General features: G+C 47.7%; 2 protein-coding genes across 5 annotated transcripts; both read left to right on the top strand.

Moving 5' to 3' along the window:
• The first annotated feature begins 19,723 nt into the window (after nt 1-19,723).
• On the top strand, nt 19,724-25,592 carry C23H1orf53 (chromosome 23 C1orf53 homolog). Its single transcript, XM_012744349.2, has 3 exons — nt 19,724-20,108; nt 23,662-23,763; nt 25,001-25,592. Exons 1-3 carry the CDS (start codon nt 19,845-19,847, stop codon nt 25,070-25,072), a joined length of 438 nt encoding a protein of 145 aa, XP_012599803.2. The 5' UTR covers nt 19,724-19,844; the 3' UTR covers nt 25,073-25,592.
• A 5,019-nt stretch (nt 25,593-30,611) lies between these two features.
• Nucleotides 30,612-51,744, top strand: LHX9 (LIM homeobox 9). 4 transcript variants are annotated; one of them, XM_020284405.2, is made up of 6 exons: nt 30,612-30,639; nt 35,836-35,954; nt 37,900-38,102; nt 39,250-39,605; nt 45,589-45,791; nt 51,055-51,153. In XM_020284405.2, exons 1-6 carry the CDS (start codon nt 30,612-30,614, stop codon nt 51,109-51,111), a joined length of 966 nt encoding a protein of 321 aa, XP_020139994.1. In that variant the 3' UTR covers nt 51,112-51,153. The 4 variants fall into 4 exon arrangements, with proteins under 4 accessions (XP_020139994.1, XP_012599937.1, XP_012599939.2 ...); XM_012744483.2 differs by lacking the exon at nt 51,055-51,153 and adding an exon at nt 47,977-48,428; XM_012744485.2 differs by lacking the exon at nt 30,612-30,639 and having other exon boundaries at nt 35,304-35,954; nt 51,055-51,744.
• Nucleotides 51,745-61,260: the final 9,516 nt, after the last annotated feature.

Below are 61,260 nucleotides of genomic sequence, written 5' to 3'. Positions count from 1 at the left end.
TTCACACTGTGTACTGCATGTAACTACTGCCCAATGAATAGACAGTGAGATTGTTTACATTTTTTTTACTGCCACAATAAAGATTTTCAATATGGCCTTAAATAATGATGCTTCTATTTCTGTAGGAAAAAGCTGTTTTAAAATGGAGTTTGGTAGGTCAGAGAGAAAATATATTTCAGATTGCAGTAGACATGGCCGGCTTTCTTTCCCAAATGTTTGCAATGCATACTCCTGCTAATAATATACTACAGAGTCCATTTTTCCATTCATGTCTCACCAACAATGAATGTTATGGCCCTTTTTAAAGTTTTGCCATCATATTGGGAAGATTGGAAATTATCAAAAGACCTATTCTTTTGTGTTTTTCTCAAACTGAATTCACAGCCTGCCTGTCCAGGTCTCTGGCACGCGTAGCCGGTCTGCTCCACAAAGTCAGCCGTGTAGACTGGACGTCAGCGGTGGTTTCCTTTGCCCCTACTCTGAGATCCATATCGCCTACGGGAGATCGTATCACTGGAACTGCACCACCGGGAACAAAGCGTGTTATCTAGGTTAATACCACCATTGTCACGCATGAAAGGTACCTTGGCATTCACTGGAAACAAAGTCATAGAAACGCAAATCTGAGGGGTTGAAGAAGCTATCCGACACTTAAATCTTATCTGCGAAATCCCTACCAATTTATTATTCCACCTCTGCTTAAATTCCTGTAATGATGGGGAAGGCACAAAAGCAGACAGCCTATTCCATAATAATAAAGCTAACTTTTACTGAGCGTTTATTCCGCACCGGACACAATTGTTAAGTGCCCGGCAGGAAGTATCTCATTTAATCCTTACAAAAACCCAATGGGGGAGGCTGGACTATTGTACCTATTTCACGGAATAAACCAAGGCACGGGTCGCACGGATGGTGAGTGGTTGTGGCAGGTTTGACGTCAATGGGAAGCCACACTCTAACCCTTACTGCCTCCCAGAGGCAGGTTTATAAAACTGTGAGCGCCAACCCTTTTTCTTTGCACAGAGCTTAACGTTTTTTCCTGTGCTTCTGTTTCATTGCTCTTACTCCTACTCCGCTGACTTCCACGAGTTCTTCCAAAATCTTTTACATATGAAAATGCTACAGCCATCTGGAAATAGCTATGAGGTTCTCTTTTTCGTCTTTCGTTCTAGAAACAAGAGTGCACTTAATGGAAACCTAAGAAAGATCAAGAGCATAGAACCCACCCAATAGCAAGAGTGAGAAAAGGAAAGGGGCCATATTTCCTGCTCACTGTAGACCCCAATTCAAGCCAACTATGAGTCTCTATAGGAAAGTGGGCTAAAATTTTCAAAAGGAGGGGACCAAGTCCCCAGCCGTAAGACATAAAACATGAAGGGGAAAGATTAACGCAGTATCATTGTATTCTCAAAGTCTCAGTCAAATCCGTCCAGTCAGTGAAATGCACCCTCCTAAAACGACTCCCAAAGAATACCTCAAATACCTGAGGCTTAAGTCCTTTCGGAGTACAGTGACAAATGAGGACATGGCACTGAAAAGAGACAAGTTTAATGATGTCCTAGTTGTAGGAATTCAAAGATAATGGAGAGTACAATAAAAAAAAAATTAAAACAACCAAAATGTCCACATTTATCACAGGAGAATGGATTCAGTGGACATTCGAGTGGAAAACAAACAAAATCAGATGACACAATGGAAGGCAAAATATGCCTGTGATGAACATCTGTTTTGTCAGCCAGAGGTTCAGCAAGAATACACGGATGTAAGGGTTCTCTCTTTCTCTCAACACATATGCCCCTTGCTGTTAAAATACCTAAGGTTCAGATTGCATTTTCCATTTAGAATCTTTTGGGACATAGAATTATTTTTTTTCTTGCCTTTTTCTCTATCCTTTGCACTTTCAGAAAAAGGGAATGAAATGATCCTTTCTCTCAAAACCCAGGCCACGTTACAGCTCTTTTGCTAAATTAATTTGCACGTGTGAGGTCAAGAGCTGGTGCAGCTTTATTCCTGAAAACTCCCTTACATCTCCTCGCTTGCCCACCCCTCAGTGCACTCACCACCACTTCTTTAAGTTCAAGATGCCAGGCTAACCACCTATTGCTGTCTCGCACCGAAATCGTTCAGAACCGAACACTGAGCGCTCCTCCCAATCACGAAAATAGAAACTAGTGTAAAAGTAGCCTTATTAATTATGGATTTTTTGCGTATTCCATTTATTTGCAATTTGTAAAAAGTTGTTCATACTGTTTATAAACATTTGGTTCTACATTGCTTTAAGTAGTGGACTGTTAAGATATTTGTTAAATCTATCTGAATAACCCTCTTATTGGTTTGCTTTTTAATTTGATTATTAATTGAATAAATGGAAGACAATTATCACTTTGGGGATTTTTTTTTTTAGTATTCGGTTTTCTAAATTCAAGTGAGGTGGATGTGATTTTTAAAAACATGGAGTTTATTTTAATGAAGAGTAATATACATATTTTTAACTTCTGAACCACTACACTAAGATAAAATACTAATATAACCATAGATGTGCCTATTTATTTCCTGAATCTTTAAGCAATTTTCTGTAGAACATATATAGAGCAATTAGCTAGCTTGAGACAAACATTTTAAATATACTTGTATACTTATATATTTATTGCTATTGTCTGTGCCTTTGGTGTCATATCTTAAAAAATCATTGCCAAATCTAATGTTGTGAAGCTTCTGCCGTAGGTTTTCTTCTAAGAGTTTATAGTTTTAGGTCTTGCATTAGTTCGTGGATCCATTTTTAATTCAATTTTGTATATGATGTTAGATAAGGATTGAACTTCATTCTTTTTGCATGTAGATATATCCAGTTTTCCCAGCACTATTTGTTGAAAAGACTGTTTTTTCCCTACTGAATAGTCTTGCCACCTTCATTTAAAATCATTTGACCATATATACAAGGGTTTATTTCTGGACTCTCAATTCCATTCCATTGGTCTATATGTCTGTCTTTATGCCACTATCTAGACAATAATTAATATTATCACACTTTTTGATTTTCTTTTACAATCTGTTGAGCATAAAATAATATCTAATTGTGGTATTACTTTGAATTGTCCTGAAAAATGTAGTTTGAGCATCTATTCATACTTTTATTAGACATTTATGTTTTCTTTTCTTGAAATAACTGTTCATGTCTTTTGACATTTTTTATTGGTTTGTATTGTTCTCATTGTTTTTACAAATTTATTATATTTTCTGGACAATAATCTTGTCGGTTGTATATGTCACAAGTATTTTCTCCCAGTTTGTGACTGGGAGAAACTCCCAGTTTGCATTTTTACTTCTAATGGTATGTTTTGAAAAACAGTTTAATTTTAATGTAATCAAATTTATTCATCATTTTCTTTGTGTTGTGCTTTTTACATTTTAAGAAGGTTTCCCCTAACTCCAAAGTAATCTCATATATCATCTTAGGAAAGTTAAAATTTTGCTTTTCACTTTGAAGTATTTTATTTTATTCATCAGAAACTGGTTTCTGGCTGGGTGCAGTGGCTTACTTCTGTAATCCCAGCACTTTGGGAGGTTGATGCAGGAGGATTGTTTGAGGCCAGGAGTTCAACCCCTGGGCAACATAGCAAGACCCCATCTCTACAAAAACCATGAAAATTATTGTGGTTTGGTATGGTGGTGCAGGCCTGTAGTCCCAGCTACTTAGGAGGCCGAGGCAGGAGGTTCACTTCAGCCCAGGAGTCTTAGGTTGCAGTGAGCTATGATTATACCATTGCACTCCTGCCTGGGCAACAGAAAGATTGTCTAAAAAAAGAAAGAAAGGAAAAAAAAAAAGAAAGAAAGAAATTGATTATTTTTTACATATAGTATGAGATACAAGTCCTATTTTATTTTTTCTTTATCTACATAGGCTAGCACTATTGATTGGACAGTCTACATATTTCCTACTCATCTTCAATGCCAATTCTGTAGTGTATCAAGTTTCTATAAATGTGTGGGTCTGATTCTGAAGTCTGTGTGATGTTCCAATGACTATTTGGCTATCACTTCTCCAACTCCATGCTATCCTAACTGCATTACTTTTACAATCCATCTGTGTAAGGCAGAGGAATTTGTAGGGCAGAGGAATTCTTCTACTTGTCGGGAATTCACTTGGGTGGGGCAATGAGCTAACGGCAAACCTTTGCTTCTGGTCATTGCTTGCTTGCTACACCGCTGTAAGGGGAATTATGGGATGAGGTCATTGAAGCACAGGCAACTGGCCTATCAGGCAATAGAGGGCAACCAACCCGCCAATTATTTCAAAAGGCAATAGTGGGCAACCAATCATTTTAAAGGTCAACGCATGATCCATGCGTAGTCGGCTTGTGCGCAGCTTGTGCACCGTGGGGCTAAAAGGCATGCCGTTGTTCCGGTCGGGGTCCTTGCCTGCGAGAGTGGCCACTGCGTTGGTGCTCTGGGGCTTGGACCCTGGCTAGCCAGAAAATAAACCTCCTTTTGTGTGATTGCATCCTCGATGTCTCTGCTTTTCTGTCCGGTGGGGCTGTGGAAGGTCGGTCCCTAACAATCTGGATGGCTAGTAGGGTAGTCCCACCTCATATCTTGTTCTTCTTCTCAAAGTTTTCCGTGGTAGTCTGTCCATTTCTCTTCCACATAAAGTGGTTCCACTTAAAATGATTTCCACTTTAAGATCAGCTTTTCAAGTTCAATGAAAACCCCTGTTTTTATGATAGGAAAGGCATTGAATATAGAGATCGGCCTAAGACCATTGATATTGCCGTCATATTGAGTTTCTATCCACGACACTCTTCAATGGTTTGTCGTCTTTTATGTCTTCCTATAAAGTTTTAAAAGTTTCTCCAAAATGTTCTTGCACATTTTTTTGTTCTGATTTATTCCTGGATACTTTATATTTTTGATGTGTTATAAATCCATCTTTTAAAAACTGTATCTTCTAATTATTTGTAACTTACATATAGAGATGATAAGGTTGGTTTTTCATTGATTTTGAACTCGCATAATCCTGTACATTCTCTTATGAGATCTAATAATGTAACTAAACTTCTTTGTGTCTTTGTATGACAAATTTATAATATTTTATTTCTACCTCTCCAAAGTTTATACTTTTTATTTAAATGCTGGTAAAGGATTTCAGGTACATTATCGAATAAAAGTGGTGATAGCAGATATCCCTTTTCTTATTTCATTTTTTAAGGGAATGTCTTCTCAAGTTTCACCAGTTAGGGTGATGTTTGCTGTTGTCATTTACAGCTAGGTTTAAACAGTTTTAGGAAGTTTCTTTCTAATCCTAAGTGCGTACTCATTTAGAAATGTTGCAGTTTTGAGAAAAGAATCTTTATCTTAGGAATGTAAGTCCTTTTAAATTATCAGGCCCAGAGAGACATTAAAGTGAGGCAGCAATCATATCCTACTCCCCTCTTTGAGCTCTCTATTCATCTTTTGAAACTGCTTGCTAGTGCCATGAGTAGCTATAAATTAACCCAGACACTATAACCGATACCCATAGCGTAACAATGTATAACCAGACACTAATCAATGTTATTTCTGTAAACCAATATGAATTCCTGACAAGCCACCTTGTATCTGCCCACTCCCTCCTGGCCCCCTTTTTTGCCTTTAAAATCTTGCTTGTAAAAAAACCCCAAACAGAACTCACATCCAGGGCTACTTGGGTCTGAGTCTTCAGGGCAGCTGTCCTTACTCTGGCTCGAGGAGACTGTTCAAATTATATTTCACATCCCAGCCCCTCCCTTTTAGGTGGACATTTCCCTGGTGAACTAAACCTTTTATCATTATATAGAGTTCCCTTACATTCTAATGATGTTTTTGCCTTAAAGTTTGTTTTGGGCCAGGTGCGGTGGCTCACTCCTGCAATCCCGGCATTTTGGGAAGCCGAGGTGGGAGAATCTCGTGAGGCCAGGAGTTCAAGACCAGCTCGGGCAACATAACAAGACCCCTCATAACAAAAGCTCTCAAAAGTAAGATTTCATTTGGTCTGATATTGATCTAACTATAGCAGCTTTCTCTCTGTTGGAATTTGCCTGGTATATCTTTTTCATCTTTTCTCTTCCAATCTTTCTGCATTCATATATATATATATGTGTATATATATATATATATATTTTTTTTTTTTTTTTTGAGACAGAGTCTCGCTCTGCTGCCCAGGCTAGAGTGCCGTAGCGTCAGCCTAGCTCACAGCAACCTCAAACTCCTGGGCTCAAGCGATCCTCCTGCCTCAGCCTCCCGAGTAGCTGGGACTACAGGCATGCGCCACCATGCCCGGCTAATTCTTTCTATATATATTAGCTGGCCAATTAATTTCTTTCTATTTTTAGTAGAGACGGGGGGGTCTTGCTCTTGCTCAGGCTGGTTTCGAACTCCTGACCTCAAGCGATCCGCCCATCTTGGCCTCCCAGAGTGGTAGGATTACAGGCGTGAGCCACCGCGCCTGGCCTCATTCAGTTTTTAATGTTAGCTGTTCTGTTTTTCATTTGTGAATATCCATTTGATCTTTGCTTAAATCTACCTGGCTTTTTAAATCTTTTATCTTGTTTCTGTCGCATGTGCTCTATTCTAACTTCTGTATCTTTAAAAATTTTAAGTGTTATTTCATAATCTCTAATCCATTGTTAAACTAAGCTTGACCGAAAGGTGCCTTCTTACACATTCTAAGTTCCACCTTAAGGGCTTCTTCCCACGTAATAGACCATGACCCAACTTGACGTGTAAACAGACTACAACCTACTCCTGTAGCAAGCAGCCAAGGCTCAGCCAACCACAGCCGCCGAACCTCACTCAACCATAGGCAGCCAAGTGTCCAAGCCAGGTCCACAGGCGGCAAAGGCCCCGCTGTGGCCGACCCGGCTGTCCCTGTCCCTCGCTGTCCGTAAGTGACGTCGAACCACGCGGCAGCCCCGGGGTGGCTCTGGACCTCTTCTGGTTCTGGGGGCTGCCTGATCTGTGAATTGTTCTTTGCTCCATCAGACCGTCACATTTAATTTGTCTAAAGTGTTTCTCCTAACACCAGTCATCCCAGTTTTGGAAGTCTTGGCTGTGAGATCACGCTGGCCACTATTTGTGTCTGCCATTGTCCGTGATGCCTGGCTTTCCTGGTGCGCTCTGTCAAGTCTGGGCTGTGTGGGGGGCCGTGTTCGGAGGGGCTTTTTCTATAGGAATCTTGCGGGGCCAGGGTTGGAGTTGACTCACTTATAAATCCACAGCAGGAGGCCAGCCCCGGGGGTTGGGGGAGCAGCGAAGCCACACCTGCTGCACCTGCAGCCGCTCCTCGTTGCCCCATCATCACCAACCGAACCCCACCCTTCCTCCCTGGTCAGCTCAGCGGCAGCATGAGACCCTCACAGGGGCAGGAAGCCCACCGCAGACTGTGTGAGCGGGGCATCCGGTTGCTTGCTCCCCATGAGAGTCCAACGCCTGGTGATCTGGGGTGGAGCCCAGGGGGCCCCCACCCGCCTCTCGCCCCCATCTGTGAGAAAAATGCCTCGCACAAAAACGGCCAAAAACAAGATTTCATTTTGTGTGATATTGATCTAAAGAGGTTGGGATCCACTGCTCTAGAGAATTTATTTCTCCCCTTTTGCTTCTCTTAGGCAACCAGGGGGTTCTACCAATTTAGGACAAATTCTTGTTACTATCCTGAGTTTACTGGACAAACTAGGAAGCAACTTTTAACCCCGAGCTCACACGTGAGCAGACCTGGCTTTATAAATTTCAGGGGAGCTTAGACAGAGACAGACAAGCATATCCTGCCTCCTCCCACCGCTGACGGCTGGATTTATGTTACAGTCCACCCATCCCCTGAGGGCAGGGCTGGGACCAAGATAAGGCAAGTGCCTTTCTCCTTACTCACCTCACCCCAGTCCTGGCCCAGATGAGGGGGCAGCCCCTTAATTGTCTCAACTTTGTAAAGGGATCCTGGCTGCCACTGCTCACCTGGCACAGCCCAGGGCACTATCTCCTGACTCCATTCAGCCACGAAACCCGAGCAGCACGGTTGTCAAGACTGACAAATTCCTCCAGGCAACAGCAGTGCCAGGGACAAACTGCCACTCTAATATTTATCTGTTTTCAGTTTTTAGGGCCTAGGTTTTCCTATTTTCTGCAGGTTCAGCTATGCCTTTTAAAAATACAGTTTTATTTTTCCACTTAGATATGTTACAAGGAGAATGTTTTAAAAAATATATCTACTATGCCACATATTCTTAGAAACCAGAATTCGCATTGTCTCTTTATAAGAGTAAGAAAATCTTTCCCAGTTGGCATCCTGAGGAATTTTCCCTCGTGTGTCTTTGGCCACATTATGAGAGAAGTGTAAGTGGAATTTGGTGATTTGATTGGATATAGGACAAATTAGGGAAACAAATCAAGGGTTTGATGCACTTAAATAAAAATATTTGGTAGTGTGATAAAGACCAGTTCCCTCACTTGTAAAATGGAGATTATATATTTAATATCTATCTTAAAATATTATAAAAATTAAATAAAATAGAGTTTCTAAATGTACTTAAATATTTTTTACTATATATGACTATATAAATATTTATTAGGGCATCTCTACCCTACATAAGGATTTAGTTTGGTTATTGCAGAACTAGTAGGTATGGCTCTGTTCCTTTAGGCTGTTATATAGCTCAGTGTTAGGAGTTGTTGGGAGAAGGGACATACAATTTTGATGTCTTAAAGAAAGGTACGAAGAGCAAAGGGCAATGGTAGTGACAGAAAGAGGGATGGAAAGTACAGAGTGGATACATCTAGGTGAGGGATTGTGACCAGTGAGTGAAGTGACGCCACTTCCAGGCTGAAGAGGTTGGGTACCCTCAGCAAACTTAGAGGCTATATGTCAAAAAACAATTGCACGAAAACATAAAAGGAGCCTGAATTCCTGGATCACCACTTGAAGGAGAGCTGACTGGCCAGAAACATCAACAATGGGTTTGCATGGGTAAAAAATACTTTCTTTTCTTACCCTGCACCTTTACTAAGGTAAAATAGACAAATAAAAGTTGTATACATTTATGGTGTACAATGTGATGTTTTCATATACTGAAAGATGAATAAATCAAGCTAATTAACATGTCCATCACCCACATGCTTACTTTTTTGTGGTGAGAATATTTAAGATCTAATCTCTTAGTGATGTTTAAGTATTCGATACATTGTTGTTAGCTACAGGCACTGTGCCGTACAGTGTATCTCTGAGACTTACTCATCTTGCAAAACTGGAACTTTGTAATCTTTGACTAACACTTCCCTGTTGTCCCCTTCCCCTTTTCTCTGCTTTTATGAGTTTGACTATTTTAGATTTCTCATAGAAGTGGCATCATGTAGTATTTGTCCTTCTGTGGCTGGCGTATTGTACTTAGCGTAAGGGACTCTGGGTACATCCATGTTGCCCCATACTGCAGGATTTCCTTCTTTCTTATGGCTGAATGATATTCCATTGCATGTATCTGCCACATTTTCTTTTCGTCTGTTGATGAACATTTTGGTTGCTTCTATGTCTTGGCTGTCGTGAATAATGCTGCAATCGATATGGGAGCACAGATACCTCTTCAAGATCTTGATATCAGTTCCTTTGGGTAAATAACCAGAAGTGGGACTGTTGGATCATATGGTAGTTCTATTATTAATTTTTTGAAGAACTTCCACATTGTTTCCCATAGTGGCTGCATTGATTACATTCCCACTGACAGTGTGTCTTATGGGTTCCCTTTTCTCTACATCCTTGCCAGCGCTTGTTATTTTTATTTTGTTATTTTTTTTGGTAATAGCTATCCTAAAAGGTGCAAGATAATATCTCACTATAGTTTTTTATTTGCATTTCCCTGATGATCAGTGATGCTGTACACTTTAAGGATTATTTACAAAATAGAATCCTGTACATAGTGAAAATGAATGTGCTAGAGCTACATAAATCAACATAGATGCGTCTCACAAAGTTAACTGAAAAATCAAGTTTTAGAAGGTTATGTAGTAGAATGAAACCATTTATGTAAAACTTAACAACATAAAAAACAACACCATATTGGGAGGCCGAGGCGGGCGGATTGCTCAAGGTCAGGAGTTCAAAACCAGCCTGAGCAAGAGCGAGACCCCGTCTCTACTATAAACAGAAAGAAATTAATTGGCCAACTGATATATATATATAAAAAATTAGCCGGGCATAGTGGCACATGCCTGTAGTCCCAGCTACTCGGGAGGCTGAGGCAGAAGGATCACTCGAGCCCAGGAGTTTGAGGTTGCTGTGAGCTAGGCTGACGCCACGGCACTCACTCTAGCCTGGACAACAAAGTGAGACTCTGTCTCAAAAAAAAAAACAAAAAAAAAACAACACCCTATATTGTCAAGGGGCACATACACACACAGTGAAAGGTATGCATGGTGTCTCAGTCTGTCTCTACTACTTCAACAAAATACATGAGACAGGGTAATTTAAAAAGAACAGAGATTTATTTCCCACAGTTCTGGAGGCTGGTAAGTCCAGAGTCAAGGTGCCAGTAGATTTGGTGTCTGATAAAAGCTGCTCTTTGCTTCCAAGATGGCGACTTCTTGCTCAGCCTTTTTTTTCTTTTTTTTTCCGCAATGGAAGCCCTTTTTGAGACAGAGTCTCACTCTGTTGCCTGGGCTAGAGTGCCATGGCATCAGCCTAGCTCACAGCAACCTCAAACTCCTGGGCTCCAGCGATCCTCCTGCCTCAGCCTCCCGTGTAGCTGGGACTACAGGCATGCGCCACCATGCCCGGCTGATTTTTTCTATATATTTTTCGGTGGCCAATTAATTTCTTTCTATTTTTAGTAGAGACAGGGTCTCGCTCTTGCTCGGGCTGGTTTCGAACTCCTGACCTTGAGCAATCCACCTGTCTCAGCCTCTCTGAGTGCTAGGATTATAGGCGTGAGCCACCGCACCCGACCTCTTGGCCTTTTTATAAAGACATCAGTCCTATTCACAAGGGTGGAGCCTGGTGACCCAACCACCCGCCAGAGACTCCACCTTCTAATGCCATTGCCTTTGTTGATTAGGTTTCAACATATAAGTTTTGGCACAGCATGCATAGTCAGACCACAGCACACAGGGATGATACACTTAGAATAATCTAAGGTGGGGACTGGGAGGAAGAGAAACTTGCTGGGGGTGGTGCGCACCAGGAGTTACAACTATGTTTTTGGTTTTTTTTTGAGACAGAGTCTTGCTTTGTTGCCCGGGCTAGAGTGAGTGCCGTGGCGTCAGCCTAGCTCACAGCAACCTCAGACTCCTGGGCTCAAGCGATCCTCCTGCCTCAGCCTCCCGAGTAGCTGGGACTACAGGCACGTGCCATCATGCCCGGCTAATTTTTTCTATATATATTAGTTGGCCAATTAATTTCTTTCTATTTATAGTAGAGATGGGGTCTCGCTCTTGCTCAGGCTGGTTTCAAACCCGCCCGCCTTGGCCTCCCAGAGTGCTAGGATTACAGGCGTGAGCCATCGCGCCCGGCCACAACTACGTTTTTAATGTTTTTTAAACCAGGTGGTAGTAATGGGGGTGTCTGTTATATTATCTTTATATTTCTATGTGTTTCACAAATCCATAATGAAATTTAAGAGGCACAAGAGAACTCATCCTTCTTCTTCCTCTGGACATTGCCATGTCTGGGTTATGACGCCTGAAACCGTAGCAACCAGGTTGTCACTCTGAGGAGAGCGATGAGTATCAACCGTTGGACTCACTGAGGACACAGAGCTGGGAGAGAAGAACTTAGGTTCTGCCACTGTCACGAAGGTGCTGAGCTAACCCAGCCTGCAGCACCGTCTTTGGGCTTCTTGTTCTGTGAGGTGACAAATGTCCTCACTGTAAGCAGAATTGGTATTTGCGGTCACTTGTAGTCAAAAGCATCCTAACTAATACCACCCACGGAAGCTCTCTTCTCCAAATTTCCCCCTTGCCTAAAACAAGGTTTCCATTCATAGCACCTATCAAAACTATAGACATTTTTAAATCCTCAGTTAATATCCCACTTCTTTTCATAAACCTTTTCCTCAACAGGAAGTTTGCAAAGGTATCTCCCTATTCTGAATACCTTTATCACTTACTGTCTATAACTATTTAGGGCGATTCAATGACGAGGTAATGTAGATTCCTACAATCAAGCTGCTTTGGAAACATGCTCTCTGGAACCTTAAACTGCAATTCTGGCTCACTGTGCAAAACTTTTAATTAATGGAAAAATCTGCTTAGTTATGCACATATCTAACAAGCTTTTGTCGTTTACCAATAAAAATTTGCAATCGTTCAACCAACCTAAGCCTCATGCCATTACAGATTGATGGTCAAATAGGCAACTGAGGCCAGGCGAGGTGGCTCTCGCCTGTAATCCCAGCACTCTGGGAGGCCAAGGCAGGTGGATCGTTTGACCTCAGGAGTTCGAGACCAGCCTGAGCAAGAGCAAGACCACGTCTCTACTAAAAAAAATAGAAAGAAATTAATTGGCCAACTAAAACTATATAGAAAAAATTAGCCGGGCATGGTGGCGCATGCCTGTAGTCCCAGCTACTGGGGAGGGTAAGGCAGTAGGATCACTTGAGCGATAACAGTAATTCAGCTCCAAGATATGATTCACATCCCACAGAGGAGGAAACAGGCTTAGTTTAAATTATTTCAATGTCACAGAACTAGAAAGTGGAAATGTTAAGATTCGATTCCAGGTCTTCATGCCTCCAAAGGCCATGCTCTTTCTGAATGCCGTACCACCACTCAAGAACTTACTCCTGCACCGAATTATGGGTCAGTTGCTGTTCTAACCGTGGAATAAATGGCAGGGAGAATATACATGTTCCTACTATTCTAGAACTTGGACTCATAGACAGATTACACAATTATGGTCAGGAGGTACCACTGACCATTTCAGAAATCACAATGTGGGAACAGCACTTACATTTTGCAGTGCTCAGCCGGCCATGAAACTTTGATTTTTCTACTATTGGTCGGACGATGTAATGCAAATAGGTCTCACTCACAACAGTGTTGTCCGAAATGTGCCATCAAGAAATGTCATCAGGCAGAACAATCTATGTTGACGGCATCCTCACAGTATTACACAGAAAAGACAACTCCCACCGCCACGGTACAACTTAACTGCATGGAGAATCACATTCCACGGGATTTCAGAGAAGCATCAATTCTACACCTGTAGAAAACCTAACGGGGTTGTGCGTGCTGTGTGGATCACTGAGGCATATCCTTGAGCCCACCACGGGGAAGATAGTAACATGGATCATGCTCAGTAGACTAGCCAGACACGTCAATGTCATGGATATCTGACCGAAAACTCAGTCATGGAACAGTGGGCATGCTCTTCTCCCTCAGGCAGCAACAACAGTGCAGAGAGCAACGCTCTGATTTTTATGTTGTATTTATGGCCTTACCCAAGATCTCTGTTACAAATGTGTTGGTATGCATGAAATCCTACAAAACAGTGGCTGCCCATATAGCTTTTAAAAGCACAATACTAATCCATTTATTTTAATAATGTAAAAATTCTTGCTTTTTTTTTTTTAAAAAAAATCAATGTTCTTTCTCGAGATTTCACTGGTTATACTGCATATACATAAGAGTAGGTTTCATTTCTAATACTTGCATAACAAAAGGGCTAGAAGTAATTAGTCTGGATATTTTATGTGACAGTGATTGTGTGCATGTAGTTTATAATTGAAATGATTGTTCGGGGTTAACAAGGCTGCACTTCACTGTCAACATACACTTGCTTCATTTGGAATTCAGCTCGTACGCTGCGCTTACCATTAATTCAATGACTGTTTGGAGGCAACTTACTAAATAGCTTGCCAACTAAAATCACAGTGACTTCATTATTTCACTATATTGTGTCTCAGAACAACAGCCTCGAGAACAACTGATGTATTGGTAAAACCCAACACTGACTCGTAGCCTAAAATATTAGAGGAAAATGCAGCTGTATCGTTTCTTTGCTTATGCGGCTCAGATGCGGGTTTTTGCTGTCATTATTCATCCAATCCATTCATCTAAGCAAGTATTTTCATTTTTTTAGCGTTTCCTATGTACTTGTATCACTGGACATACAAAGATACATACAAAGGCAATCTTTACCCTTAAAGATGTCACAGTCTGGCAGTGAAGAAAAACTCATGTTATACAACAGGAACGGTTGCAAATGTAAGGTCATGCTCTGGATATTACGACAGCATTGAGGTCATGTGCCTGGCCCAGCCCACAGAGGCTGGGGAAACAGAAGACAGGAGCAAGGTGAGCAGGTGGAGAAAGCTGACTAGAGGTGATGCTGACACCTGGGCTGAGGTGTTAAGGACGGGCCACTCCAAAGACATGAGCATGCAGATTGAGGTGGAGATGAAGAGTAGGGTTTTTTGTCAGAATAAGTAGCACGTGCAAAAATATGAATGATAAGTCTCTTAGCACTTAGCAGAGGGCCCTGATACATAATAAGCCTTCGTTATGTATTATTTACGCTAGGGAACTATTCTGTTTTAGTTGTAGTTGGGGGGGTGAGGGGGAGAAGTGATAATGAACCGAACTAGAACAATGATAGAAGCAAAGGAGAGGACCGATTTGAAACATTTTTGATAAATTTGATATCATTTCAGTAAAACTAGTAGGACCTGGTGGTGGTCTGGATGAGGAGATATGAAGAGTTTAAGGTCACTCAAGGTCTCTAAATTAGACGATGATTGGGCACCCATGCCTTTAAAATATAAGATAAACAGGGAAATAAAATTTCAAAGGTAATGATGATTAAGTCCATTTTGGACATGATGAGTTGGAAATATTTGTATTTATTTATTTTTTGAGACAGAGCCTCACTCTGTTGCCCAGGCTAGAGTGCTGTAGCGTCAGCCTAGCTCATAGCAACCTCAAACTCCTGGGCTCAAGCGATCCTCCTTCCTCAGCCTCCTGAGTAGCTGGGACTATAGGCATGTGCCACCACACCTGGCTAATTTTTTGTTTCTGTTTTTAGTTATCTGGCTAATTTTTTCTATTTTTAGTAGAGACGGGGTCTTGCCCTTGCTGAGGCTGGTCTTGAACTCCTGACCTCAATCAATCCTCCTGCCTCAGCCTCTCAGAGTGCTAGGATTACAGGCGTGAGCCACTGTACCTGGCCAAGTTGGGAGTATTTTTAAATGTCTGTGTCCAGCAGGCAGATGGCTAGACAGGTATGCTGCTCTCACAAGCTTTGACCCTGGTGAAGAGATATGGGAGTCATCAGTATATTGTAACAGATAAAAAAACATTAGCATGGATACAATCACTTAGGGCAGTATTATACAGTGAGAGCAGCAGTGGGCTGAGACTTGCCGCAGTACTCTTGAGGAAAGAACATTCAGGGAAGAAGAGGAGGCAGAAGTGCCCTTTAAAAAGTCAGAGAAAGAATAATCATGAAAAAGCAAATTTTAAGAATTCGGGGTCTAAGAAGTCAAGAGAATAGCTCTGATGGGCAGATGACCGACCACCTTAATGGCAAGTGTGGTTTTAGGTATGTACCGTGTAAGCGCACTGGAGTTAGCAATCACGCCATCCCTGTAGCTTTAGGTTGGCATTGGGCCTAGAAGCCAGACTAGCGTTCATTAAGGAATGACTGTGAGAGTGGATGGAAAGAGGAAATGGCTGGACCTCGTATTACACAGCCCATCTACTCTGGTCCAAGACAACAAAAACAAAGTGGAGAGACGAGGGCCAAACGCAGCTGTGCGACTCTGGTGCAGTGGCATCCACTGTGAAGTCAGCGGACATTTGCTGGGCTTGCAAATAGGCATGGTTGTAATTCCCAAAAGAATTTTCTAAGACCAGCTCTGTGAAACTAAGTGTGCCATTGGATGTCCGATTAAATGGGAAAAAGATTCCCTACAGGCAACCCGAGGGGCATGTAACATTTGCTCTCAATCATAGGAATTGATAGTGAAAATGCACTCTGCATGGAGCATGACATGTCACAACACACCATTCGGCTACTTGAAAAACATCAAATACATAAGTAAATCAGTGTCCAAAAGCACCTGTGCAAAACAGGCAGCGTGTGGACAAATCTGTGGGTAGCTCTGTGGCTCCAGCACTCATTTGTTCACTTACAGCTCAAAACATTTGTAATTCAGGTGTTATCATTTCAAGGGTTTAGATCAGATCATTTGATAATGTATGCAACTGTCTTGTCTGTCAGTAGAACAGCCCAATGTTATTTAATAAATATAGTAAGATTTCAGATTTAGTATCTTTCAGTTAGTGTTTAAAAAATGTTTATTTGCAACAATACATATTTATAAATATGCAACATTATATACAGAAATTTTTAAATTTCAAATTTCATTTTTGTTCAGTAGGTAGGAATATGTATTTGAGAATGAAGAACTGATGACCATTTATCCATTTGAAAAGTCATTAGTCATGATTCACCATGCACCATGGTACTTATTACAAAAGCACAAGATAGACTGTGGAGGTACGAAATTGAATGTTCCCTATTGTCTTCTTTATATGTTGGGAAAGCAATGCAAAAATTTACTAGATATAAAAAGCTAACATGACACAAATCATTGTGGGAGATCAAAGGAAGGACTTCTAGAGGGGACAGAGGAACAATAAAAAAGTTTTAAAAGATAAACATTAAAATAGTAAATACTAAAAGGATTTAGTGGACTTGCTGAGTTTATTTTGCTTTTGAAAGTCACATTGTAGTGGTCGTTTAATTGTGCCCCAGCATTAACAGAAGCCATTTTCAGCCCTAGGTTTGACTCGGCTGCCCATAAGCAGACGGGCCCTGATTGGCTTAAGTATAACCTATACTCCTAACAACTGGCTCAGAAACGGACACATGATGAAGATACGACTGTTAGGAATTCCAGGAGGGAAAAGGGCTTCTCTTATCATGGAGCTTCATAACAAGAGTCTTTCATTTTACCTGGACAAAAATGATATGGAAACCCTAGGAGCTATTTGCAGCCATCCTTCACCAATGAGAAAAGAACCTGCCTGAGAAGAAAATTTGCCCTGACAAGAAAAAGAGAGAGCCCTGAATCAAGTCATGTTTCATGGTTATATGAGCAAACAAATTACTTTTCTTATAACTGGATTGAGTTGTATGATCTATATCTTGCAACCTAGAGAGCCCCGACATACCCACCAGGTATTAGTCCTAACAAAACTAATAAAAGTTAATGTAAATGAACTCTAGGGGAAAGTGTCTCTCTGAACTCCCTCACCCCCAACATAACAAGCATGTTCAGTATCAACATAAAGATCCCAGATGATGGGAAAGATTATAAAATATATCCAATATCATGTTACACATAGAGTTCTGGCACAAGACAACTCTTTCTAAAGCAAATCTAGATGTAAACGCTTTGTAAATAAAGAACTTTACCATTCTTAGGCAGGACTTAGTGCCTTACTTGCATACAATTTCATCTACTGTGCATACAGAGAATCCGAGAAGAAATGAACACACACTAGAATAAGCTACCAGTAATGCCCTGAGGAGGCTTTTTAGAGCAAGAGACATACTGAAAGTTACGTGGTGTGCAAGGACTCTGACTCTCAAGTATGAAGATCAAATGAAAACTGAAGGGGCAGATAATCTATTCAATGTCTAAATGATATTATAATTAAATTACCAAGTATCTGAAAATTATTAGTATTGAGATACTTTCTCATCTTTTAATTATACAGATTTCCAACTTTGATTATATTTTGAAGATATATGTGTAAGAATGAACACACTGAGTAACATGTGAAAAGTACAACAGAGCTTTCTCAGCCTACATGCCTGAAGGCCTGACTCACCCAGATGATTTTTAGACCTGGGAATGGAGGATATAGGGGGGAAAAGGCTCTGGTTAATTCAGTAATTTGCCTTACCAAATAATCTGAAAGCCATTTTTGTATCTTTTTGTAATTACTGCTTTTAAATTTTGAAATAATTATAAATTTGCAAAGAGTTGCAAATATAGTACAGAGAGGTTCTATCTACCCCTTATTGAGCTGCTCCCAATGCTTACATCTCACATGCTTATAATGTGAAAACCAGGAATTTGACATTGAAACAAGGTATGTATAGCTCTATGGTTCCTAATTACATGCAAATTTTCTGTAAATAACAATGTCAAGATATGGAATTACTCCATTACCACAAAGATCTCCCTTGTTCAACCTCCTTATAGTCATTCCCACCCTCTCATCCCCACCGAAACAAAAGTTTCTGGTAACAATACTCTTCCTAGATATGATGGCTCTATTTATTTTCTATTTAAATCTGGTCTAAGCTATTTCATTTCTGTAAAATGCTGTTCCTATCCTTTGACTTGATGCCATGGCTTATTAGTATGTCCCGATCCTCCATTTCAAAAACAGTACAACAAATCTGAACCTCCAAACTTATTTCCTTTGTTTGAGATTTGGGGTTGGGGGCAGGCTGACCTGTGCTGAATTCTCTTTTCTAATCATAGTTGTCCATTTTCCGTGATCTTAAGTTTGGTCCCACCCTTCCATTGCTTTCCCCAGGGACCCCCTTTTAGCCTTCTAGGCTTTAAAGTCTTTTCTCACACGACTGAGCAGTCGTCTTACTTCTTACTCCAACACAGAGGAAACTGACCTGCAAAATACGATTCCAATTTATTAATTTACTAACATTTATAATAAACTAACAAAGCTGTTTAAATCAGCTCCTACTAAGATTTTAAAAAATGAAAATATGATTATGGGGTTGCACAGTAAACACAAATACCAAAAAAAGGCATGCAACAGATGGCGCATGATGGTTTAGTCATCCTTCTCCTGTACAACTTCTAAAAAAATTAAGAGACAGGCTCTTGCTAATGTTCTCCAGGCTGGTCTCGAACTCCAGGCCTCAAGGGATCCTCCTGCCTAGGCCTTCAAAAGTGCCAGGTATTACAGGCGCGAGACAGCCGCACCCAGCCTCTCCTGTGTAATGTCAGAGTCCACATTTGCCTTTTCTAAAAGATCGATTCCCGCCCTCAGCTCTTCAATACTGCAGAGCACTGACAAAATCGCTACTCCTCAACCCTCCTTTCTAGAAACCCACGCTGGGAGTGGGGAGTGGTGTGCTAACTGAACACCTGAAATTTGCTCTGATTTTTTCACAATTCAGGTTTATGGGGGGTGACCAGGATAACTTCCACCCACCAGGCGGGAAATGCAAGTTCAGCTTGCATTTTGCAGACACTCAGCCGCATGGACGCACTGCCTTTCCTCACTCGGGATTGACCGCGACTTCACTTTCCGGCCTCGCTCGGGGACGGGCCAAAGCACCGGCCACCGAGGCCCCCCGTGCACGACGGGGACACACGCGCCCCACGCGGGGGGACAGACCGGGGCTTCCCGTCGCTTCCTGGGACCCCAACGGTTGTGGCGCCTGTGCTGAGTCCTCCTAAGTCTAGCCTGACGTGACAAAAAACGTCCAGCTTCCGTCTCAGGGAAAAAATAAAACTAAAGAAGATGAAGAATAACTTAGAATGTAGGTCCGGAGAGGAGGAGATAACAGCACGCTCGTCCCCACCCCGGCGGCTCGTCAGAGCCTCCGCCGCCGCCTCAGAAGTCCCTTCATCCCCGCGGCGGGCCAGGCGGCGGGGCCGCGGGCCCCTCATGAACCGCAGGTCCCCGCGGTGCGGAGCCGCCAGCGACGGGGCAGCCACGTCCCCGGCCCTGCTCTCTCCGCCCCGCGGCGGCCGCATCCCCGGCCGCTCTCTCCTCCTCAACGTCGCCGCGTCCCCGGCCGCCCTCTCGCCCCCGCCGCCCGCCGGGCCCCAGCGCCGCGCCCCGCCCCCACCCGCCGGCGCGGCATGGCGGCCAGGCACATCCGGGCGCTGCGCGGCGCCGCGCTCGTGAGGCGACCCCCCGCCGTCCCGCCGCCAAGGCCCCCGCGGGCCGGAGCGCGGCTCCCACAGCAGCGCGGCTTCACCCTCTGCTGCACGCCCGAGGGGGACGGCGGCCGCTCCGCGCCCGGCGAGCAGGGCAGGCCCGAAGGAGCGGCGGCGCGCCCGGCCGGCGAGGAGTTAACGGCGGCGGAGCGGCGCATCGCGGAGCTGCACGCGGCGGCCTGCGCGGTGAGACGCCCCGCCCCTCGCCCCGCCCACCCCGCGCCGGGTGCGCCTGCGCGCCGCAGCTCGGGGGCGGGGGAAGGGGAGGCCGCCCGCTGAGGGGAAGCTGAGCGAGCGCGGCGACGCCGCGGGCCTGTGACGCGCGGGGACGCCGCTGCCCGCTCCGGCGCTTTCGCTGGGAAGCTGGCGGCAGTGTCGCGTCCCGGACAGAGTTTGTTGTCAGTAGTTGTAGTTGTCTCGAGTATGAGCGTGCCTTGTTTTCCTGTCAGCAGTCAGCGTCCGAGCTCAACCCTGGCGCCGCCGGGGACCCCCTGCCGCTCTTTTGTGTGTGTATGTGTGTGTGCACGTGTATGTGTGTGCACCGTGTGGGCGCGCGCGTGTGTGTGTGCGTCTGCGTGCACTGGAGTGTGTGCGCGCTTGCGTGTATACGTGTACGTGTGTGCACGCGCGCGAGGAAGGGCGTGTAAGGAATTCATGGAGAAGGTGAAGGAACTAAGTCGCAGGAACAACGCGTCGTGCTTATCTGTGTGATCGGTGGAACACTTGTATGTCCACGTGTGTGCATGTGCACGTGTGTATAAGCACGTTGTGCTTATCGGTGTGATCAGGGGAGCACTTGTATGTGCACGCCTGTGTGAGACCAGTACTTACGACGTGACTTCAGCCAAAGGCATAGAAAGGAAACCCTGAAGGTCGCCTGAGGCGGACTTTCTTCCCTGACACGGGTGGGCCCTGAGGACCCGCCGTCGCCCTGTGCTGAGACGGAGGTCACCGAGGAGATGGCCAGCAGGCAGCTTTGACTGCGGTTGTTTATGCTCTTCTGTTAAAATAGCGTGTGTGATTTGTTCTCCACGTCACCACACACATCTGGTGGCCTGAGTGAAAAGCTTCACTCTTTTAGAGCCAACGCCAGGGGTTCAGTCAGCCTGTGACAGGAAGAGTGTGTCCTCACCAGGGACCCCACACCTGTGTCGTCAGCGCGGGCGTCTCAGGCTGAGTGACCTACATGTGTGTCGTCAGGGTTAGTGTTACAGGCCGAGTGACCCACATGTGTGTCGTCAGGGTTAGTGTCACAGGCCGAGTGACCCACATGTGTGTCGTCAGGGTTAGTGTCACAGGCCGAGTGACCCACATGTGTGTCGTCAGGGTTGGTGTCACAGGCCGAGTGACCCACACCTGTGTCATCAGGGTCAGCGTCTCAGGCCGAGTGACCCACACCTGTGTTGTCAGGGTCAGCGTCTCAGGCCGAGTGACCCAGATCTGTGTCAGGGTCAGCGTCTCAGGCCAAGTGACCCACACCTGTGTTGTCAGGGTTAGTGTCAGGCCGAGTGACCCAGCCCTGTGTCGTCAGGGTCGGCGTCTCAAGCTGAGTGACCCACACCTGTGTCGTCAGGGTCGGCGTCACGGGCCGAGTGACCCACACCCGTGTCGTCAGGGTTAGTGTCACGGGCCGAGTGACCCACACCCGTGTCGTCAGGGTTAGTGTCACGGGCCGAGTGACCCACACCCGTGTCGTCAGGGTTAGTGTCACAGGCCGAGGGACCCACACCCGTGTCGTCAGGGTTAGTGTCACAGGCCCAGGGACCCACACCCGTGTCGTCAGTGCAGGTGTCACAGGCCGAGGGACCCACACCCGTGTCGTCAGGGTTAGTGTCACAGGCCGAGGGACCCACACCCGTGTCGTCAGTGCAGGTGTCACAGGCCGAGGGACCCACACCCGTGTCGTCAGGGTTAGTGTCACAGGCCGAGGGACCCACACCCGTGTCGTCAGTGCAGGTGTCACAGGCCGAGTGACGGGCCGGGGACCGTGAACAGCCCCACGACGCGCTCGCTTCGCTTTTCCCACAACTCAGGGCCCCGCAAGGGTCCTCCTCGCGGTCCGCGGCGGTCCGCTCCTACCTCTCCCGGTCCTGGTGCGCGTCCCCGGGCGTCGCGCCGTCCCGCCCCGCCGTCGGCGCCCCTGCCGCGTCTGTGTCTGTGGTCGCCGTGACGCGAGGCTCCGTCGCCCAGGACGGAGCGGTCCCTGCGGCGGCCGCGCGCTCGCTCGGCGGCGCTCAGCTCGGTCCGCGCGGGGGCGGGAGCGCATGCGCATGCGCGGGAGCGACCTCGTGGGCTCCAGGTCGTCGCCCTCAGAAGACTCCAGAAGCTGTGACAAGTGAGAAGAAGGCTGCTCCAGAGTCCCGTGTGTGTGTGTGTGTGTGTGTGTGTGCGCGCGTGTGCGTGTGCGTGTGTGTGTGTGTGTGTGTGTGTGTGTCTGTTTTTCTTCAAATTTCCAAACATAGGCTTTGTAAATAAAAGAAATGAAGTCTTGGCAGTAGGTCATTGAAAGGAAGTGTTTGGAGATCCCAGTTTCATGGGATCTGTCTGCTTTTTGGTCCCAAAGGACTTAGGAGGTCCTGAGACCACCAGCCTGGGGACTTGCCTGGCCGGGTTTCTGCAGCCCTGCTTGCCCCTGAGTGCCTGGAAGGCCCTGGAGTGAAGCTAGACTTGGACCCTATCTGTCCCGCTGCTGCACGCTGTATTCACAAAACATATTTATTTGTTTGAAAGCCTCAACCAGAATAAAATATTCAGCTATAAAATAAGACGCTGAAGAAGCTGTCCGTGGTTCACAGGAAAATGGTTCAGAGGACACAGGCAAGTGTCAGGTGTGTTTTAATGAAAAGGCTTCCTGCAAGAGCGACCCACTGAGTTACTGCCTGGTAAAAGGGTCACACCCCGAGCCCATGGAAAAGTTCCTCTGCAAAATGTAAAGGCTAATAAGTAACACCCAGAGGACCCAAATCCACAGAAGACGTTGTTGTTTACTTTTACCTTCACACGAAGTACTTGAGGCACTTTCTAAAATCAGGTTTGAATGTAGGGTATGCTTCCTGGACACTTGAAAAAGTGTATAGTAAAATTTGCTTTTGATTAAACTTGTGAAAGCAGTGAGTGTTAATATGTTCAAACAATACTTTGGTTTTGCCTAAAAATACAACTAGTAACACTCTGGGGGAAGAAAAAAAGAGAAAATATTGTAAAACATGTGACTGAGTAACACATCATGAAGGTAAAGAAAAGTGTTCAATACTAGCAAAGGTAATACTTTTCTATAAGGACTGTTGGTTTTGATTAGCACCTTTCCTGTAAGTTTAAATCATTATCCACATATTTTAAGCACTGAAATTGCAACTGCAACTTCTGAGCGAAAGTTCATTTTCAGCCTCTTAAGCTCTTAAAATCATTTAAATCACCTGTTATTAAGCTTGTTACCTAGGAAGCAAATGAAAAATGCTGGAGCAGTGGCTACATAGCAGAGGCATAGAGAGGTTCTTGTTTTTCCATCAACTTCTCATTTTCCTCAAACTATATTTTCTCCTTATGTCACATAAGGTTGGATTGTGTATGATGTCGGAATGCATTCAGTCTTTAATTGTAAGTGCCATTAAAATTGCTGGGAAGAAGTTTAATATTGTTTTTTAATTTTTTTTTTGCAGTATTTTACGAGTAGACATTATGGGGAGGAGATATGATGAATGTTGAGATTAATGAATTGTTTTATTTTATTGCGCTCCAGGCTGGCCAGCTAAACTACGTGGACCCAGCTACTGGCTTCGTGGTGCTCACAGAAGTCGCACACTTGCAGAGAGGGGAGTGCTGTGGTTCTGCCTGCAGACACGTGAGTGGCAATTCTGGAATTATGGCAGCAGCTTTCGGTGCTTCTGTAACTTCGTAAATACCTGTTATTTGAACAGTTCAAATAAAAGAGCCAAAGAGAGACCTGGAGTGCACTTTTCACAAGCTACTTTTTAGCCCAGGACAATGAAGTTCTTAGTACCAACACAGGGCCTTTAAAGTTGATGGAATTTTGTAAGGTTTCACCGAGGAGCTTCGGTTCCTTGAAAGGCTGTGATTTGAAATTCATGGGAGCTCTTTATTGCAAGGAAACTTTTTCATGAGGTTTCGCCCAAGTTGTGTTCACTAGGCAAGTACCGAGAGGGCAGGAAAAGAAATCTAGAATGTTGCAAGCTAGATCCCAGAAAACACTTCATGTTTGTTAGCTAAATAAACAGGAACTGGCCCAGCACTGAGAGATTGAGAGGTGGGTTTCCTTCACATGATAATGCTTTTTTTCTTTTTTTTTTTTCCTTTCCCTCCCTTCCTTCTTCCTTTCCACCCCTAACCCCTTTTCTCTCTCTCTCTCTCTCTCTCTCTCTCTCTCTCTCTGTGTTTAAAATAACTGTGAAACTAGATTTCCCCAAATTTAGTGTTGTGCAGTTCCTAAAATGTTTATTTCAATGGATACATCTCTATGTTCACTGATTAAGATGAACTAACTACTCCTTTCCTAATTTGAGCAAAGAATGAACAGGAATAGGTGCTACACTGTTACCTTTAAAAGACATAGTAATAAGATAAATTGTCACAGGGTTGAGATTAATAAAGAGATAACCTGTGTTTACAGAACACTTTGTATGTTTGAGTGCAAGAAGGTGTTTTTCCTTTAACTGGCCTACTTTATAATTAAAGCATAGACACTAAATGTACGTATTAATTATAGCCAGTATTGAAAAATTAAACCTTCCCTTTTATGTATGGTCCTCTGCCCTTAGTGGATTCTAATCAAATGCATAAGAGCTTTGTGTACATTGAGGACCTGAGGATTTTCTAAGAGTGGGGTTTTGAAGTAAAATTCTTAAAGTTGGAAGGATGAATTTAGGAAATGGTTCTTGGACCCTAATTAGGACCATTTGCCTGAGGTTGCCAATATTCTCCTCTTAGTCTAGGGGACCCTGTAGATCAAATGATCTATGTAACATTGTTAGTAGTTTCTTTTTTTCATTATGAGAAGTGTACTTTTTCAAGGTGATTGGTAAATAATTCAATAATAATTTGTTTTATTTTTTTTTCTGCAGTGTCCATATGGTCAAGTCAATGTTAAAGATCCATCTAAAAAGAAGCAATTCAACTCATATTTTTATGTTTGACAACAATTTCATCTCTCTTCTTTGTCTAGTTGAACTTGTACTTTTAAAAAAGTAAAGTCCTAATCGAGAATTGCTTTCTGTGCTGTTAGTATTTGAACACTAGTTTAATCTTAAATGCATATATTAAAAGAACATCAATAAAATGAAAAATCTAGCAAATGTTTATGTGTTTCTAAAATGGCACATTGGCAGTTATTTTCCTTTCTTTTTGCTTCATTATCAGACACATATGTTGGAGAAAGAAAATAATGATTGTTCCATTAAATAGTAGCAATCGGGTCACTTTAGTAGCTTTTGGTCTTTCTTAGTCTCAGTTCCCCACCGTTTTCTCATCAGTGTTAGCAATCCAAGGAAGGTTGCTGGCAAATAGGAAAGAGTTTGAATACATTCTTCATTTTATTTATATCTTAGGCTATAAGGAGATTAATATAATATATCGTGCACCATCTGAGGACCCAAGAACTGCCATCCTGCATCAAGAAATGCTCTCATCTTCCATCTGTTCTTTCAATAAAATCTTTAAATCATTTTGACTTGGGGGTCAGTCTGTTAAAGATGTGTCGCTTATACCATTCTTTCTTCTCTCCCCCCACCCTTCCCTCCTCCATTGCTTTTGGCACTTGCTAGGCGAATCTGTTTTTGAATGTTTTATTAGCTTTACACCCATTCTATTCTCTGCGGGTCTTGTCCCTGGGTGTCCGACTCCAAGCTGAGTCGGGAGCTCACGAGGACTCCTCTTTCCATACCTTCTCTGCTTCCCTGTGGGGACAGCAGCCCCCAGGAAGCTCTTTTCTAGCCCGTGGTGGCTGTTCAGTAAACCGAGGCTGCTGCCCCTTTGGAAGGCAGGCTTTGCCCAGAGCTGACTCTCAGCATTTCCCCCCTGGTGAAATCGGAATGGTTCTTCGACATCTCAGGGGCCTGCTTCGGGCTCTGCCTGTGGCCTGAAACAAGAGCTTTAGAAATCTTAAGTAACCAAATGGTTTAGGTGCCTTCTCCCATAGTTCAGAACAAAAGCCCTTCTTTAACTGTAAAATTAAGTGAAAAGAAGCCAGGTGAGGTTCTACTTGTCCCTTTGATGATGACTTATTTGGGTTTTTTAAATGTCAACTATTAAATTGTCTCCAAAAAGTTGTTGGCTTTTTTGGTGCCCCGGTTTTGCTGGAGCTCTAACCATGGTGCAACACTGCCCATGGACCCTGTGAGGTATCAGCAGCTTCCTGGAATGTAACAGAGTGTAGTCTGTGGCCTGGTATTGTCCTATCTAGAAGTCATTTTGAGGAGGGGAGTAGGAAATGGTAATCAGCATTGTGATCACGGAGGTAGTTAGCCTTTCCAGAAAGGCATGGAGATTCCTGGGATCCAGTTTCCTTTCCGTTCTTTGGACAAGAAGCAACCAGCTAGCCCCAGGTTTCCCACTGGCTTTGGAGATGATGAACAAGGCCATTTTCTGGGTGGGGGGTTCTGGGTGGGGGGTGGATCATGCTTTCTTCAGCAGCCTGCAAGAAGTAGAAGAGAAAGAAATAGAATCTAAACAGTCATCTTTCTGGAGAAACAAGGGAATGAAGAAAGGAAGTGCATTTTGCAAAGGGAACCAACGGTAAGACTGTTTTGGGCAGCTCTTCAGCAGGTGGAACTAACAAACTCCTGGGCTGCCTCCTTCCCACAGGCGGCTCTTTTCTCCTCCGGGATACCACTCTATGCAGTAGGGAACTGGCCCAGAAGAAAGGACATCCATCCATCCATCCATCCATCCATCCATCCATCCATCCATCCATCCATCCATCCATCCATCCATCGCAGAGAGCCCTTCTGTGGGGCGATGGTGATTCTTCCTGGCAGAACTTCAAGCCTTGTGGACAAACTGCAAAGCGGGGCTGCAGCGGGACTGGGGCACAGAGAGACGCCGTCACTCTTTCCTGGACCTGGAGCCAGAAGCCAGGTCTGAAGTTCGCTGTGGTTCCGGAGAGATGCCGGCGAGCCGCACGGGCGTGGCGAGCGCTCCCACATTAAACGCAACGTGGCCACTTAAATGGGCCTCGCTGCGAGACCTTTAAGCTATATTGTATTCACACATTGTAAAGTAAAATTCAGGGTCCTTATTAGGTGTGCGTACACAAACACGTGTGGATGCCAAGAAGCAGAGACTTGCTAGTTCAGACCGACCCCGGTGCCGCTCCAGTTTCAAGGTTTCTGGAGGCTCCTTCTGCCCCAGGGCTCAATAAATCAAAGGCGATGGATTTCTAGGTTGTTTCGCATGTGGAACGCAACTCAAAGGAAGCCGAGGGATCTTGTGGCGGAGGTTGCTAGGGTTGCGGGAGAAGACAGAGCCCCGCAGCGATGGTTCTTCCCACGGGCCCGGGCAGGGCCCTGACCTCGGCGGTCCTCGCGGCAGGTGGATCAGGACGCACACGCCCCCCTCTCTCTCTGCGGAACCCACGGATTATGTGGAGCGAGGAAGAGAGGGGCTTTTATTTTCCCAGGAAGAATTTAAGGCTCCCTAAGAGGGTACGTTTGGGACAGATGGGGCCCTGAGAAGGGAGGCGCTCTCGGGACCTGGTGCGGGAGGGTCTTTGTTCCAGCACGGCGCCGTTCCTTCGGCAGAGGCACCGCAGAGTCTGTTCCGCGCGCGGTTCCACCGCCCTGAACCTGCGGGTCTCGGTGTGATCTCCAGGCAAGCCTGGGGAAGGAAGCTCACCACGAGACGACTGGCGGTTGGCATGTTGCCTTCCTACGAGCACTTTAAGATCACACAGCCCCTGGCCAGCAAGAAAGGAACCTCCCCTCCACTCCTTGCCAACACCTGCCGTTGCGTCTTCTCTCCATTCGACCAACGCCTTGGGTGGGTGGGCTGGATTTCTGTCCTTGTTGGAGGATTTAACACTCGCTGCGGTTTTTTCAATAATTAAAAAAGGTACTCCTGGATGCCAAAACTTTCCCCTTCCCACAGAAAAGAAAGAAAGGCCGTCAGATATTTAAATATGTGTGTGTGTTGGGGTGACGGTCCGTGCCCTCTTGCGCGCCCCTGTGCAGAGGCCCAGTTCTGAGAAAACGCAGCCGGAGATCGGGTCGTCCCTGGAGCGTCCGCTACCCCGACTTCGACTTCGGGGCGCCCCGATGTTTGGGGGGCGTCTCCGGGGCTGGGGTGGCCTTCGTCTCCACTGACGGTTTTGAGGTTGGGTTCACGACACAGAAAGTCCAGACTCACTGTCCCCCTTCCTGGAACTGCGGGCGTAAAAGAGAGGTGAACCGGGGAATCACGGACTCCACCAGGGGTACCGGGAGGTCCGTGACGGCCTCCTCCTCCCACCAGACATGTGTGTCCTAAACTGTGAGCTTCGCTGCGCGCGCGCCTGCGTGCGTGTGTGTGCGCGCGCGTGTGTGCGCGCGTGTGTGCGTGTGCGCGCGCGCGTGTGTGCATGCGCCTGCATGTGTATGCACGTGTGTGCGTGCGTGTGTGTGTGCGCGCCTGCATGTGTGTGTGTGCGTGTGTGTGTGTGTGTGTGTGTGTGTGTGTGTGTAGAACGCATGTCGTTACCAAATACCTAAAACGGCATGTGAGCCCAAATAGGTTAAAAACCGTCGCTTTGGACAGGGGTGGGTGGAGAGCACCCAAGCGTTTTCGGGGGCTGTCAGAGCCCGGGGTGGGGGGGGCGGCAGGGGGCGATTCTCTCCTCCTGGCTGCGAAATCCGGCCGAGATGGGGGGGTTCTCCAAGAAAGAGCGAAGGAGGTCGGGACGGGAAGGAGAAAGTCAGGGGTGGGGCGCGCGGGGGACTTTAGAAGGTAAACCGGTAGGACTAACTGGCTGGCGAGGCTAGTTAGTGAAGCCAAGTGTCTGGGTGGAAAGAGGGACTCTGTCCGGGGTGCTCTGCATGACATTCTGGGATATGGGATGGAAAGAGAGAGCCAGGGGGCTTGGACCCGCAGCTCCTGGCCTGTTCCCCACCGACCTGAACTGCATCGGGAGCTTGCGGGAGAGCAAGGAAGCGGCGTCCACCCCGCACGGCGCGGCCCCAACCCCGCGCGGCTCCCGCAGGCAGCGGGGAGGCCAGCGGGCGCCCCCGCCCCGCGCCCCGGGCCCGCGCACCGCGAGGAGCTGCGGTGGCTCAGAGGAAGGGGCGGGTAGGGAGGGCGGCACCATTGCCCAGACCTGCGTCTCGGAGCGGCCAATCTCGCTGCTCACACCCCCTCCCCACTGGCGCGGAAACATCGCCGCGTCCCCCGCCTCCCCATCTCCGACTGCGAGGGGCGCACCGGGCGGGGGAGTGGGTAAATAATTGGCCGGAGGCCGGCTTCCCGGTTGTCGCTCCGCTTTCCGGCTGCCTCACTGCGCCGGGGGCGACGCAGCCCCTCGGGGACCTGAGACCAGGTAATACGGCCCCCGCCCTGTCCCGGGTCTGGCCGCGTCGCCGCGGACGCCGTCCACCCGGGTTTGAGTGCGGGTCTCTCTCGGAAGCTTAATAACCACCCCCAGCCCCCAGCTGGAGCCGAGGCGGGAAAGATGCCCCCAGCCCCCTCCCTGACCCCGCCACCAACGCCGACCCGGAGCGGAGGACACTCCCCAAAGCGCTCGGGTCCCGACGCCCGGCCGGGCCGGGAGCGCGGCGAGCGGAGGAGGGACCGGGAGGGGAGGCGGGGACGCGGCGGGGGAACAATCAATGGCTCAACCCAGTTTCCCGCAGGAGCTGCCGCCCATTCACCGTCTATGCAGGCACCAGCTGGCGGCGGCATCTTTTAGGTACGAGCTGCAAGGCGGCAAAGGCTGGCTGGGGGCCGGGAGCCCAGGGCGCGCTGCGGGACTCCAACCCCCGCCGCGCCGACGCTCTGGATGCTCCGGGCTTTACGAGGTTCAGTTACCGGCGAGTCCTCCATTAACACCTCCCCCGATTACCGAGCGGCTGCCAGGGCTGGACGCAGCTCGGAGCGCGTCTCGGGCACCGGCCCGCGTCTGCGCCCTCTGCCCACCCCGCCTCCTCCCCCTCCCGATCTGGAAGCATAAACGGAAAATAAAAGACAGGTGGAGAGAGCTGAGGGTCAGAGGTGAGGGATTCAGATCGATTCAGAGAGAAAGAGAGAGAAAGGGAAAGGAGGAAAAAAAATTTTCATCCAAAGATTGATTTATTTATTTGGCTTAACAGAGGGGCCGTCGGCCAGACGCTGGGACTGGTCCGCACCTCTGGCTGCCGCCTCCCGCCCTTCGAAGCGAACCGAGTTTTTGCAGGAAATATCTGACATCTGGACCTCAAGGTAAGATGTCTACGGGGCTTGCCTAGGCGCAGCGGGTTTCTGCCCTCGGAGAGCGCCGGGACTGCGGGGAGCCGGGGGCGCGTCTCTGGATGCGGCTCCGGGAAGCTCGGGCCGTGCTCCCAGCGGCGCCCTTACCTGAGCTCTCCCGGGAAGGTGCGGTTCCGACGCGCCCCCTCCCCGCCCCCGCGCGGGAGGCGGTGCCTGGGGGCCCGGCCGTGCCGCCCGCTGACGCGCGGCTTTTTCCTGTCAGTGCAGCCCCGGGTCGCGGCGTGATCAACCCCTTTTGCTCCAAGAATGCTGAACGGTACCACTCTAGAGGCAGGTGAGTTATTTGCCAGGTTCCTTCTCACTTTCTCTGCCCCCCGGGCCAGTTGGCAAGCCGTGGGGAGGCGCGAGTGCTTGTGCGGGTACGCGTGTGCGCGCCCTGGTTGGGTGGCACTAGGAGGGGTGTGTGTTTGTCCCGAACATTACACGGGGCCGCGCAGGCTGGCGGACGCAGCCTCGTCCAGCCTCCCGACAGGCAGGGTTCCTGAAATCCGCGTTTCGTCCCTTGCCTTCCTCTCCCATGTCTCTGTCATTCCTCAGGATGCGGGGTCTGGGGCGCCCGGGGTCACAGCGCCACTGAGCCGTAAGCAGTCCGTGGCGCTCGGAAGGCGCTGGGACCCTGCGCGGAGCCGCCGGCGGGTGGGGGTCCCCTCCGTGTTAGGGCTGGAAGACGCCGCTCCTCGCGCGGAAACTGGCTTCACGCGCAATTTGCTCGTCGTTCAGTCCTGACCCCGCGCAGCCGCTTCTGCGCCTGGTCTCAGCGGACGCAGTGCGGGACTTCTCCCTCTATTTCCGGGGGACCGAGGGCGGGCGGCGCGGCCCTCTCAGGTAAAAAGGGGTTCGGGCTCCAGAGGCGCGGTGTTCTAGACTCTTGGCGGCTGCTCCGGTGGAGAACAGCCCGGCGGCCGTGGAGGACGGAGGCTGTGCGGGCGCGGAGGCTGTGCGTGGGCACAGCGCCCGCGGAAGAGCAGGGCCCTGGCTAGGGAGTCGCGCAAGGGTGCGCAGCTAAGGCGCGGCCACGGGTCCCCCGTCCGGGGCGGGAGGGCTCGCTCAGCCCCAGCTCTGTTTGCTTCTCTCCCATTCGTCCTGGGCCAGCCCCCCTGGAAGGACTGAATCAGAAGTGCGCCCGCGCGCGCGGCAGCGCCACTTTGGGCCTGCCAGCCTCCGTGCTGGGGCAAGGTTTGCACACAGACAATGTCTTGTCTCCGACGTCAAGAGAAAGGTCCCAGCGCCTCCCGCCGGCTCTCACCTTCCACCCGGCGCAGGCCAGGCACCCACGGCCAGGCGGCCCCGCGCAGAGCCCTGGTTCCCAGCCCCCGGGACCACGCCGGCTTCCCCCTTGGACCGTGGGTGCTCACGACAATGCCAAACGCTGGACGTCGTTTCAAGAGCTGCACAACCTTCAGACCAAAGGGGCTCCTCAACCAGCTCAGTAGGGTCTAGAGGAAAGGCGACTCCTTGCTCTTTGAAGGGCAAGCTCAGGAGCACGAGGTCGCGGCTTCTAACGCACAGGTCTGAGGAGACCTTGCGTCACCTGTGCTCTCAAGCGATGCACATTTTGCTGGGTTATTTTCCTCTCTCCAGCCTAAAGTCTTCACTGCCGCCCTGGGGAGTTCCACCGCCCCCCCCTGTCCCTTTGCCCAGGGGGGGCCTTCCTGAGCTGGACGCAAGGTCGCCGCTGTCTCTGTGACCTTCATAGAGAGTCTAGCATCCTGAGCTCTCAATGCCACCTCCTCTGCCCCGCAGAAGTCCAGCCGCCTGCTTTCCTGAAAGCGGCCGCGGTGGCAGGATGGGTGGTGGGTGCTGCGGGAACAAGAAAGGACTTGAAGGGAGCTTAGTGGGTCGCTTGTGCTCAGTTGTGGGAAAGGGCAACCCCAGGCCAGGGATCTGCCCCCTTACTCTTAGTGGAGCTTGAATTTGGAGGGGGGACCTGAGCCCGACTCTCTGAGCTTGCGGAGTCGACCCTGTGCACCTGTGCACCTGCCCATGGAGTGAGGAGGGCTGCAGGAGCGGAACCTGCGAACATGCCAACGTCTACAGAACACTTGCAGGGCATTCCGCTGGGAGCTGGGAGAAGGGGGATGTTCTCCGGTCCAGGGCTGCCAGGTGAAAGCAGGCGGAGCTGAAGGACACTCTCCTTATTTAAAGTGTTTATTTAAAGAGCTTTGGGGATTGGGGTGGGGTAGGGGGCTCTTAGGCAATCTCCGGGGGGGGGCTCCTAGACTGAGAGTTTAGAACATCAGAAGTCACACCCAATTCTTGGGGCATCCCCCGCCCCCCAGTGGGCTGCTTCCTCCGTAGTCACTAGGAGAGGAGGCAGGGCTGGAAGGACGGGCAGCTATTTCTGCACAGCTAACAAGGACCTCCCAAACCGCAGCAGGCCCCAGGCACCACCCTCAGCTTTCCGAACACTTCCTGCATTCACCGAGAAGGAGGGAACTTGGCAATGCTGAGGCTCTGGGTGCAGAAACTTAAAACCTGAGTTTTATAAGAAAGAGCAGGCGTAGCTGGGACTCAGCTCTGAAGCTGGTTGCAGAAAGCGCTCTGCCCTGCCTGTGCCCGGCAGAGGGCTAACAGGTATAGGTGGAGTAGACGGTGAACAAATGACTGTGGGGCTTGGCCCACAAGGGGTTTCTGTGCTTGGCTTCCCCGGGGGGCTGTTCACGAAGTTTCTGGCTTTCTCCTGGAGTTGCACATGTTACACTTTCCCCTTCCTGCAGTCTCCCAAGTTTTATCTCTTGCTAGGAGAAGAAGGAGTGGTGTTCTTGGGTTCTTTGTTGTTGCTTTTGCTGAGCTGGACACTAAAATCCAACAACCACCAAACCCAATTTTCCAACCGCCCCCTTCGGTGCACGCGGGAGGGTTGAGTGCAGAAAGCAGACAAAGTGGGTTCAGGTCCTCTGTTTACGTTTTGCTTAGCGCTTTCTTGGGTTAACTGACGTTCTCAGAGACCCTTCCTCTTCCTCCTCCTCGGCTCTGAGTCAGGGTAGGGCTGACTCGTGCCAGGGCAACCTGCCCCTTCGTGGGAGGACCTGCTGTCTCCGACAGGCCCGCTGCCCCCGCCCCTCCCCGGGGCCCGCTTGTTGCGCGCGTGTCTGGAGACCCCATTGCTTCCCGGGCGAAGGGCTAATTACATTACTTACAGTAAATAGCGGTCCTGCTGTCAGGTAGGGCCGCCAGAGCCTGGGTGGGGGAGCTCCAGCTTAGTCCGCTTGGCTGGCTTCGTTTGCGTGTGAAACCGTGTTTTACGAGCTGCTTTCTGGCACCCGGAGGACCTTCACAGCGTCCAGCCTGCAAATAACATCATTTTTGACCCTGAGAAAAAAGGAGGGGAAGCAGCGGAGTCTGGAGTCCCACGCGAGAGGCGACTGCGGGCAGGAAGTCAGGCTGCTGCTCTGGCCCGGGCTGCGCTCCTGCCCCCTTCTATCCCCCCTGCCATTTCCTTCCTTCCTTCCTCCCCCTCATCCTCATCCTCTCCCTTCCTTTTTTCTTCCCTTCCTCCTGCCTCGCTCCCTCCCTCCGTCTTTCGGGATTTGGCCGCGGTTCCAGTCGGGCTCCCCCGGGCGGAAGGAAGCGGGTCTGCGGGGCGCGGGCTCCGCGAGGTGCCCGGGGGTGTCTGGATGGGGACGCGGCGGGGAGCACAGGCGGACCCAGACGACAGCAGCCAAGAGCGACCCCGGGGCTTCCTCCTGCTCTCGGGGAAGCCGGGCTGATTCCACTTGGGGCCCCCAGGGGGGCTCCGGCCATTAGAATGAGTCGACAGAATCAGAGTATTGTGGACACGTTTTAATGGGGCCAGGGAGGGGCCGCCGCCAGCCGGGACAGAGGGCGACAGAACAAGCCGGGCTCTTGTGAGGGGCAGGTCTGCCACTCCGCGCCTCGGCTCTCACCTTCCCCCTGCCCCCAGCCGGGAGCCCGTCCACACCCTCCCGAGTGTGCAGGGGCGTCCGCTTGGCGAGTCGCCTGTCCCGCGTGGGTCGCGGGAGCAGCGTGCCATGGGGCCCGCGGTGCCTGGTCTTGGGGGGGCGCAGGCGCCAAGTTCCCAGGAACACCCCCCCCCAGTCACGGCCCACGTTGACAAGTTTCAGACGGGACATTACAGTCTTCTCCAGCAGTTTTCCTTCCAACCTCAGTTGTGTAAGAATAAACCTCCCCGTGGTCAAGGGTTCAGTTTGCACACTCACTCTGATTTTCTAGAAGACCTTTTTTGCAAAAAGTAACCCCCGTTCCACGTAGGCTTTCCCAATGCCCGGCTTCCGCCTCGGAGGGAAGCTCCAGAGCCTGGTAGGGCCGTGGTGTCTGGGGGGAGGCGAGGCAGGGGTGAACTGTCGGACAGCTGCTTTTAAAAAGCGGGGTGAGCAAGCTGGGGAGGGGAGCAGAGGAAGGAGCATTATTATCTTCGCTTCAGCGAGGGGCTCAGTTTCCACCACCAATGTTTGTGCATTTCGGGTGGCGGTCCTTGTAGGCTGGGCATGACAGAGCCCACCAGGAGGAAACGCAAAGTTTGGAGCTGATGCTCTGTGTGTGCGCCCGTGCCAGGGTGTGACCTCGAACTCAGATCAAGCAGGCCGGCTCTGGGCCTTCTTCTGCGCCAGGCAGGGCGGAGACAATGAGGTCTCCTTTTCCCCTTTAAAACGCGACTGCGGGGAACTCTTGGAAGGGTGTGTGTGTGTGTGTGTGTGTGTGTGTGTGTGTGTGTGTTGTGGGAGGCAGGCGCCCCCTCCCGCCCCCTCCCGCCCCCGCCCCCTTCTCTCTCCCCCCACCCCTTCGTGATGTTTGTCCCTGCGAGCCCATCACCAGGGGGTTGAGAGGAGTATGACAGGTCTTTGTTGTCTGAATAAAAATCCGTGGCGGCTCCGGGGAGAGAACTCCTCCTACTAAATTATCAAAAATGGGCTGGCTTTAGTCTCTTAACAAATTGGACACGGCTCAGGCAGGACCAGTCCCCAACCCAACCTGCAGGCTCTGGGAACTCGCGAGCAGCCGGGGACCGCTGGAAATAGCACTTCTTCTTCTTCTTCTTCCTTTGTGTTCAAAACTATTTTCTTTCTTCACCAGATTTTGTTTTCCTCCCACAACACCCCCCCCCCCCGCAGTTGTTTCCCATTAGTAACTCGATCTCTCTCGGAGCATAAGATTCGCCTTCTCCGCCTCCTTCCCCTCCGCCCGTGTGTGTTTGTTTTCTGCACTTCTCCTTCGGGGAGACGCTGGGCTTGTTGTTGTTGTTTTTTCCTTCCCCCTCCGCTTTCTAGCCCTTTTTCCCCCCTCAAGCAGCCCGATTTCCACTCTGTCCGCCTCTTTCTTCCCCTCCCTCTCCCGCCGGCCCTCCGTCCCGAGCGCGTCTGCGCCCCCGCGCCCGCCGCCCCCGCCGGCCCTCCGCGCCCTCCCTCGGATGCGCCCCGCGCCCCGGGCGGGTGCATGGAAATAGTGGGGTGCCGAGCAGCAGACGACGCGTGTCCCTTCCGCCCCTCAGCCATGCTCTTCCACGGGATCTCCGGAGGCCACATCCAGGGAATCATGGAGGAGATGGAGCGCAGATCCAAGAGCGAGGCCCGTCTGGCCAAAGGCGCCCAGCTCAACGGCCGCGACGCGGTAAGGAAGGGCCGGGCCGCGGCGGCACCGGGCGCCCCGCGCGCTCCCCGGCCGGCAGGGGCGAGGGGTGGAGGGTCGCAGGGACGTCCGCTTGAGGCTGGCGGGCGGGTTTTGTCCTGTCCGCCGGGGTCTGTGAGGCTAAGCAACAGCCTTCTTTCTGACTCGCCTCCACCACTGAGACCCCGAGCTCGCTGCCCTTTGTCGCAGCGGTTCCCGAGCCAGCAGGGCGAGCTGGGGGCGGCAGGAGGAGTTGTTGTTCTTTCCTGCAACCCCCAAAACTCCGGTCCCCCTTGATGCTGGGGTGCGTCCCCGGCGAGGGTCGGCAGCCCCCGGCAATGCTGGGCGCGAGCAGAAGAGGGCTGCGCGCCGCGAAGGCGTCCGGGCCACGCTGGAGCCGGCTGGCCTCAGTCTCCCGGCCGAGGTCTGGGCGTGTGGAGCGGGCGCGCTGGGCCGCCCGCAATCCCCCAGATGCCCCCGGCTCGGCACCCCCACCCCAGGGACGGTCGGGGAGCTCTGGCGTCGCGGTTCGGTGTCTCTGCGACTCGGGACTGCGTTTAGGTTCTGGGCCGGGCGGGTGTCAGGCGCCGGGCGGCGGAGCCACCGGTCCAAATGCAAGGACTTTCTAGCCCTTAAAAGATCGACTCAACGACTACTGCGGCTGCGATTTCTAGTAAGAGCCGTGTGCTCTTAGTGAAGAAAACCAGTTAGTAACCTAAATGCCTCCCTTTCCTTCTCTCTGGCGGGAGGGGGGAAAGCCAGGGAAGTCTCCGGAAATGATTCCAGCTGAACAGAGCTGTGAGGGTCCCTTGGTGTCACACCGGGAACCGTGGCTCCCACTACCCGGAGCTGCTCTCGCCAGCCCGGCGGTGCGCTGCGTCCTGCACGGGCTGCGGCTGTGTCTCCTCCGTTTGCAGCATTAAAATCCGTCGCGGGCCCTGGTCGGGGGTCAAGGGCTAAACTTTACTTTTCCAGGCCCGCCAAAGTTTTGTGGGGAAGTCCACCCCACTTCTGCAAGTCTGGAGGAAGATGTCCAACGGCTAACTTCTTTTTACCTTTCGTGGTTATCCTGTGTAAAAATAATAATAATTAAAAAAGCAGCAACCCAGACCGGAATTTCGCGGCGTGACCGGGCTAGTCAAGGTGGGGGTTACCATGCCTGGTGGCGGCAGCGGGGGCCCAGGTGGCCAGGCTCACCTGGGCACTGAGCAGATTTTCAGGGCAAAGATCTCAGAGTGTGTTTTGACGCCAGAAGAGAGGGACTGTCCCGAGGGGACCCGGCAACGGATCCTCTTTGGGACCAGCAGCGTTGCCTCCTTGCTGGGGTGCAGAGACTAAGAGCCCTGAAATCAGGGAGCAGCAGGGTATGCCAAACATACCTTAACTAAAGCAGTGCCAGCCAAGGTATGAGCACGGCTATAATAATCCCTCTTTTGCTTTTCATTTCAACGCTGCTTGTAAGAATCGAGAGAAATGGAATTGCAATACTGTTTGTTCAAAACCAATCTGTGCTAGTTTAAGTTTCCTTTCCACTCCCCAATAATTCCCTTTGTGTTATTCTGTGTGCATCGAAAGCCACCATTTTTAGCTCGTAATCACTTGAATTCTGAACACCCACCGACCTATATAGTCAATACGCTGCCAGTCCTTTGCAAGCGAGGTTCTCGGGACGGCTGGGGTGTCTTTAGGTTTAATAGTCTAGGGAGGACGCGTACGCGGGATGGGGTAGACACGGAAGAAAGGGAACGAGCCGCAAATGTCCACCCCGCCCAGCCCCGCAGGTTTGCGTGTGCGCCACGGCCCGGGGCCCCGCTGCGCTCCCCACGCGCGCTGCGCTCGCTCGGCCCGGGGAAGGGAACCGGGGAGGGAACCGGGGAAGGGAACCGGGAAGGGAACCCGCGTGGTGCGGCGCCGGCGCCCGCAGCCTCGCAGTGCGCTTGCTTTGCAGGGCATGCCCCCGCTCAGCCCCGAGAAGCCCGCCCTGTGCGCCGGCTGCGGGGGCAAGATCTCGGACAGGTACTACCTGCTGGCCGTGGACAAACAGTGGCACCTGAGGTGCCTGAAGTGCTGTGAATGTAAGCTGGCCCTCGAGTCCGAGCTCACCTGCTTCGCCAAGGACGGCAGCATTTACTGCAAGGAGGATTACTACAGGTACTCCCCGGCCCCCCACTTCCCAGGGCTCGGTACACCTGCCGGGCCACCTACCTGAGCCTGGAGTCCCCTCTTGGCGCCCCCATCTTTTGCCCCCTGGGGTCCCGTGATCATTTCCGCAGGGAAACCCGGGGCAGTCGCCTCCCAGCTGCAATGCCCGGGCGGGCGGGTGGCGGGGCTGGTGGGCGGGACGTCAAGGTGTGGAGCGCGACCGCGCGCCCCAGCACCGCGCAACCGGGTCGGCACAACCTGGGGAAATGCTGGGGAGAGCGCACGGATGTGCCTCCGTCAACTGAGGCTTGCTCCGTTTATTTTATTTTATTTTCGTCTTCTATTTTCCGCTTACTACGAACTGGGCGAGTTCCAGGCCTTGGGACTGAACTGGGGGCCCGGGCAGGAGCACCTGGGTGTCAGGGTCTTTGCTGGGGAGGGTGGAGGCGGGGCAGGAGACCTTGCCAATAACCATGAAAAGGAATAAATGCCATTGCGCAGACCAGAGCCACTCCGTTCCGGGTTCCTTCACCTCCAAACTGGAGGGGAAACTGGGCGGCAGCATCCTTGCCTCTTCCCAGCCGCATTTCCGGACGGGGAGGACAGAAGCCCGGGCAGGTAGCCCGGCTCCGCTCGGCCTGAGCGAGAGAGGCGGTGAAAGGAGAATACGCTTTCCCCCACAGAACTATCCTTTTTCTGAGGCTGTGTCCGGGAGCTTCCCCGCACACTCACGCACACACCCAGGAATGCGGATAATAGCTTCCTTCGTTTCTAGAATATTCTCTAATCGACTAAGCGTTTTCTCTTGGCGGCGCAGTCGCGCGCCCCGTGAGCCAGGGCAGGCTTGTCTGCTTGGTGTTTTTTTTTGTTTTTGTTTTTAATCTTCACTTTACAGAAAAGAACACGGAGGCTCAGTTGCCTGGTTCTTCTGACTTTAATGTAAGGGACTTCTCTTTTCTTTGGGGGTCTTGGTCGCCGGAACAGGTCCCTGAGCAGATAAAATCGATGGCGCGATGGGCCCCCCGTCCTGCCCTCGCGGGGCCTTCCCAGGCCGCAGCCTCGGCCCCTGCGGCCCGAGCCCCGCCGGGCGTCGCGGGTGGGAGAGGGCCCCTGCCTTGCTCCCGCCAGCGCCCCGACTCCGACTCTTTCCTTCCAGAAGGTTCTCTGTGCAGAGATGTGCCCGCTGCCACCTTGGCATCTCCGCCTCCGAGATGGTTATGCGCGCCCGGGACTCCGTCTACCACCTGAGCTGCTTCACCTGCTCCACCTGCAACAAGACCCTGACGACGGGCGACCACTTCGGCATGAAGGACAGCCTGGTGTACTGCCGCGCGCACTTCGAGGCGCTGCTGCAGGGCGAGTACCCGCCGCCGCTGAGCTACACCGAGCTGGCGGCCAAGGGCGGCGGCCTGGCCCTGCCCTACTTCAACGGCGCGGGCACGGTGCAGAAGGGGCGGCCCCGGAAGCGGAAGAGCCCGGCCCTGGGGGTGGACATCGTCAGTTACAACTCAGGTGCGCCCCCGCGCCCCGCACGGCGCGGCCTCGGCGTCCCCAGGAGGGTCCCAGAGCCGCTTTCCCGGGCGAGGCCTGGCGGCGAGAGGGGGCCTTGCGCGGCGCCCCGGTCCTCACAGCCCCCGTCCCTGCGCAGGAGAGCGGGGACGGCCGGAGGGGGAGGGGAGGGGGCCGTAGAGACGACGCCTTGTGCAGGTTGTGGCAAAAAACGCGCATTCATAGCTGTGGGTTGCGGTGACTTCCCCCAGACAGGCCGAGCCAAACCCGTGTTGCCCATTAGTTAATGAGCCCATTAGTTTCTGGCTCCCAGTTGGAGCCAAACAGCCCCAGGGCCATTCCTTTGTGGAGGCCAAATTATAGATCCTGGAGGAGGGTTTCCTAAATACTGAAGGAGAGAAAAATAATAAAAAATAAAAAAAGTCTTCAGAGCCCAACCTCAGTCTGTCTAGAAGGGGCAGAGGCTTCGGTCACCAGCCTGAAGTTAATAGGAGCACAGTTGGCGGAGAGCGCTGAAAAACCGAATCCCGGGTCTTGGCGGAGGCCGCTGTCGGGGTGGGGATGGCGCTCCGCAGCCGCGCCGGCCTGTGTCCTCCGCGCGTCAGGCTGTCCCTCCGCGGCCCCTTCTCCGTGTGGCGGACCGTCCAGGCGAGGAGACCCCTGCCAGCTGAGAGACCCCCGGGTCAGGCCACTGAAGAGGCTTAGTGGTGTCTCAGGCTGCTCTTCTATCCCCCACCAATCCTCTTTCCTAACTGAAACCGACATGCAGGCACAGACTTTCTTGCTTGCATTGGGGACACACCTGTCACTTACCAGTCTCTCTCCCAGGCATCCATTCCCCGTTGTGGGCAGCCTGGCCCCTGCTCCCAGCCCCCAGGCAAGGAAGGAGAGACGGGCCCTGCAGACCATAATCTAACTCTGAGCAGGACAGATGCGCTTCTTGTGAGAAGCCCCCAGCCACTGGAAAAGGGGGGTTTCAGAAAGCCCTGGAAAAGTTTTGGGGAGGGTAAGGACCTTAACTGCTCTGGCTTCTTCCAATGCCCTGGCCCATGCTTGGCTGGGAATCTCAGCGGGCAGGCAGGAGGGGCCCGGGAGGGCAGACCCTCCTGCAGGAAGGGACCTGGGCAGTCGTATGGTGGCAACCTCCCTGTTACCATGAGCACCCCACATAGATGGCAAGTGTGGGCAGCCCGGAGGAGCAGGGCTCTTGCCTGTTTTTCTCTCCCAGTCCCCAGTGCCTGGCCTGCTGCCTGACACGGTTGCTCACTGGTAAAGGGACAGTGTCCAGCCAGTTAAGAGATTTACCCAGGGCCCTACAGCCAGTGTGCCTGTGGCACGGAGGGTCCCGCTCTGAGTGGAGAGCTTGCAGAGGGAGCCTCAGAGGCCGAGTGGGCATCCCCAGACCCCTGCCAGGCTCTCTCTCTCTTGGGGTTTCCCCGCAGCGGATCTAGCTGAGGGGGAACAAGCAGTTCTGGGCAGGGTCGAAGGGAGAATGGGGACGAGGAGCCCAGTGCTGGCTTCGTTTCATGCCAGGGGGGCTGGACCGCAGGAAGTGCGCTGGCTGGCTCCCTGTGCACCCCACCAGGGTCCTGTGGGTGGGGGCAGCCGGCACAGCCTGGGTTTTGCCAGCCTCCATAGCGAGCTGCGCCCGGCCTCGCCCCTGCTGCGCAGGGCAGGGGATTTGCTCTGGGGCCACCTTGCCCCCGCAAGCCTGCTTCATCTCCTTTGATGCGTGGTCCCCGGGCAGGGCAGGCGGGGCACTAATTGTTCTTTATTAATAGAAGGTGACATCGGAATCTGGAGCCACTCATCAAGGCCGACTGCCCTAATGAGGGGGGGGGGGGTAGAGAGAGAGAGAGAGAGAAGGGGGCGAGAGAGAGAGAAACACATATATATAACTAGCGAGTTTTTTGCAGAGAGGGAATCCCTCAGCCAGGATAAAGCCCTGGCAAGGGTGGAGATTTCTAGCCAAAAGGCCACAATCCTGGCTTTTTACTTGTTTATTTAATGTAATTATCTGAATCTGATTTCACCTTGGATCTTGCTGTATGTTAGAAAGATCCAAGGAGCCCTAAGAACAGCAGAATCTAGCTTCTCTTACTTCTCTGAAGAGAACTAGGAGGTGCAAATTTATTTTCTTAAAAATAATGAAAATCTCCTTCTGAGCTGATTTGTAGTGCTGCTCCAAATTGTTAAGGTTGATATTGTCCTGCTCCGGAAGGAGGGAAGAGTGGCTGGGCCCCCTTAACCCAAAGAGTTTGTAAGTCAGGTCGCTGCAAACTGAATACTCCACCCGTCCTTTCTGGACTTTACCCAGAGATAGGGGAGAGAGAGAGAGAGAGAGGAGAGAGAGAGAGAGAGAGAGAGAGAGAGAGAGAGAGAGAGAGAGATATTAAAGAGTAGGTGAAAATAATCTAGATTAACTGGTTTAAAGATGCCTGACCAGAAATCAGCCCATTATTTAAAAATGTTTAAGAATTGAATGCTAGTTTGTTACAAAACTGGGAAAAGAAAGCCTTTAGTAAATTAAAAACAGATTAAGCTGTAGAAAATAAAATGGACCCACAGTTTTAAATTATTTTAGTCTTCTTTGGATTTTATATTGCCATCTCTGCTTAAATGTAAACAAGTGTCATAAAGGGTAATATTGATACTAAATCAAGTATAATTGACACAGTGATATGTGTTTTTTTTTTAAATGCACAAAAAGCACGTTTATGATTTAAAGACTCTCAGGGAAGATGTGAAACTTGGCAAAGGTCAGTTAGTGCTAGACATAAGGCAAACTGCCTTTTTAATGAGAATATTCTTAATTTAGTTTATACCTCTGTGCAAATCAATCGGGCAGATATTATTTAAGAAAGAGGCATGGAAAGTTTATCTGAAATGCTGTATTGAAATAAGGCCCTCAAGAGGTGAAAAGAAAATTTAGTTTGGTATAGGCAGATCGTATTTTGGTAATTTAGCATTAATTGAGAGCGACCGAACTTTTGCCATTTCTCAAAATTTCCTTTCCTTCCTTTGGTTCTTTCTTCCCATTCAAGCTTCAGGCTCCTGGTGGTTAAATTAGCCTGGCACTGACCCCTAGTGGTCTTCCAGGGTTCAGTTACTTCTCCGCAGGTTGCAGGCTCGGAGCAGACTCACTTTGGGATAGGTGATGACTGACTATCTCCTATGGGTCTGAAAATAAAATATTCAGATCTTCGTACTAACTTTATAACACCAGATGTGTACTTACAGGTAGCCGTTTAAGAAAAAAAATTTAAGAGTTATTTCATCGCACAATTTGGGGAGAAAAGACCCCTATAGTTTTAGAAGTAGACCTGAGGAAACTCAGTAATCTGCAAGTTTGCATAATTCACTTGCAGTTAAATGGAAATGATGTGGCATGATGCACTGAGTTACTCTGTGGAAGAAATGGATGTCCCTCTCAGTTGCATAATATGTGATAACGTGGTTACAGGAAAATCACATACAGTGCTGTTTAATAAAAATCGGACGACCTATCTCCTTACACATTGAATTGTGTATTTTATGTAGAAGGGAGGCCTGTAATTGTGTTTAATGCACTAAAATACTCCGCCGAGTCTTAAATCCAGCAATATTGAGTATAGAGTGCATATTCATGGAAGCAATTTCATTTTCGTCAAATAGTGCTACAATTATTTTTCATAAACTTCATTTTAAGAATGAATGATTATATAGCTGGGGTTGGGAACCATAGTCATTTATAAAAAGAACCGCCTTGAGTGAGGAATGGCTAAGGGCATTAAGTCTTCTAAGTGTAATACTCAATTTGATGTATTGTTCAGGAAAAGTTACATGTTGTTCACATATGATAGGAATGAGATCTTATTTGAAGAAGCCTCCAGTGGCTAATGTGTGCTTCTTTGACCACTTTGTGGTGGGTGTGTTTATAATCTGGTTGTGAAATATAGCTCAGTTTACTGGAGATAAGTAGAGTTTTATAGTAGGTCATAGAGATGCTGTTTCATCCATTTGAGGATCTGGAAGTGCAATTCTGTAGAATATTTGAACTTGACATAGCCCCCCTGGGATGACATAGGATAAAATGTAAAGTATGCTCTCTGTGTTACCTCCGGGTGTATGGTTACTCTCTCTGGTGGAGTTTAAGAAGCCTCATGTTCAATGTATGTCTGGCTTGGATTCCACTTCAAGTTGATTTAATTTGGCATTAATATTCACTTGTAATCTTGCTGATGAGCCAAAGCTTCAAAATCTTGGTTGAACGCTTCTTGAGCTCCTGACCCTGTGTTTGACTCAGGGAATCCAAAGGTGAATATGATACGGTCTTTTCCCTCAATGAACTTACCTGCTCTTTTGCTAAGTGCGTGCTCCTTCTTGTGTGTCTTATGGAAATGCAAACAAAGGAGAGACATTAGTTCATGCCTGCATCTTGTGACATTAGGAGGAATTTCCTGTTAAATGAATTTTGTACGTGGCTGGCCTCTTGGTTGATGACTCTAAACTTCTGTGTTTCTATAAATATGTGATTGGCTGAATATCTTTAAACAAGGGATTCTAACCAGAGCATAGCAGGCAGATACTATTTTATCAAGCAGAATGGAAGACCTCATGTCAAGGGATGCCTCACTTTTTTTTTTAAGATTCAAGTTTCTTCTTCCTCAAATGGCATGGTGAGGTTGCCTTTCTCTCTTCTATTACAACACACTAAAGTGCAGGATGATTGGATCCGAATATCCATCTGAAGTAATAAGGATTTTAAAGAAAATAATTGCCATGCCCTTTAATTTGTGAAGTTGGCCGATTCAGTAAATATTTAGCACCATATTTTCATTTGTAATTATATTTCCTATGCAGAGCCAGGAGATTATGGGAAATGACCTTTTGAGTATGCGGCTTTACATCCCGGGGAGGAAGACTTTCTGGCTGGTTTCAAAGACTGGGATTGTTTTGCCCTTGGGGCGGAGAAAGGCTTTGCAAAGGGGAGAGAAGATGCCGCCCTTTCTCTGCCAGGCCAGCCGTGGGCACAGCTCACATCCCGCTCATAGACGTCTGGAGCAACAGGGACCACGACCTGAGTCGGGAAATAAATACTGTCAGAGCCTCTTGGCTGTGAGCTGTGGGGGGCGCTTCGGGCATGAAGGGAGTGAAGAGAAGTCTGGGCTCATTCCCTTTTAGAAATATTTATTAAAGTAAACTCCAGGGGGAAATATTTTCCTCCTGGCGTGGTGCTATCATAACCCGTTAGAGCTAAAGGCTCTCAGAAATAATATTCGCATGTTCACAAAACAAAATTTGCAAATTCTTCGTTCCCCAGCTTCCTCCCTCCTTTTCCCAGCCACTTTCTTTTGCCTGTTTGAAAAAAAGCTCCAGGGATAAGGCTCAAATCTGAGACTGACTTAGAGTCTCCCTTGGTTGGGGAGGTTCCCAGAAACTTTCAGACTTGAGAGACATTTGCTTTGCCACACGCCTTAGGACAAAAAGCGATGCCTTCGGACACTCTGTCTGCTTCCAGAGACCCGGACAAGATGTAGAGTCTCAGAGGAACTGTGAGTGAGTGTGGGCAGTGGGGCGGCCGACACACACACTGGACTGTATCAGAAAAGGGCTTTCGTCTTTTGACTCTTGGAGGTCTTAGTCCCACGTCACGACTTAGGGCTTGTTAATCTTCCCCAGTTTTTCTAGCAACCATTAAGCAAAAGAGAGGACTTAATTAATATTAAATTAATCACATACCTAATTTAAATTTAAAATTTAATAAACACTAAATTAAGTCAATAAATTAATTAATAAGCGACATAAACTTCAGTTTATGTAGCCACAATATCAGACCAGCTTGGCTCCCTTTGGCAATTCTTTCTCCATACTTCGGGGGGGTCGACAGGCTTTTTTCCGAGATCACCTTGTTTTTTTTCATTGCGGCGCCGCCCACCTGCCATCATTTCAGCCGATGCAGAAGTTTCCTGCTCAGCAGCCGTTCTGTTTGCTGTTGCCGCAACAGGTTGTAATGAGAACGAGGCGGACCACTTGGACAGGGACCAGCAGCCTTACCCGCCCTCTCAGAAGACCAAGCGCATGCGGACTTCCTTCAAGCACCACCAACTGCGGACCATGAAGTCCTACTTCGCCATCAACCACAACCCGGACGCCAAGGACCTCAAGCAGCTCGCCCAGAAAACAGGCCTGACCAAGAGAGTTTTGCAGGTAAGACACCTTCCTCTTTGACGGTGCATACGTCTCCCTTCCCCTTGCCGGGAAGAACGGTTCTCTTCCCTGGTTGGCGCCACGTGGGTATTTCTCATACTGCTGCTTACTGGTGTATGTCAGTTCCCTCCCTCGAGGGTACCCCGAGATGAGGGTACCCCGAGATGAGGGTACCCCGAGATGAAGGTACCCCGAGATGTTGCAGGGGCTTCCTGGAGGGTAGTCAGGGACCCAGAGTCTTCTTAGATGCAGCCTCATTCCCCCCACAGGTGGGGAGACGGGTCCTCCCGAGCCAGCACAGCTTGCCTCACTGCTGCCGTGTGAATGCCAGTGATGCTGTTTGCATGGGCTGTGCAGGCTCCAGAGGTTTCCTTTCGCTCGGGCTCACAGGGGCCCTGCCAGCACTAACTCCCGCAAACTCTCAGCAGCCTCACTCCCGTGCCACGACCTTCCACATTCAGCTGGCCCCCCCCCTTTTTTCTCCAACTCCTAAAAGTACGGTCAGTGCCTCAGCGACCGACTGTAACAAACCCTCGCAAACCATAATTAAAAGCTAAATGCTGGGTGTCGGTTTTGCTGTCCAGTTTCTTTCTCAAGCTCATCCTGCTAAGAATAGACAGCGAATGAAATTATAATGGGTTGCTGTAAGTCACGTGCGATCTTCTCCCACTTCTCAGTGGCAAATAGCAGGCGTTTTGAATCCTGCTGAGCAGTTTCAGGCCGTCTGAGGTCTGTGGCTCTGGAAAACTTTTCCTGTGCGAAGAAAACGTGCACGTGTCAAGACTCTTGACTAGCTTGGAGCCTGTTCCACGGCTGTCCATTTCCCGAGTGGGTCTTATCTCGCCTCGCTTTTAACTGCCCTGCCTCTCTCCTCCTCGTCCTCCTTGTCCTCCTCCTCCTCCCCGTCCTCCTCCTCCTCCTCCCCGTCCTCCTCCTCCTCCTCCTCCTCCTCCTTGTCCTCCTCCTCCTCCTCCCCGTCCTCCTCATCCTCCTTGTCCTCCTCCTCCTCCCCATCCTCCTCCTCCTTGTCCTCCTCCTCCTCCCCGTCCTCCTCCTCCTCCTCCTTGTCCTCCTCCTCCTCTCCGTCCTCCTCTTCCTCCTTGTCCTCCTCCTCCTCCCGGCCTCCTCCTCCTCCCCGTCCTCCTCCTCCTCCTCCCCATCCTCCTCCTCCTCCCTGTCCTCCTTCTCCTCCTCCTCCTCCCCATCCTCCTCCTCCTCCTCCCTGTCCTCCTCCTCCCCATCCTCCTCCTCCTCCTCCTCCCCGTCTTCCTCCTCCTCTTCTTCCTCCTCCTCCTCTTCCTCCTCCTCTCCCCTCCCCATAAGTGAAGGATCAGGGTGTATTTTCTTCCCTTTCTACCTGTGCCCTATTCCCACGGTGTGTCCACGTGAGCATCCCTGGTTTCAAGAGGCACCTGTCGGCCGGGCGCGGTGGCTCACACCTGTCATCCTAGCACTCTGGGAGGCCGAGAGCTCAGGGGTTCAAGACCAGCCTGAGATCCCATAGAGACGGGGTCTATTTTTATTTCTAAAAATAGAAATAAATTACTCAGACAACTAAAAATACCTATATAAAAAATTAGCCGGGCATGGTGGCGCATGCCTGTAGTCCCAGCTACTCGGGAGGCTGAGGCAGGAGGATCACTTGAGCCCAGGAGCTGGAGGTTGCTGTGAGCTAGGCTGACCCCACGGCACTCTAGCCTGGGCAGCAGAGCAAGACTCTATCTCAAAAAAAAAAAAAAAAAAAGAGGCACCTGTCCATACCAGGGGGGTGGAACAATATGTGCAAGGGAGAGAACATAGACCTGCAGTGCTACTTGAATGATTCTGTTTTGAAAGAAAGAAAGAAAGAAAGAAAGAAAGAAAGAAAGAAAGAGGGAAGGAAGGAAGGAAGGAAGGAAGGAAGGAAGGAAGGAAGGAAGGAAGGAAGGAAGGAAGGAAGGAAGGAAGGAAGGAAGGAAGGAAGGAAGGAAGGAAAAGAAAAGTCCCCTCCCCAGAAAAATACAGTTATATTTAAAACATTTATTTCGAGATATCATGTCCATATTTAAAATATATATATATTTATATTTAAAAACATAAAAATTATATCTCCAAAAAAAAAAAAAAAAGAAAAAAAAGAGAGAGAAAGCAAAGAAGCATGCCGCAGCGAACACCGGTAAAGACCTCCCCTGGGATTGGTTTGCAGGTTTGGTTCCAAAACGCACGCGCCAAATTCCGAAGGAACCTTTTGCGGCAGGAGAGCGGGGGCGCGGACAAGGCCGAGGGCCCCGCGCTCGCCCCGGCCCCGGCGGACGGCGCGCTCAGCCCCCCCGGCCCTGCGACCTCGGTGCCCGAGCTGCCCGGCGCGGCCGTCGCCGTCGTGGCCGTGACCGCGGGTGTGGACGGCCGCGACCCCGGCAGCCCCTCACAGACTACCTTAACGAACCTTTTCTAACATTGGTTTTTGTGGGTTGGTTTTTTTGTTTTTGTGTTTTTTTTTTAAATTCTTCTTCTTCTTTTGATTATTATTATTCTAATTATTATTATTATTATTTTATTATTTGCAAGATTTTTTTTTTTTTTTTTTGTCCCTCCTTCTCACCCACGAGCTATTTGGGGAATAAAAGCAGCAGCTTTTATTGGTGTGTAGCGTCTGCAGCCACTTGGCCAATGAGTGCACAGGATTGCCTCCTTTCCGGGGAATCTGCATTTTGTCTGCAAGGTGCATTTGCCTTTTTTTTTTTTTCTTTTTTTTGCCTCCTTTTTCCTTTCACGGATGATGAGGTCTTTCTCGGTCGGGAAGGGGAGTTTTTGAATCATTCTAACAAGTGCCTCTTAAAATTGTATGTTACTTATTTCCAGAACCTCGAAAGGGGGAAAAAAAAAAAAGAGTGGTCTTCTTATGGGCAGGTCATCAAATTTCCCAGTTAAGTGGTGAGGTTTTAATAAAGAACCAGATAATGAATTGAAAGAGTTATTTTTAAAATCTTATCACTGTACAGTGGGATTGTGGAATTTCGAAACATTCCTCTTCTTCTTTTTTTTTTTTAAATTTTAGAACTGGAAAAAAAAGTGTTTTGAGCATCTCTATGTCTTGTCTGAACTGTTCATTCAAATGAGCAATACGATTAAACAGAAGTATTCACTATAGAAATTTTAAATAGTATTGCTTAATTAGGCGAGAAATCTCTTCCAGGAAAATGTGACTTTTCCTTCTCTCTTAGGATGTACACCTAAAATACTTTTTACTTACTTGTTTTTCAACATTCGAAAAATACTTAAACTCCCTGTGTATCCATGAAAATTCCACACAGAGTCTGAAATTCTATACTTTTACCCTCCTAGAGCAAACAAACAAACAAGACCCCTCCCTCAAAAAAGCTCTCTGAAACCATTCCTTCTAAATTACTTTTTTTCCCCAGGGAAAATGGAAATAAGCAAGATATAATTTTTTAAGGAGTCAAAAAATTGGTATCATTTAATTACTAGCTCTATTAATTGGCTTCAGCTGTACCATCATATTGTATCTGGCATTCTATATGAATAATGTTTTTTTAAAAAAAACCAACCTGATAGACTAATACTGACAATGAGAATTCTTTGGTTTGGTTTTGTTTTAATCTTGGCACAGGTTGAGTTGATGTGTCAAAAAAAAAAAACCACCCTTTTCTGACTTTAGAGATTTCAAGTTATTAGTCTTAAAGCAGATAAACTCGGAAGCCTTGTGGATGCTGATCTGAATATATTTCCTAGTTTACAGTAGCATTTTCTTTTTCTTTAATTTAAGCTAAAATCTTAATGGTCTGGGCAGTGGTGAATGTTCATCTATATGCTTCTGTTGTAGTTAAATACCAATTAGATTGTGGATTTCCTAAACAAAATAAAAAAGAAGTCAAGATATATGTCTTGCTTTAGTGGATTGTTAAGAATAACTTTGCACATATTCTCCACTTTTTGGACCCCTTGAATCTCCTCTGGTGGTCTAAGTGGCTATTTAATAGATTTTAAAGGTGTCCTTCTGGCTGTATAAATGTGTGGTTACATATTGACAGTTCACTGCCCACATTAAAGTGCATTATTGTAACTTTTGCTCAGGGTCTTTAGAAAATTAGCACAGAAAGTAGCTTATTTTTTAAAAAAAAAAAAGATGATGGAAGATAAGTTAACACTGTAACAGAAGAGAGGTGTGACTGCCATTATATATTTAGCAAGTGTGGTTATCATCTTCTATGGAGCTTAAATCTTGACTTTTCATATTTCTCTTACATTTTGGGCATTTACCACTAACCAGACCAAACAACCTTGGTAAGGCTGAGATCTTATTAATACAGTTTTACAGGTAAAATATTGACACTTATAAATTTTGTTCTTTGACAGAACAATATATGGTACTATAGATCTACTTTATTAAGTAGACTAATTATAACTCAGTTCTCCTATGTGCCTTATGATATAACTTGGAAGTAAGTTTGTGAAAAATCAGGATATATGTGTTGTTTGTTAACTGTTTTAAGCCCTTTTGACACCTCGCTAGTTTTGTACTGTTTCACCTCTTATTTCTGAAACTCTTTTTATGGTGTTTCCTGTTAGACGAAACAGACATGTCATAGAAAGCAGTGTGCACTCTTTTCAAATATAGTTGATAAATTCAATAATCTTATATATTGAGCTTCGTGTTTATAGTACAGTAAGTGGTCTAGCAAAAATTGTCCATGTTTCTTTGTTTATTGATAAATGCATTGTATAGAAACTATTTCCCCTAAATATTTATGGACCAAACAATTGTGATATATCCTATTAAATTTGTGTGAATAAACCATTTTGAATCTAAAGAGTTTTATTTCCCACCAGTTTTTATTTAAGTCTTAACTGTACTAGTGTGTTTCCAAATATCTCTATGTAAAAGCTATTAAAATGGTAATATAAAATTAAAAAAAAATATTTAAAACATACAAATAGTTTTTAGATTTTCAAACTTCTGATTCATATTAAATGTACACACGGTTGCACATGCAATGTAATTCAACCTAGAATTACCTTTAAATATATTTGCTTATAATAAAAGTAATGCCCCACTGATTTGACTCAGTCCAATTTTTAGAATAAAAAAAAAGATAATTAGTAGATAAAGTGATTGCATGAAAAGAAACCTTAAATATGATTAAGATTTAATGTGAGGTCTATTGAGCACAAATGGATATTTGTAAATCTAAATAGAAATTGAAGACCCCTAAAAAGCCACGTTGCTCTGTAGTTAATAAATTGTCACTATGATTTTTTTCAGGGAGAACAAATCTTGGGGCATTACAGCCAAACATCCCGACGTTTGAAAATTCCCTAAAGTATTAAAAGAAGGGGAAAAGTTTGATCGGAAATCCACTGCAGTGAAGACAAAGACACTATTAGGTTATGATAATCATACATTTAAAAATTTATTGAGCCAAAAGAGAGAGCGAGAGAGAGAGAAAGAGAGAGAGAGAGAGACTTAAATGTCATTTATTGAATGTTAACAAAGCTTGTGTTCTTTATGGTGTCTAACACAGATGAAGGCTTAAAATTATGTGGTTTAAAACAAAGTTAGACAAACCTTGTATAAACCAGAGCAACCTGGCAGTAATATGCCCACCCCATATTTGAAGAAAAATTTTACTGAAAAAAAAGATTCCACACATTTGTCAAGCACAAATAGTTGTAAAATAAAGTCCAAAAAACATTCATTTCACCTGCTTGCTAATGTGTATTAGTCCTGTTAATGGCATTTTCCAATTGTAAATTCAAAGAAAAGCTATCATTCATTTAAGAGTATAGGGATCAAAATCCAGTAATTTTAGTATCATTGTTTATTACTTCCTTTTTAAACAGAAATCTCTGCATGCACTTTCACCTCTAGTGTACATCTCTGTATGATGACTTATCTTTGCTGTTCCTTGTATGATAAATAGCTTTCATTAATAAACATTTTATTTGATGCAAACATAGTTAACTTTATGTTAAATACACTGTTGAAATTAATTTTGAACACTGTCTTAAAGAGGCAGCCCAGAACATTTACAACTTGCTATGAAAAAATCTAAACGTTAGAACAAGGTTAAATTTTAGTAATCATGGATAAAATGACTTACCTGGTTTTTAACTTTTCATGACTTAATTTTCATTAGTTGTATTCAATTGGCACACGTATGAAAAACAAAAACAGAGTTAACCCAAATTGCAATGAAAGTAAAGCTCAGAACAAACTATTGTGTAAATTTTAAGCAACTTTTTTTTAGATTATTAGGGTAACATTTACAGATCCTCTGTGAGTTTACATGTTTGCTATGCAATGAATAAATTTATGAAGTGTAGAAATATATTCTGAACTATGAAAAGATCCAATCTTTGCATGGTTCAAGTTACATATGATTATTACAAACAAAGGACAAATGGAAAGAAAAGCAAATATTTAGGAATGAGGTTTTTTTAATTGTTAAAGGGAATATTTGAAGAAAGATTTTTTTTAACTATTCCTATTTAGCTGTATATCCAAAGCATATGTTAAACAAATTAACATATAAAATGCTTTCCAGAAAAATTTTCATTATGATGAAATTTTTATTATATACAAATGAACCCTATGTAAATGATGTAACTTTTATGAATGACAGACATTAAATATTTCACTTACATGCATTCTCAGAATTTTGAATGTTTTCTTCAATGCTTTCCCTTCCTGAATACTAAAAAAGAAACAATTTTTTAAAAAAAGAGAGAGCAACTTACTAATATATAAAAAAAGCAATGCACCATGACAAGTATGCTATTCTGAGTGATCATGAAACATGTTGGTTTTGTCAGTAACTTGAATGTTTATGCCTCATTGAAACCTCATCTCTGGCTACAGCAACGTAAATAGATTTTCCAATACATTTCCAGCCAGTTTATTCAAATCTTTGCCCTACGGCTTTGCCTTCTTTCCCTGTTCTGTCACCTATGGCAGTTTCCTTTAGAAATATCTTGGAACCTCGCCTGGTTTCACAGGCCTTTAAATATTTGTCTGGTATGTGAAATGTGGGAAGAGACCAAAGAGGGAAAGAACGTAGCTGCAATTAGACATCTGAAAAAAATAATGCAAATTTGAAACAGGCACATTTTAAAAAAAAAAAAAAAAAAGAAAGGAGTACTAACTATATGAGTGGGAAGAGGAAAGGCATGAGATGCAGGGCTGGAAGGTCCGGCACGCTTTCCTGTGACGGGGGCCGTGTCTGAGTCCGGGCAGCTGCACGCTTGCTCTTTGGTGTGGAAGCGAGGAATGCGGACCCCCTTAGCCGGGAGCAGGACACGGCATTTTCATAGCGTCTACCTCCCAATTGCCTGGGTTAGTCTAACTTCTGGCAAATTGGTCTTGGGCGAAAAGGGCTTTCCTGAGAGTTAGCGTGCGTGAGCTTTGGTTGAACAGCCACCTTAATGCTGGCTTACACAGCGGGTAGGTTTTTGACACCTCCAATGAGGACAAAACTCCGTAAGAGAGGACCCCAAGCAAACGCTTTTGAAACCTTAGTGATTTTTTTCATCACCTGAAAAGCAAATTGCTTTATTTAACACAATCCCAGTGGATTCTTTTACAATAACCCTTTTTTTTTTTTTTTCGGAGGCGAAGAATTTTTTTTTTTTTTATTAGTCACATATAAATATCATCTCATTTTCTATTGCAGCGTGACTGCCAGGGATATTGTGGTGGGAAGCATTAGAAATGGGAAGCTCTGGAGTGGGAATTTGAAGTCATGTCGTTCTGGGCTCTTACAGAGAATGTCAGGGATAACACTGTCATAAAAACAAACACCTAGCTTTGTATGGCGTTTTGCTACTTCATTTTAAACTTACGTTATAAGCAGAGCTAGCTTTACCTACAGAGAGTTTGTTACTCTCCAAGTGATTCAATACCTTTTACATGATTCTAGTCTCTAGACACCATGGCAAAATAAGGGCAGTAGAGATTAGTTCGAATTGAAGGAATATCATTGAATTTTCTTTGAAACCATGCCTATAATTTCTGGATTGGCCTTTGGGATCTATTTTCTATTTTTAGTAATCAGGAACCCACTCTGAATGTTAAAATAAATAAAAACCCTCTAACATAAAGCCACAATCCTTAGCTTTAGAGCCATGTGAAGTTTTCTCTTTATGGTTTGTTATTGATTTTGGATATATTTTTTTATAATACTCTGCCCTTATAACTTTTTTTTTCCAGAAAAAATATTATAATTTACCTTATTTTCAAAATAAGTTATAATTTTAAGTTAAAATATCATTTTAAACGTCCTCTGGGAAGATTTCCATGTTATTTTACCTGGTTACATAGCAAAAAAAAAAGAAGCTCTCAGAACTAGAACTGTGCATGATACTCAAGGAAAAGTCTATAAATATTATGTAAGTAGCAATATTAGTGTCACAACTAAATTTCTTTTTAAATGTGTTGCAAAATAGATAATTTTATCTAACATCATTCCCCACTTGCAACATTTCTCTGTGAATATTAATATAGTTAACCCCCCCTTCTCATGTATCACATTAATAAGTCTTTCTTCCCTTGGATTATTAATTTTTGCTTCTTTGCATTCCATTTTATCCTGTGCTGAAATGACAAAAAGCAAGCAAGCATAAAGATCCAGGTATTAGCCATATGTAGAAACTTCCTGGTGTACATTTTTGTGTGTTTTTCCCTCACTTATTACTATAGAATTGTCAGGAACGTTTTTGTTTTTTTTTTTTTTTCCTTTGGAACTTCCTGTTTACACCTTGCATGATCTTATAAATTCATCTGGAGTAACTGGATATCTTTTATGGCTATTTGAAAATAAAATTTGCTACAAATACGATGCTCCAGTCTCTGTTGCCTCATATTATGCATGAATATATTAATTTTCCTGTACTTTCACATCGAGCCAGAAAATATTAACCTCAGGGGATATTTAAATTATTATGCATGGCAAATACACGAAGATGAAGAAATTCAAAGATGAAATTGCCTTCACTTAATCATTCTCGTTCTGCTGCTTTTCCTTTTCCAAAGCAGCAAATATCATGAAGGGCTATCGGCTTTAACTTTGACATTCGAGGGGTTCTGGAAGCTTGTACCACTTAAAATTATATTTGTTATCGAGTAAACTTTAATTCTATGGAATAAATGCCTTTTATGAATTGTGATTTTTGAAAGCACAAAAGGTGTTTCAGGATTTCAAGCAGCTGAAGCTTGAATTGAATGAAAACATTGCATTCTGCAAACAAATAGTTTTTCAAAAGAAAAACATAGTGGAAAATAATTTTTTAAAATACAATATTTGTAGCATTTTACCTGATTGGCCTACATATTGTACAGGAATTTTAAAGAGCTATAAAAACCTCCAAAATGTTGTGACATAAATAATTAAGTGATGGTATTTTTGTAATATAAATGGAGGCAGCTTATTTTATAAATACAGTTACATAGTTACCTTAGTATTTGAGTGCAGATTCTGAGATCTCCTTCTGGGTATTTTAATGACAAGATGTTTATATTTACAAGGGTTCTGATATAGTTTCCTGTTCGGCTTTGTTAAATTCAGCACCACGAGCCTGTGTGTATGTGTGTGCGTGTGATATATGTTCTTCCTAACCCATGAAAAGATACGTAATTTTTAAGAAAGAAGGCTCATCTCTTTTAAAACTAGTTTTTAATTCAAAGCAAAAAAAAAAAAAAAGGGAGGGGGGCAAAATAATGTCAACTTTTCTTCAGTTGAGGTCTTGTCATTGGTCTGCTTTTCTTTTAGCCTGACATAAAGCTATGCTCCCCAAACACCCCCAAAGCCAATGCAATAGTACTTTTACTAGGTTCTGTGTGGGTTACTCTCCTCATTGAGCTTGGCTATCACTTGGCGTTTTACTGAAATCATGTTTCTGTTGTGAACTTTTCTGCCAACAAAGTTTCGACTCATATTTCAGCATAAATAACCACAACAAAAAGGGCAATTTTCGTTGGCATGAATAGTTTAATTTACTTCGTCTGTTAAAAGAGGCATGGTAGAAACAAAAGGCCCTTTCACAATTCAAAGAGAATATTTTGGTTTAGATTGAGCGTTACTAGTCTCTTAATAACGTGTCTGGACCTCCATGAGTAAATCAGTAAATATTAAGTATAAATTTATCGACCTGTCCACAGTTATGCGCGAGTAAGTATCCGGTATGGCATGCTACACGTGCATGCTACGAAATAGACAGAACTGCATCCCGAGACTTCCACCGACAGACATTTCACCACGTGTACAACTTCGATAGCCTGAATATCTAAGTATTAAGTGTTGGATTATGCAGCATTTGAAGTTAACACTCATGTTTTCTGTTTCTCTAGAGTACCTTGTGCTGGAATGTATAACCAATAAAACTTCTCACCACGGGCTTTTGGTTTTGATTCAGATCTGGATAAACTCATAGGATCACTCCGTGAGTCTTGCTAGTAACAGATTGGTTCAAATCCCCATTTATTTCCCCAGTTGAAACAGAAAGCACCCAGACAGATGCGTATTGTTTCTAGTTCAGAGAAAACTGTGGGCTTTCCTCAGAAAAAACATGGATATTAAGAGTTTTTGTTTAGTCTCTGTAGATTTATACTTTTTTTTTTTTTTTTTTTAGAGGCTTGAGCGATCCTCCCGCCTCAGCCTCCAAAGTAGCTAGGACCACAGGTGTGTGCCACCACACCTGACTAATTTTTATTTTTTACAGTTTTTTGTAGAGACAGGCTCTCACTATGTTGATCAGGCTGGTCAAGTGATCCTCCTGCCTTGGCCTCCCAAAGTGCTGGGGTAACAGGTGGGAGCCACTGCACCTGGCCACATTTACACACCTTTTTTTTTTTTTTTTTTTTTTTTACCATTGCTGAAATAGTGTAATTGCAGTAATATGGCCTCTCCTGACACCTCTTATTTATTGCTTCTGAATTGTTAGCTCAAGTTGCATTCAATTTAGAAAGACTGCAATTATCATAAGCACCGATAGTTATTATTTCATAGAATTTTCTAATAAACGTTGACAGCTTTTATCCATCCATGAGTTGCTTACCCCCATCCCTCCTAGATTTTCTTTCATTTCACTCCTATTCCCCATCGCATTATCGAAACCACTTCTCTTAAAGTTAGCAATGAACTTTTCTTTACCCAAATCAAGGCATTTCCCCCGTCTTTATCCACATTTGCTTTTGTGCCAGATTTTTACACCCCTGATTACCTGCTTGTCTCTAGAGCCATTTCCCCGCAGGCCAGGCACCTGCTGCGCCTCCCTGGGGTTCTGCGGACTCGAGGCTCGGCCTGGCCCGGCCCCAGGCTCCCCTCTCTGCTCACGCACAGCCCGCTTCCCGGGAAACCACGTTCTTTCTCAGAGCCTCGACTTGTTAGTGATGGCGCAGGCATGTGTCTTGGTGCATTTCCACCTGGCTCTTCTCTACGGCTGGAAGGGCAGCAGACACGGAATGGAACTCACTGTTTCTCTTCTACAAACTTCTGGACTGTTCCCACTTTCGTTAATGACATTATGGAAGTTTCCGGGAGTCTTCAATTTCTCCATCACCTTCTCCTTCTCCTTTTTTCATTTTTCTTTATTAGATCATCTCGTGTCATTCTGTTGCCAAATCCTAGTGGTCCTTTCTTTATCCTATGTCTTTATCTCGGTCTCGATCTCTCTCTCTCACTTTTTTTTTTTTTTTTTTTGGCCATTTTCTCTTACCATTATTCTCCCTAGAACTAAGTTTTCTTTTTCTTTTTTGAGACAGACTCTTACTCTGTTGCCCAGGCTAGAGTGCCGTGGCGTCAGCCTAACTCACAGCAACCTCAAACCCCTGGGCTCAAGAGATCCTCCTGCCTCAGCCTCCCGAGTAGCTGGGACTACAGGCAAGAGCCACCATGCCCGGCTAATTTTTTGTTTCATTTTTAGTTGGCCAATTAATTTCTTTCTATTTTTAGTAGAGACGGGGTCTCGCTCTTGCTCAGGCTGGTCTCGAACTCCTGAGCTCAAGCAATCCTCCCACCTCAGCCTCCTAGAGTGCTGGGATTACAAGCATGAGCCACTGCGCCCGGCCAGAACTAAGTTTTCTTGACCTGTGGGAAGACATTCTCTGCAGGAGGTCATATGAGTTGTTACAGATATTGCTTCTCCCATCCCACTCTCTGCTCCCCAATAGGAGCAGAACAAATGATCAAAAAGTTTTAAAGGATTACATCTAAACTATGTGAAATAACTTCCTTAGTGACACAGAATCACGGGATCTAGAAGACGGTGGACATTCTCTGTGGGGATTGAAGAAGAGCCTGGGTATCGCTGGTTCTGGGGCACTGGAGGAGAGGGCTCCTAGCCCGGGCATCACTGCAATGGAAGTTGCAGTCATGTGTTGCTTAGCAGCAGGGACGCGTTCTGAGAGATGAGCCATCAGGCAATTTCATCGCTGGGCGAAGACTATGGAGTGTGCTTATGCAAACCCAGATGGTGCAGCCCACTGCACACCTGGGCCACACAGCCCACCGCACACCTGGGCCACAGAGCCCACTGCACACCTGGCCACACAGCCCACTACACACCTGGGCCACACAGCCCACCGCACACCTGGGCCACACAGCCCACCGCACACCTGGGCCACACAGCCCACCGCACACCTGGGCCACAGAGCCCACTGCACACCTGGCCACACAGCCCACCGTACACCTGGGCCACAGAGCCCACTGTACACCTGGCCACACAGCCCACTGCACACCTGGCCACACAGCCCACCGCACACCTGGGCTACACACTTGTACGGCGTGTTACTGAACTGAATACACGGACACAATGGTGGGTGTTTGTGTGTCTGAACACACTTAACACCTCACTCTAGGAGAACATCTAAACATAAAGATGGGACAGTAAAAATACTATGATCCTAGGGGTTCACCATCATCCTCTTACTCTGGGAGGCCGAGGTGGGAGGATCGTTTGAGCTCAGGAGTTTGAGACCAGCCTGAGCAAGAGTGAGACCCCCGTCTCTACTAAAAATCTAGAAAGAACTTAGCTGGACAACTAAAAATATATAGAAAAAATTATCCGGGCATGGTGGCCTATGCCTGTAGTCCCAACTACTTGGGAGGCTGAGGCAGGAGGATCGCTTGAGCTCAGGAGTCTGAGGTTGCTGTGAGCTAGGCTGACGCCATGGCACTCTAGCCCGGGCAACAGAGTGAGACTCTGTCTCAAAAAAAAAAAAAAAAAATAGAATGCTTGGACTTGCATGTGACTTCCTAACGAGTCTTCGATGTCTCCTGGCCTGCACGGAGCTTCCCCTCTCTGCCCACCTCCCCGTTTGAAGACTTTCCCCGGAGTTTTATCTTTTTCATCCGAGTCGGAGTGAAGGCTCCTGTGTCACGTCGGCCAGGCTGCCTTCAACCCCTGCCAGCAAGCGGGCGGCATAAGAAGGGACACGGTGGCTTTTATCGAGGCCACCACCGGCGGGACCGAGGCCCTTTCATTCCGAATCAGGTCACCAGTAATGAGACCCTGGAGCCTGTCCCCGGGCCGGGCCCGGACGTGGTGGCCCAGCTCACCGCGATTTGGGCTCATCAGATGGGACAGACGAAGAGGGGAGGTGACAGCCGAAATCCTCAGCAAATGCTGCAGCAGCGAGTGACACGGGGGCTGCCTGCAAGCAAGGTGACCAGGACAACAAAGTTACTATGGGATGCAGTCACATCTAACACGTGCAGGCTAGGGTTATCTTCACGCACGGATTTTAAGGGACTCGGCAAAATAGTTACTGAAGAGAATTCATTCGTCTCTGATCATTCATTCACTTGTCTCTACACTTCTGTCCTCTTGCCCCATCTTTTCCTCACAGGGCAATGACAAAAATTCAGACGGGGCTGAGGCTGACTAACTATGCACTCTCTCCGGGACCGCAGCAAAACCACCGAGCCCTGCCAGAGACATTGGCTCCGCGGGGCAGGTGGGTATTTTGATAAGTTCGCAACGTGAACCCCAGTATTTCCCGGCACTCCTGTTTCTCTGGTCAGGTTAATCTCTGACCCTCTGCAGTGACTCTGAGCCCTGCCCTGCTGCTCTCAGACCTCAGACACCACCTCCTCCACGTCACCAGCCAGCCCCGCCCGCGTCCTGCTCTTTCTCAGCAGATAAACTGGCTTATCTCCTAGGAAAGAGAATCCAATACCGTGTGTCCCCCAACGTAAGACAGGGTCTTATATTATTTTTCCCCAAGAAGACACCCCAGAGCTTATTTTCAGGGGATGTGTTATTTTCTCCCCAAAGCCTCAGCGTGCAGCACGCACAGGATGGCCGGGACCTGACGGGGGAGCCGGCCTTGTTGGTGGGGCTGCCCGCACCTTTCCGGTCACCTCTGGGACAGTAGCTGTCACCATGGGGCAGATGAGAAGGGCCGCTCGTCTTCTTTCCCACCCCGAGACGACACGCGTGGGTCGTGCAGACGCGCTGCGCAGCCACGCCCGTCACTAGGGCTTATTTTCGGGGTGGGGCTTCTATGGCGCACATGCTTGGAAATCCTGCTGGGGCTTGTTTTATGGGTAGGTCTTATTTTCGGGGAAACACGGTAGATGGGAATTATGTCAACTTCCTGCTAGAACACACCAGCTCGGCCCTGTCGAGATTCGTTCAGCCTCTCTTGCCTCCTGTCACCATGGAGGAGGTTTGCTTCTCCCGCTTGAAGCCCTTCCCTCTGCGGACCCACGTTCTCTAGCGCTTACGGGGGCTGCTCACAGCAATCCCTTCTGTCTTGTGTGTCACCGATCTCCTGAGCGTCCCTCACCCCAGGTCCTGTCCAGTGTTTGTTATTTTAGGGAGTGGCACCGTGATTATTCACTGTGCAAACCGGAAACCCTGGCGTCATCCTCCACACTCAGCTCCCCTTGTCTCCAATAATTCAATCTGTCGTCACAGTCTGTCAATTTTTCCTCTTAAATGTTTTTTGTTTTTATTACTTTTTTGAGACAGAGTCTCACTTTGTTGCCCAGGCTAGAGTGAGTGCCGTGGCGTCAGCCTAGCTCACAGCAACCTCAACTCCTGGGCCCAAGCAATCCTCCTGCCTCAGCCTCCCCAGTAGCTGGGACTACAGGCATGCGCCACCATGCCCGGCTAATTTTTTTCTATATATTTCTAGTTGTCCAATTAATTGCTTTCTATTTTCAGTAGATACGGGGGTCTCGCTCTTGCTCAGGCTGGTCTCGAACTCCTGACCCCGAGCGATCCTCCCGCCTCGGCCTCCCGGAGTGCTACGGTTAGAGGTGGGAGCCGCCGCGCCTGACCTTAAATGCTTTTCAGATCCACCTCCCCATGTCTGGTCTAACCTAGCATCTTTCCTTTTTTGAACCAGAGTGAAGGTTTTTAGCTTGTCCTACCACAGTCACTCCTGACCCCTTAAATTTATTCTCCGTTTTAACGTGATCTGTTCAAACGTAACCCTCATCATACCACCACCCTAAGCCCACCCCAGTCC

This window comes from Microcebus murinus, chromosome 23, assembly GCF_040939455.1.
Source record: "Microcebus murinus isolate Inina chromosome 23, M.murinus_Inina_mat1.0, whole genome shotgun sequence".
Classification (NCBI taxonomy): domain Eukaryota; kingdom Metazoa; phylum Chordata; class Mammalia; order Primates; family Cheirogaleidae; genus Microcebus; species Microcebus murinus.
This window is presented reverse-complemented; position numbering and strand designations above follow the sequence as displayed.

Bases quoted from the DNA above. Each gene is read 5' to 3' on its own strand.
- C23H1orf53 (XM_012744349.2), top strand. From the start codon at position 19,845: ATGGCGGCCAGGCACATCCGGGCGCTGCGCGGCGCCGCGCTCGTGAGG. The intron at 20,109-23,661 runs GTGAGACGCCCC...ATTGCGCTCCAG, and splicing joins TGCACGCGGCGGCCTGCGCG to GCTGGCCAGCTAAACTACGT. The intron at 23,764-25,000 runs GTGAGTGGCAAT...TTTTTTCTGCAG, and splicing joins GTGGTTCTGCCTGCAGACAC to TGTCCATATGGTCAAGTCAA.
- LHX9 (XM_012744481.2), top strand. From the start codon at position 35,781: ATGGAAATAGTGGGGTGCCGAGCAGCAGACGACGCGTGTCCCTTCCGC. The intron at 39,606-45,588 runs GTGCGCCCCCGC...TTGCCGCAACAG, and splicing joins CATCGTCAGTTACAACTCAG to GTTGTAATGAGAACGAGGCG. The intron at 45,792-47,976 runs GTAAGACACCTT...ATTGGTTTGCAG, and splicing joins TGACCAAGAGAGTTTTGCAG to GTTTGGTTCCAAAACGCACG.